Source organism: Bos taurus, chromosome 1, assembly GCF_002263795.3.
Source record: "Bos taurus isolate L1 Dominette 01449 registration number 42190680 breed Hereford chromosome 1, ARS-UCD2.0, whole genome shotgun sequence".
NCBI classification, from domain to species: Eukaryota; Metazoa; Chordata; class Mammalia; order Artiodactyla; family Bovidae; genus Bos; species Bos taurus.
In genome coordinates, this window is record NC_037328.1 from 142,688,746 (window position 1) to 142,757,948 (window position 69,203).

A 69,203-nucleotide genomic window follows, 5' to 3' on the forward strand; every position below is an offset into this window, starting at 1 on the left:
ATCAAATTGCCAACATCCGCTGGATCATGGGAAAAGCAAGAGAGTTCCAGAAAAACATCTATTTCTGCTTTATTGACTATGCCAAAGCCTTTGACTGTGTGGATCACAATAAACTGTGGAAAATTCTGAAAGAGATGGGAATACCAGACCACCTGATCTGCCTCTTGAGAAATTTGTATGCAGGCCAGGAAGCAACAGTTAGAACTGGACATGGAACAGCAGACTGGTTCCAAATAGGAAAAGGAGTTCGTCAAGGCTGTATATTGTCACCCTGTTTATTTAACTTCTATGCAGAGTACATCATGAGAAACGCTAGACTGGAAGAAACACAAGCTGGAATCAAGATTGCCGGGAGAAATATCAATAACCTCAGATATGCAGATGACACCACCCTTATGGCAGAAAGTGAAGAGGAACTCAAAAGCCTCTTGATGAAAGTGAAAGTGGAGAGTGAAAAAGTTGGCTTAAAGCTCAACATTCAGAAAATGAAGATCATGGCATCCGGTCCCACCACTTCATGGGAAATAGATGGGGAAACAGTGGAAAGAGTGTCAGACTTTATTTTTCTGGGCTCCAAAATCACTGCAGATGGTGACTGCAGCCGTGAAATTAAAAGACACTTTCTCCTTGGAAGGAAAGTTATGACCAACCTAGATAGCATATTGAAAAGCAGAGACATTACTTTGCCAACAAAGGTCCGTCTAGTCAAGGCTATGATTTTTCCTGTGGTCATGTATGGATGTGAGAGTTGGACTGTGAAGAAAGCTGAGCGCCGAAGAATTGATGCTTTTGAACTGTGGTGTTGGAGAAGACTCTTGAGAGTCCCTTGGACTGCAAGGAGATCCAACCAGTCCATTCTAAAGGAGATCAGCCCTGGGATTTCTTTGGAAGGAATGATGCTAAAGCTGAAACTCCAGTACTTTGGCCACCTTATGCAAAGAGTTGACTCATTGGAAAAGACTCTGATGCTGGGAGGGATTGGGGGCAGGAGGAGAAGGGGACGACAGAGGATGAGATGGCTGGATGGCATCACTGACTTGATGGACGTGAGTCTGAGTGAACTCCGGGAGTTGGTGATGGACAGGGAGGCCTGGCGTGCTGCGATTCATGGGGTCGCAAAGAGTTGGACATGACTGAGCAACTGATCTCATCTGATCTGATTGAATATAGCATAATTTTTGTATCCATTCACCAGTTGATGGACATTTGAATTTTTTCCAGTTTGGGTCTCCTGTGAATAAAGCCATCAGGGAGGTTCATGTAAAGTTTTAGTGTGGACATACATTTTTATTTCTCCCTGGAAGATTGCTAGGAATGACTTGGTCATATAGCAAATGTATGTTTAACTATAAGAAACTCAAATGTCAAAATGTTGGACAATTTTGCATTCCTACCAGCACCGTACAAGAGTTCCAATTATTCCACAGCCTTGCCAATACTTGGTACTGTCTGTCTTTTCAAATTTAGCTCTTCTAGTAGGTGTATTTGGGCTTCCCTGGTGGCTCAGACTGTAAAGAATCTGCCTGCAATGTGGGAGACCTGGGTTCAGTCCCTGTGTTGGGAAGATCCCTTGGAGGAGGGTGTGGCAACCCACTCCAGTATTCTTGCCTGGAAAATCACCATGGACAGAGGAGCCCGGCAGACTACAGTCTATAGGGATGCAAAGAGTCAGACACGACTGAGCGACTAAGCACAGCACAGTAAGTGTATTCGGCATCACGTTGTGGTTTTAATTTACATTTTCCTGATGACTAATGATATTCAATAGCTTTCACGTCCTCAATAGCCATTTCTGTATCTTCTTTTGTTAAGTGTTCATTTAGATCTTTTGCCTATTTTTAAACTGGATTGTTTGTTTTCTTATTATTGAGAAAATTATATATATATACAAAGAGTGGGACACGACTGAAAGACTAACACTACTACACCCAAGTGGATACATATGCAATTATATTATATTATATTATATTATATTATATTATATTATATTATATTCTGGATCTAAGTCCTGTGTCAGGTGTGTTTATGATGATATCCTATCCCTGTCTGTGCATGGTCTTTTTATTTTCCTTATGATGTCTTTTAAAGAGTAAATGTTTTTAATTTTGAAGCCAAATTTATCAATTTTCTGCTTGTATGATTCATTCTTTTTACGTACTAAGAAAACTTGGCAATCTCCAACATAGGAAAGATTTCTTTTTTCTTTTAGAAGTTTCACAGTTTTAGCTTTTACATTTAGGTCCATCATACATTTTGAGTTAATTTGGGGACACGATGTGAAGAAAGTGTTGAGATTCATACTTTCTCCATACTGATGTGCAGTTAACAGCACTATTTGTTGAAAGCATTATCCTTTCCTCTGTGAATTACATTGACTTCCCTGGAGGCTTAGACTGTAAAAAATTGGCCTGCCAATGGGAGAGATCCAGGTTCGATCTTTCGGTCAGGAAGATCCCCTGGAGAAGGGAATGGCAACCCACTCCAGTATTCTTGCCTGGAGAATGCCATGGACAGAGGAGCCTGGCAGGCTATAGCCCATGGGGTCACAAAGCACTGGACACGACTGAGTGACTAACACTTTATGAATTACATTGGCCCCTTTGTTGAGAACCAGTTTGGCAACATATGAGAGTCTTTCTGCACCTTCCAATGGCCCACTACAGCAACTTGACTTTTAAATTTATATGAAAAATCAAAGGGTGTAGAGAAGCAAACAACCTTGAAGGAGGAGACAAAATCAGAGGGCTCGGTACCAGAGTAATCAAAATAGTGTAATGTGGACACAAAATTGAACAATCAAATAATAAAGCATAGTAGAGTCAGAAACAGGCTGATACATATTCAATCAACTGACTTATAGTAAACATTCTACTGCAATTCACTGGGCAAAGGATAGTCCTTTCAGTGAACAAAAACGTGGGGAATAAATGAACTTTCACCTCTACCTCCCACCATATATAAAATTAATTCAAATGGATAGTAGAGCTTAATATGAATTGTAAACTTGGTAAAATGCCAAGAAGAAAACATCAGATCAGATCAGATCAGTCGCTCAGTCATGTCCGACTCTTTGTGACCCCATGAATCTACCTACATCCATATTGTATTAACAGTGATTTCTTCAACAGGATGTAGAAAATCCTAACAATCAGAGAAAAGATTGCTAAATTAATTACATGTTGTTCCACCCAAAGACATTACTAAGAGATTTTTAAAAAGCAGACCACAGCTTGGACGAAGTTATTGCATGTGCTCAGTTGCTTCAGTCATGTCCAACTCTTTGAGATGTCTCTGTCCATGGGGATTCTCCAGGCAAGAATACTGGAGTGAGTTGCCATGCTCTCAACCAAGGGATCTTACCGACCCAGAGACCGAACATAAGTCTTCTGCATCTGCCTCATTGCAGGAGGAGTCTTTACCCACTGAGCTGGAAGCCCAGAAAAAGTTATTCAGTTCAGTTCAGTTGCTCAGTTGTGTCTGACTCTTTGTGACCCCATGGACTGCAGCATGGCAGGCTTCCCTGTCCTTCACCATCTCCTGAAGTTTGCTCAAACTCATGTCCACTGAGACAGTGATACCATCCAACCATCTCATCCTCTGTCATCCCCTTCTTCTCCTGCCTTCAATCTTTCCCAGCATCAGGGTCTTTTCTAATGAGTTGGTTCTTCACATCAGGTGGCCAAAGTATTGGAGCTTCAGCTTCAGCATCAGTCCTTCCAATGAATATTTAGGACTGATTTCCTTTAGGATTGACTAGTTTGATCTCCTTGCAGTCCAAGGGACTCCTAAGAGACTTCTCTAAAACCACAGTTCAAAAGCATCAATTCTTTAGCACTCAGCCTTCTTTATGGCCCAACTCTCACATCCATACATAACTACTGGAAAAACCATAGCTTTGACTAGACACCCCTTTGTTGGCAAAGTAATATCTCTGCTTTTTAATATGCTGTCTTTTCTTCCAAGGAGCAAGCGTCTTTTAATTTCTTGGCTGCAGTCACCATCTGCAGTGAATTTGGAGCCCAGAAAATAAAGTCTGTCACCTTCCATTGTTTCCCCATCTATTTGCCATAAAGTGATGGGACCAGACGTCATGATCTTCATTTTTGAATGTTGAGTGTTAAGCCAGCATTTTCACTCTCCTCTTTTGCCTTCATCAAGAGGCTTTTTAGTTCCTTTTCACTTTCTGCCATAAGGGTGGTGTCATCTGCGTATCTGAGGTTATTGATATTTCTCCCGGCAATCTTGATTCCAGTTTGTGCTTCATCCAGCCCAGCATTTCACATGATGTACTCTGCATACAAGTTAAATAAGCAGGGTGATAATATACAGCCTTGATGTACTCCTTTCCCAATTTGGAGCCAGTCTGTTGTTCCGTGTCCAGTTCTAACTGTTGCTTCTTGACTTGCATACAGGTTTCTTGGAAGGCAGGTAAGGTGGTCTGGTATTGCCATCTCTCTAAGAGTTTTCCACAGTTTGCTGTGATCCACAGAGTCAAAGACTTTAGCATAGTCAATGAAGCAGAAGTAGATGCTTTATACATATTACACTGCTATGTATAAAATAGATAACTAATGAGAAACTATTGTAGAGCACAGGGAACTCTACTCAGTGCTCTGTGTTGACCTAAATGGGAGGGAAATCCAAAAAAGAGGGGATATATGTATACATATAGATGATTCACTTTTCTGTACCACAGAAACACAGCATTATAAACAATTATACTCCAATAAAAAATCTTTTGAAAATGATAAAAACTAAAAATTAATTAAAAATAAAATAATAAATAAAGTCATCCAACAAAAGATTCGTCTCCAGAGTTTCCACAAATGGATAAGAAAGCCCAAACAACCTAGTTTAAAAATGGCGGACCGCTAGAAGAGGCCCTTCACCTAAGAGGAAATCCAAATGCCCAGTAACCCGTCTCAAGGTGCTCAGTGTCATCGCCCTTTGGGGAAATGCAAAAATTAGAACCACAGTGAGATACCACGACACACCCCCAGATTGGCTGCAAGAATGATAACATCAAGTGTGGGCAGGAACTTCAATCCTCTGCTGCTGAGGGGGCGAGCTGGTACGACTGCTGAGTGAAATTGCTTGGCGGTGTCTGATGAAGGACAAACACGTCCTGTGATCGCGCAATCCCACCCTGAGACAGGTGCCTAACAGAAATGTGTGCATCGGGTACTCAAAGAAATATACCAAGAATGTCTGAAAGGCACCCAAATGTACATCAGCTGACAACTAGAGAAATAAAGCATAGTGCATTTATCTGATGGAACACTATACAGGAATATAGTGAAATATGGTTACTCTCAACAAGGATAAATTTCATGCTCGTGATTTTGGGCAAAAGGAACGGACATGGAAGAGAACACACTATACGGTTCTGTTTATGTCAGGTTCAAAGATGAGCAAAATTAATATACAAGTGAGAGCAACAGCTACAGGAAAGGGAAGAGAAAACTAGGAGGCTGGGGGTGGGGCGCTGGGGCCCGGGGGCTTCCAAGGTTCTGATGATGTTTAGAACAGAGGCACTCAACTCTGGCACTGTTATCATCTTGAGTTGGACCCTTCTTTGCTGTCGTGTATGCTGCAGCGTTCCTGGCCTCCCCTCACTAGGCACAGTTAGCAAACACCCCCTCCTCTGGTTGTGACAATCAAAATGTCTTCCAACAATGCCAGTGGTCCCTGGGAATGGGGGCCAAAACTCCCAGGTCGAGGACCTCTGTTTTGTCCTGGAGGATTAGGGGTGTGAGTCCACTATGAAAACGCAAGGAGCTCTACCCGTAGGATTCACCAGCTTTTCTGCATGCGTGTTAAACTTTATAACGTTTTTACAGAAAAGAAATCAATGAACAACTAAAAGAGCCAGAAATTTTAAAACTATGAGGGACAGCTGATACAGGGTAGTTTAATATCTTCTACAGACAGGGAAACTAAGATCCAGGTGGCTCAGGGTTCTGCCACCAGTGGGACCCAGTAAAGAACCCCACCCCGGATTCCCCTCCCCCAGCCTCCCTTCCCACCCATGCCAGGCAGACTCCTCCCAAGTGCAGCCCAAGTCAGAACCAAGGCCGATCCCATGACCTCCTGACCCCAAACCCCACTGTGGAAGGGGCTTGGTGGGCCCTGCACCCACACTCTGCAAAGAGAACTCTGAAAAGCAGTATCTCATGCAAACAGGATATTAGCTTTGTCAGAAAGATCAGAAAGGGCTTGAGGTTTTCTTCTCAGCCTCAGCCTCTCAGCTTTATCTGCTCGCCTCAGTCTGCAGCAGGAAGCGATGGCAGCAGGCGAGACCCAGCTCTATGCCAAAGTCTTCAATAAACTCAAGGGCCGCAGCACCCCTTCCCTCCTGGACCCCCTCCTGGGCATGGGCTTCCCAGCGCACACCGCGTGAGTACCGCCTGGCCTGGCCTGGCTCCCCGGACCCCAAGCTGACCCTGCTGTGGCCACAGAACTGCGGGCGGCTCAGAGCCCTGACTTCCTGTCAAGGGGTGCACCCTGCGGGCCCGAGATTCATCTCAAAATGAGGCCTTTTCTGCTTTTATAAACGACACGCACTTTGCCTTTTAAAGACAAACTTTGCTGTCTGGTGATGGTGGGATCCCGAGGTTTGTGAAATTGGAACCAGGGTTTGGAGACGCCTGGCTGTACCCTCTCTGTGAGCAGTTTGGATAATCACAGATGGCTTTTGAGACTCGTTGTAAAAGCCCCTAAGTCGGTCAGGGGTGGTCTCTGATGCTGGGACCTGTTGAAATACACAGGAATGTTACTTCTAAATGTGCAGAGAAACCCCTTGTGGGTAAGGGTTCTTGACTGTGTGATAATGAACAGAAATGGTTAAGGAAGCCCCCAAGCAGGGAGGATGTGATCTTAGGAGAAGGGCCACACAGAGACGACTCCACCCTGAATATCCCCACCAGAGAGGGAGGGTGAAGGTGTGAGTCATGTGAACTCTTTTGCAACACCATGGACTATAGCCTGCCAGGCCCCTCTGTCCATGGAATTCTCCAGGTAAGAATACTGGAGTGGGTTGCCATGCCCTCCTCCAGGGAAAGATCCCCCCAGAATGATGAGCTTTGAGCCTGACAGTGGTGGCAGCTTCCACGTTGTTCTTAGATCTGGTCCTTTTCATGCCTGTATTCACATGGGAAATGCATCAGAAGTCCCCTTAGGTGACTGTGGATGTGGGAGGGGGCAATCACTTTAAACAGATAACAAACCCCTGCCCAACTGGACGGAATGACTGAGGCTAGACCTCTTTTCTCCCCAAACCAAAGCAGGACTTTGTTGTCACGTCGCGTTCATAGTAAACCGGGAGTCTGTGAGACAGGAACAGGATCAGGCATGCACGGGTGCCTGCCGTAGGCTGGACACCGTCCATCAGGTGCAGACGAGGACATAGAGGCAAGAAAGGGATGGCAGTGGAGGGGCAGGGCTGGAACCCCAGTCCCAGTGCCTGTAACATTCACTCTTTATTATGTGACTGAAGTTGCCGTTAGACACATACTTAAAATTCCTTCCAATTTAAGGACTTTCCTGATGGTCCAGTGGTTAAGGCGCCATACTTTCAGTGCAAGGGGTGTGGGTTCAATTCCTGGTTGGGGAGCTAAGATCTCATATGCTGCAAAGCGTGACCAAAATAAACCCAATTCCTTCCAGTTTAAACATTAGCTATGTGTTGGAGTTGGAGAAACCTGTTTTAAGTGTCTCCCTGGGGTGGGAGCACCCCGGTAAGTCTCCTGCTAACCTCTCCAGAAGGCCTCAGGCCCACCAGCATCCTCTGAAATAGCCCCACTGGGCAGTGGCCATCTCAGGTTCCTGGCGATATCCAGGCTAAATTTGAGGATGAACTGCCTTCATCAAACTCCATTCTGTCTAGTTTGGGCCCCTTCGGTTAAACTCAATTCACTGTACATACAGCAAGGATGAGTAAGACATGGTTAAGCCCAGGGAGCTCACAGATGGTTGGACAGGCAGGCGAACACGAGTCCATTGAGATGAGGAGCAAGGTGCCATGTGTGTGGTGGGGAAGCACAGGAGAGCTGCACGCGCACCCTCCTTGAGCACTTTAGGGAGGGCTTTCTGGAAGAAGAACACCTGAGCCAAGCCTGGAAGACCCTGTGCCATTTCCCCTAGGGCATGTGGTCAGGGAGGCACATGTACAAGCCAGGGACGTGGCCCTGCATGGCTACCTTGAAGATCTGAGAGTGCATGGGAGAGGGTCAGGGAGGTGGGATTCAGGCATGGGTGAACCTCAGGACATGAACCCTTGGTCTCCATGCCAGGGACTGGGGGTGGGGTCAGGGAAGGGAAATCATGGGTGGGAGTGGAGAGATGCAAGCAGTCTGTTTCCCAAACCACAGTGATGCTGCGCAGAGGGTGGAGGTCTGGGCACTGCATCACACTCTGAGGTCTCCCCATCTAGCCCTCTGGGGTCCCTCCTGAAGGTCCGCTGTATTGTGGAGACAGCCGCCCAACCCCGACCTTTTCCAAAGAATGAAAGTTAGCGTTCTGAGAGCTCCTTGCACTCTGCCTCCCACAGGCTCAAGGCATTGGCAGCCACTGGAAGGAAGACAGCAGAGGAGGCGTCAAACTGGTGAGTGGGGGGCCTGCAGGTTGTAGGGTCTCTGCAGGGGAGCTGGGAGGTCCCCAGGATCCCCTGGGCGGGCGGGCACCTCTACACAGCCCACGGTGCCCAGGGAAAGCAGTAAAAAACCCCCAGCTAGAACGGAAAACAAAAGAGAGAAAACTCTGAACAACGCTTTCTTAAGATTTCTTAAAATTCTGATATGATCCCAATGTGACTATCAATGAAGAGAAACATTCATGTGGTTTGTTGTTGAATAAACAAGAAAGAGACATTTTTGCTGATGTGAAATCGAGGTCGCCACTCTCTCCACTTCTGATGGAGTGAGAACTGGCAGGTGGTGGTGAGAGCCCCCAGGCCTTGGCACGTTGCACCTTAAGGGTGCTGGGTGCAGGGGAGCTCTGGGTTCCAGGCGGCCCTGCCAGTCTCCAGCTCTGCGGCTTTGCCACCCGCCCACTGCTACGAGCCTTGCTCTCCTGCCCCAGGAATCAAAGAGGACGCCCTGTTCTCTAAAACTCAGGCCCGCCCGCATGTGCCGTGATGCCATCATTCTGTCCCACGGTGGGAAGTCCCCTTGTGCTCCACCCTGGAATAGCTGCAGAAAATCAAACAGAAACCCCAGGTCCCACTGGCTGGGGGCCCGTTCCCAGAGCAGGATGGCGAGCACTGGGGGCTCAGGGTGTCCTCAGCGGGAAACCCCTCCTCCTCCAAAAACTCTAGGCCTCCAAAACTCAAGGGTAAAAATGCAACCCCTGTAGAGGAAAAAAGGAAACACCCAGGACCCTCTGGACTAGGCTGACTTTATTTTATTTTATTTGAATTGCCTATTTCTTTTCTTTTTTTTAATTTATTTTAATTGGAGGCTAATTACTTTACAGTATTGTAGTGATTTTTGCCATACATTGACATGAATCAGCCATGGGTGTACATGTGTTTCCCATCCTGACCCTTCCTCCCACCTCCCTCCCCATCCCATCCCTCTGGGTCATCCCAGTGTACCAGCCCTGAGCACCCTGTCTCATGCATCGAACCTGGACTGGCGATCTGTTTCACATATGATAATATACGTGTTTCAGTGCTATTCTCTCAGATCATCCCACCCTTGCCTTCTCCCACAGAGTCCAAAAGCCTGTTCCTTACTTCTGTGTCTCTTTTGCTGTCTCACATATAGGGTCATTGTTACCATCTTTCTAAATTCCATATATATGTGTTAATATACCATATTGGTGTTTTTCTCTCTGACTAACTTCGATCTGTATAATAGGCTCTAGCTTCATCCACCTCATTAGAACTGATTCAAATGCATTCTTTTTAATAGCTGAGTAATATTCCATTGGGTATATGTACCACAGTTTTCTTATCCATTCGTCTGCCGATGGACATCTAGGTTGCTTTCATGTCCTGGCTATTATAAACAGTGCTGTGATGAACATTGGGGTACACGTGTCTCTTTCAACTCTGGTTTCCTCAGTGTGTATGCCCAGCAGTGGGATTACTGGGTTGTATGGCAGTTCTATTTCCAATGTTTTAAGGACTCTCCACACTGTTCTCTATAGTGGCTGTACTAGTTTGCATTCCCACCAACAGTGTAAGAGGGTTCCTTTTTCTTCGCACCCTCTCCAGCATTTATTGTTTGTAGACTTTTGGATAGCAGCCATTCTGACCAGCGTGAGACGGTACCTCATTGTGGTTTTGATTTGCATTTCTCTGATAATGAGTGATGTTGAGCATCTTTTCATGTGTTTGTTAGCCATCTGTATGTCTTCTTTGGAGAAATGTCTGTTTAGTTCTTTAGCTCATTTTTTGACTGGGTCATTTATTTTTCTGGAATTGAGCTGCAGGAATTGCTTGTATATTTTTGAGATTAATTCTTTGTCAGTTGCTTCGTTTGCTATTATTTTCTCCCATTCTGAAGGCTTTCTTTTCACCTTGCTTATAGTTTCCTTCACTGTACAAAAGTTTTTAAGTTTAATTAAGTCCCATTTGTTTATTTTTGCTTTTATTTCCATTACTCTGGGAGGTGGGTCATAGAGGATCCTGCTATGATTTATGTCCGAGAGTGTTTTACCTATGTTTTCTTCTAGGAGTTTTATAGTTTCTGGTCTTACATTTAGATCTTTAATCCATTTTGAATTTATTTTAAAGTCAGTGGCCAAATTGGAAGTAAAAAATAAACGTACTGCTGTGAGAGTCGTGGTTGGTCCCTGCTGATGGTGACTCAGCCAGAGACATCAGCAGACCTGCCAAGGATCAGGGAGACCGTGGGTCTTCTGGACTGTGCAAGAGTGGCCCAACCTCACTGGCAATCATGGGGTTGCAAATTAGGATGCCGTTAACAACAAAAGGCAGCTTCAAGCGGTGGTGAGGATGAGGGGAAGGTAGTCTCTCTCTCACTTTCCTGGTTGCAACTTGGGGTGAATATCAACACTGAAAATGTGAGTAGATGCTGCCTGGCAGTTCATGTCTTAGTACATTCCTTGGAGAAACACAAAGAGCCTAAAAAGAGTGTGCAGGGGACTTCCCTGGTGGCTGGTCCAGTGGTTAAGATTCTGCTTCCAAAGCAGTGGCTGCATGTTCCATCCCTAGTCAGGGAACTAGGATCCCACATGCCCCGGAGAGCAGCCAAAAAAAAATAAAATAAAATAAAGAATGTGAAAAGATCTTAATCATAGTGCTATGAAGTTTTAAAAGAAGAAAACAATTTAAATGCCCATCAGTGGCGTGGATGGATGAAGTATGGACTGTTTTATAGCCCTTAGAAGGTTCACTCTGACACACTTAACCAGTTGTATGTGTATCAACAGGGAGAGATTACAAAAACATATTGCTGAGTAAAAAATGCGAGTTGTAGTATGATTTGAACAATAGCTTTTGATTTAAATAATACACACAAGTGCTATCCATGCACCTGTTACCTAAATGTCTGTGAGAACACAAAGCAGATTAAGAGTTGAGATTTCCTCTCCTAGAGCTGGTAAGTGAGCTGTGATAAAGGGAGCAAAGCTTCCTCCTTGGTGTTTTTTTATTGTTAAGAAGGTATTTGTGCGTATCTCATGTCTTCTCCAGTGGTTGTACCCTGATTTCTAAATTTAATGTTATATCACAAACACTTCTCTGAGCCATCAAAAATTATTCGAATCTGTAATTTCCAGTGACTACATGATAAAGTTATTATCACTTTTCTAGTTTTTTCCTTCGTTCATGTTATAAATAATGGTATAATAAACATTTTATACATGCAGTGTTATCTACACTTTTTGCCTTGAATAAATTTCTGGAAAGGATTTATTAGTTCAAATGGAAGGGGTATTTTAACGCTCTTGATACATCTTGGCAAATTGCTTTATGTAAAGGTTGTAGAAATTCATCCTTCAGTCTCTGGGCACCTTTGACAAAACGAAGCTTAGCTTTTATCCTCTGAAAGGCATTCTGGTAATTTTACAAGTGGGAAAATGGTATCTCTCAGTTGCCTCAATTTTATTCATTTTTTACTATTGGTGAGAAGGAGCCTGACTTGGGGGCTGTATGTCATCTTTCATAGTATTTTAAATAACTTTCTGGGACTTCCCTGGTGGTCCAGTGGTTAAGAACCCACCTTGCAACAGCGTGGACACACTAAGATCACTCATGCCTAGAAGCAACTAAGCCCACATGCCACAAATACTGACGCCTACACGCCGGATCGAAAGACCCCGCGTGCCGTAACCAAAGCTTGCGGCGGCCAAATAAACATAGATAACTTTCTGAACTCAAAGAAAATAGAGTAGCTGCCTAAGTTCTGTCTAGGTCTTTGGGGCTTTGATGTTTATACTTAATTTGAAGATTGAGATAAAATTAAAATGCAGGTTTTTCCCAGAAAACTTCAACCCTAAGGAGATACCTGACCCGGAGGGACCATTAGAAAACCAGGTTATGAGTATTTTGGTCACCTTCTCACCTTGTCTTGGTTATTAGCCTGGGACTCAGACTAGCCAGGGTCTGAGACCTGGTTTCCCAGGTGGCGCTAGTGGTAAAGAAACTGCCTGCCAACGCAGGAGACATAAGAGACACAGGTTCTATCCCTGGGTTGGGAGGACCCACTGGAGAAGGAAAGGGCAACCCACTCCAGTACTCTTGCCTGGAGAATCCCATGGACAGAGGAACTTGGAGGGCTACAGTCCTTGAGGTTGCAAAGTCAGACACGACTGAAGTGACTTAGCACAGCACAGGGACCTGGGTGGATGCCCAGCTCCTCTGCGATCACACTCAGCCCTGTGCTTGGTGAGTTCTGCCTGGGTGCAGACACCCTGGTGCTCTACACATGGCGGGCTGTTCTGAGTCACCATCAGCACTGCCCTCTGCCTTCCCTGGGGAAAGACTCGTTTGGCCACAGTGCCAGGTGAGTGTCCCTTCCTCTCTTGCAGGCTACACTGCCATTGCAATGACCCTTCTCTGGACGACCCCATCCCCCAGGAGTACGCCCTGTTCCTCTGCCCCACCGGTCCCCTGCTGGACAAGCTTCAAGACTTCTGGAGAGAAAGCAGGCGGCAGTGTGCCAAGAACAGAGCCCACGAGGTCTTCCCTCATATAACGCTCTGTGACTTCTTCACGGTGAGTTGGCCCAAGGCACATTTAATTCTCATTAACATAGCAGCTGAGTCATTTCCTGCAATAACTAGGTGGTGATGGGGCAAAACTAAGGGGTTTATTTTCATAGAGTGGTGCACAACAGTGATGTTTGCGTGAGATAGCCTTTACTTTCTTCCTCGTCTTCATCTGGTCAACTCCTATTCATCCTTCAGAACCCAAATCATTTATCCTCTCCCTTTTTGAGTCTTACCCCCCCCTCCCCAGGCAGGCTTCCCTGATGGTTCAGTGGTAAAGAATCCACCTGCAATGTAGGAGATGCAGGTTTGATCCCTGGGTCGGGAATCTATTTTTCTCCCCTGGAAAAGGAAATAGAAACCCATTCCAGTATTCTTGCCTAGAAAACCCCATGGAAAGAGGAGCCTGATGGGCTACTGTCCATGGGGCCATAAAAGAGCCAGTGACTAAACAGCAACATCTCCCCAGCTAGAAGCCTTGTGTGCTCCGTGCTCCCACCATCCCTTTGTTCCCTATCTAGTGGCTCTTTCCCTGTTGCACGGCAGTGTGTCTGATGCAACTTGGCATCCCTCACTGGACTGAAACCCTCAAGGCAGGGAGGAGGCTTCGCTCACTATTGTACCTGCAGAGACTAGCAAGTGCCTCAGCCTGAGTGGGAGCTTCACAAACCTGTGATGGATCAATTAATGAACAGATTGGCCAGCTGCAGATGCAGGACTTCTTCCTGCCTTGGGGACCAGCTCTCTGGCCCAGAAGAGGTCAGGAGGCAGTTCTGCAGGCGTCCTGGGAAGGACCTGGATTGCTCAAAGACAAGAGGGAGGCATGAGAATGAGGAGGGAAAGACAACACTGGGGCTCCTGACCAGAAAAATGTAGAGGGCACACGCCGCACCACCCTGGCTCTGCTGTCAGCAAACTCTCAGCATCCCACTGGGGCCCAAGGAATCCTTTGTTCCAGGCTCCTCTGCATTGCACAGAAAGGGGGCTGCACACCTGTGCAGGATGGTTTCCAGAAGATGCCCAGGAGAAGCAGTGCCTCCCAGAGCCCCTGATAAACACCCTCATTTGCCATGAGGTGGGGAGGGATTCCCAGGTGTTGAATCCAGAAGAGTCCAGGTAAGCTGGGTGAGTTGGTCACCCTGCTTGGCCAGCGACTGGGTTCCTTTATGGCTTGTCCTGGGAGCTCATCAGGGAAAGGAGTGGCAGCCAAGCCAGCTCTGAACATGACCTTAGAAATGGATGTGCCTGGTCATGACCACCGGGAAGCTGACCTGGGGCTCCAGCTCCTCACAGCCCACTGAGGCATGGGCACAAGTGCACACATACACACATCACACACACAGTTCCCTTCTCCCAAGGGAGCTGCCCCGCTTTCCCCAACCCTGCCCTAGAGGCTGAGGGTCCTTTTCCGGCAGAAGAGTGTAACAGGAATTCACTCTTTGTCTGATTCTAAGAACATACAGCCACCAAATGGTGGCGTCAACTACAGCTCTATGTATAACATGGCTCCATGCTTCAAGGTTACATGCCTGAGGCCAAGAAATATGTGTGCAGAGATGTTCATCTACATGGCGGTTATGAGTTGAGTGCCCTGTGGGTATATCCCATGCCTTCCAGGCCTGTGAGGGCTGCAAATATATGGCAGGGGTGAATTTAGTGAGCTTCTGGTGAGTGGGGAGCTGTGGGTGTGTGTTAACAACAATGATAAGGTTCATAGCTCAGAGAGCAAGGGGGGCTATGGGAAACCCAGGGGAGCCTGCTGCTGGGGAGAGGAGGGATCAGCCAGCTCCCCATGGGGGTCACTGTGTTGGGGTTCACTGGGGTCCCCCATGGCCTCATGGAGTCTTCCTCACTGAGCCAAGAGCTGTGTGGCCAGATAGTGGGTGTGTGGGTGACAGTGGGGATTGATGGGGAGCTTATAAGCCAAGACCACATCAGAGGAGACCCTTGTAGACAAGGATGGTTTGATCACCGGCCAAGTGCGAGGCCTGCTGCCCAGTCTGAAGGCCAGCAGCCAAGGAATAGGCTACAACCCTCCTCAGTAGGTTACGTTCTGAGCAGCACACCCCAGGACTGCATCAGTGGAGCCTACAGGAACCTCCAGAAGCCAATAATGCAGTTCTGAGCATAGCTGTGCTCCATGGGAGTGGGAGAGGGGCTCAGGATGCAATATGGGGGCGTTGGGTCAACTGAAGATGGAGTGAAGGACGAAGTTCAAGGGACCCGGGGTTTCCTGCCTGGGCACTTAGAGGCTATTCCATTCCAATAAGAGCTTGACCTGAATTGCCTAAGGAACTGGGGACCAGCTATAGAACAGACCCATAATCCCAAACACTGGGACCAGGTAAATTGTGTTACAGTGTCGGGAGCAAAAAGGAGGCTCCCATGGCTGCCTGGTTCTCATCAGTTAAGGTAACAGGTGACCGACCTGTCTCTGTCCCTCAGTGCGAGGACCAGAAGGTGGAGTATCTATACGAGGCACTGAAGAGAGCTGGGGACAGGACCCTGCGCGCATTCCCCTCGGCTGTGCCTCTGGTTCTCCATTCTTCCATTAGCTACCTGGGCTTCTTTGTGGACGACAGCCCTGCAGACATCATCCGGGAATTTGCTGTGATGTTCGCCACAGAAGCCTCCGTCTTGGCAGGTAGGCAGCCCTGGGCAGTGGTGCGCAGAGAGCCCCGGTTTACAGAAGGGAGTCCCTTTGTGCCTGGGGCTGGGCTCGCTACACTCGGATGGTAGGAGTGGAGCCCAGGGCAGCAGGAGTGAGGCTGTTCCCCAGTGCAGTGATGGTCAGCCTGCGAGCTAGTCTGGTGGCGGGACATGGGGGTGCCTACACCATCACCAGGCCACTTCAGCCCTCACCTGGCCCTTTACGGCCAACAGCTATGACTTAGCCTTAGCCTGTGGCTTAACAATTACCTAGAACCTCCATAAAATGCCAGAATGTCCTTCAGAAACCTGAGTAAAGTAAGTTAGACAGAGACAAACACCATTTGATATCGCTGATCTGTGGAATCTAAAAAAAAAAAAAAAGGCACAAATGACCATATTTACAAAGCAGAAATAGAGTCACAGAAGTAGAAAACAAACTTATGGTTACCAAGAAGGGGGAAGGGATGAACTGGGTAATGGGGATTGACATATACACACTACTCCGTATAAAATAGATAACTAGTAGGAACCTGCTGTGTGGTATGGGACTTCCCCTGTGACTCAGTGGTTAAGAATCCATCTGCCAGTGCAGGAGATGCAGGCTCAATCCTAAGGTTGGGAAGATTCCCTGGAAGTAGAAATGGCAACCCACTCCAGTATTCTTGCCTAGGAAATCCCATGGGCCCCTGGTGTGCTAAAGTCCATGGAGTCACTATAAGAGTTGCACACGACTGAGCAACTAAACAAGTGCAGCACAGGGAACTCTACTCAGTACTCTGTAGTGACCTATATATGGGAAAGGAATCTGAAAAGAATGGATACGTGTATATGCATAACTGACTGACTTTGGACTTTCCAACCAGTCCATCCTGAAGGAAATCAGTCCTGAGTATTCATTGGAAGGACTGACGCTGAAACTCCAATAACTTTGGCCACCTGATGTGAAGAACTGACTCGTTGGAAAAGACCCTGATGCTGGGAAAGATTGAAGGCAGGAGGAGAAGGGGACGACAGAGGATGAGATGGTTGGATGACATCACTGACTCAATGGACAAGAGTTTGAGCAGACTTTGGGAGATGGTGAAAGACAGGAAAGCCTGGCTCGCTGCAGTCCTTGGAGTCGCAAAGAGTCGGACATGATGGAGCGACTGAACTGAACTGATATGCCAAAATAATTTAATTTTTAAGAAAAGTGAGCAAATAGCCTCCGAGCAAGCAGAGGGCTCTTCTCTAAGTGAGAATAGCCTTGTTGTATTGATGTGGTTTTTCAAAACACTCAGCTGCTGGGAAATGGCCCCGGGCGGTCATTGTGCGGCCACCTGACGATGGGGATTGTAGGCTGGGGTGCCTCCCCCAGCCCCACATCCCACTTGGGACACCTGTCCTCAAGGGGCCAGCACTATGTGTAAAACACAAGTCCTAGTTGATTTGTTTAAGTTTTTTAGGTATGAGCATAGTCTAGTCTCCTTGGCCTCTTGGTAGGGGGATGGAGGGGGAGGTGCATTACCTAGACTCACTTTGAGAATCAGCCAAACTCCCTTTTCTCAACCAGCAGCCCTGGTCTGGGGACTGGGGCTCCAGCTGGGGTTTAGTGGGAAGTGTTCTGGACTTGACCTCAGGTGTGAATTTTCCCTCATTCCTGGTTGGTGATGTGACCCTGAATCATGTCTTCTGACCCTTGAGTCATCTTTCTTTTCGAATGACTGGGCCCAACCTTCTAACAGTGCAACCTGTCTGGGAACGTCCTAGTGGTCCTAGAACACAGAGGTGCTCAGCACTGCTGTGTTTTCTGTGTCTGAGACTCAGAGAGACCATGGCACCCTGACGGGAGGACCCCCCTCTGCCCCCAAGACGGGTATGAACTTCGATCCTGGCCACATGACTAGTTTCATCAATCCCAGATTTCCACCTGGAGGCTGGCTTGACGAGTCTGGGGTCATATGTTCTAGATAGCTATAAACTTAGCCATGTCTTTGAGGAGTGCTCAGTTGCTCAGTCATGTCTGACTCTTTGCAACCCCATGGACTGTAGCCCACCCGGCTTCGCTATCCGTGGGATTTTCTAGACAAGAATACTGGAGCGAGTTGTCATTTGTGAGGAATGATCTCCTTTATGTAAACCTGAGTTCTGATGATGACTCTGGAGTCCCCTTGTCTCTAAAAGGATGACATGGCTCTTGTCAGCATGCAGTGTGTCAGCTGCTAGCCCTCACACAGAACCAGTGCCTGCCTTACTTTCACAGCCCCCTGCTCCCGCCCCAAAGGGACTCTCAATGGCCACTCATTTTAAAAGTGGAGTGACCAAGGGCCGTGAAGGGCTGTGACCCGCCTGAGGTCACTATCATGAGTTGAAGAGTGTCCCCTAGAATTCACATCTCCCAAAACCTCTGAAAAGGACTTTCTTTGGAAATAAGGTCTTTGTAGATGTAAGTAGTTGAGGTCACACTAGTGTAGGACAGGCCTTAAGTCCAGTGGCCAGTGTCCTCGTGAGACGAGAAAACACAGGGACACAGAGGAGATGCCAGGCGTTGAAGTGATGCGGCAATGAGCCAAGGAGCTGGAGGAAACAAGGAGGGACCCTCCCAGAGAGCCTTCAGAGGGGGTGGCCCGTGACACCTTGGCTTTGGATTTCCAGCTCCAGAACCATGAGGACAAATCTCCATTGTTTTAAGCCGCCCAGTGTGTGGTCATTTGTGACATCAGTGCAGGAAACCGACAAAGTCCCCGAGCCAGTGAGTGTTAAAGCTGGCCCTGGAGTCCAGCCCTCTCCTGCTCCACCTGGGTCTCCTGCTGACCAGCCCCTGTCCTGCGAGAGCTGGTTTTGACCCCCTGTCCATCACCCAACTCTGAGCTGGTTCTGCCCTGCCCTCCATGGCCACTGCCCCAGGCCTGACCCTGTTGGGTCAGGAGGGGTCAGTCACAGCTCCAGGGGGCCTTGCCAGCACATGTGTCCCTGCCCAGGGCACAGTCCTCAGGGGCATGGGCCATGGAGAGAAGATACACAAGTGTCCATTCAGAAGGCCAGTGACTCAGTGATCTCTCGGATGACTATCGTGGCGGGCCCTTCCCAGGCTATGCTGACTCACCCCCGGCAAGACAGCCCTCCCCACTACAGCTGGAACACCCGAGAAAAGGAATTTCCCTGCCGCCCACACACTCTCATATTTCAGGCGCCTCAATCCCCGCAACTTGGGGCATGGAGACCTCAGCGGTTTCTCTTTTACTACCAAAGGCTCAGACAGAGGATAAAGACATTAGTGGGGCCGCCACGTCTGGGCTCCAGGAAGTGCGTCATTGACATTGCTCGGTTGAGGACACGCCCTTGTGTGCCTCTCAGTGTTGCCCGTGGGTAACTAATATCTGGGCTTCCCAGGCGGCACTAGTGGTTAAGAACCCGCCTGCCAATGCAGGAGTCATAAGAGATGCAGGTTCGATCCCTGGGTTGAGAAGATCCCCTGGAGGAGGGCATGGAAACCCACTCCAGTATTCTTGCCTGGAGAATCCCATGGACAGAGGAGCCTCGCGGGCTACAGTCCATAGTGTCGCACACAGTCGGACACAACTGAAGCAATTGAACATGCAAGCAACTATTGTCTACCAGAAGTCTCTGGGGGACCTTAGAGTTAAGAGGCTGGTTTCCCAGGCCACACCAGCCATCCTCACCCTCAGGTTGTTGCTGTTGAAACTGAAGCTGAGTCAGACCAAGACACTCCCCAAGGTCACCTGCCAAACGGGGCAGGTGGGTCTAAAGTCAGGTCTATCTGCTTCCCGAGTCTGTGCAGTTCCACTGATCACTGCCTCCCCAGAACAGAGCCGCTTTGTGGCCTGGCTGAAATCAGATCCTGGCTGCTTCGGGGACACCACCGCCCACTGACCTGAGGGCCCTGGAATGAGGACCAGGAGAGCTGGGGCCCGGGGGACAGAGGTCACTCAAAAAGGCCAGGGCCTGGCCACTCTGAAGTCTTCCTGCTTCACAAAGCCAGATGGATATTAGAGGTGCTGGGATGTTTTCTTCCAGAGACTTGGCAACTGAACAAAAAACCATGACCTGGCTGGGATCCCAACCCATCCAGGCCACCAAGAAACATGTGCATCCCAGGGGACGAGGGAGATTTGAATCAATTGTTGGAGCAACTAGCTTGCAAATTGACAGACCCCCCCTCCAAGCATGTACCCCTAAACCTGTATCTCTACTCTCTCTGCTCACCTGCTTCCTGGTCAGATGTGCACGCTCCCAGCCGTCTCCGTCACAAACTGACCTCCATGCAGCAGCCCATCTGGGCCAAGAACTCGCCTCGTCAGGAAAGCACTGGTGCAGGGGGCGGGGGTGAGAATGGGCAGAGATAGGACCCTGTGTAAAAGCATTTGCATCGCCACCCTGGTCGCGTAACCGCTCTGGACAGGGAGCCCTGGGCGTGCAGTACAGCCATCTGGGTCAAGGTGCCCATGTACCTCCTTTCACAGACTGCACGGTGAAGCCTTGCACCAAGCAGCTGCATCTCACCCTGGCCCACAAGTTCTACCCTCACCACCAGAGGACGCTGGAGCAGCTGGCCAGAGCCATCAACCCCAGCCACAGCTGCCAGTGGACAGCCACGCTCTACTCCCGGGACATGCGCTTTGTACACTACCAGGTGGGTAAGCCCAGGTGGGTAAGCCCAGGCGGGTGGCTGGACTGGACCCCCCACCCTGGGATCTGGTGAGCTGCTGCCTGCCTGACACAGCCCTGACCCCAAGAGCCCTTGGCTGGAGCTATCTCAGTAGAAGGAAGAATTTGAATCCCTTCTTGAAAATCATTTTGTTGCCTGCATTTTGGAATTAACATTCTTTTATTTATAAGTTGCAGACATCCAGAAATTTGGAGGGGAGAAAAGGAACATTTCTGGTATTAAAAGTGGACTGTTGCAAAGATTTATGAATACATTATGTTGGCTATTAATTTGTTTAAATAGTGACTTGAGTGAAGCCTCAGTCCAGGACTCCCTCCCTGTGGGACTGGTATTAAAAATGGACTGTTGCAAAGATTTATGAATGCATTATGTTGCTTATTAATTTGTTTAAATAGTGATTTAGTGACGCCTCAGTCCAGGACTTCCTCCCTATGGGATTGATTGGTTTAGAAGATTTTGTTATACTCCTTTTCAGACCCATGGAACAAGTATGAATCCACTGTGTTCCTTCACATGGGAGAAACTGTAAATAACCTCACTCCAATGGGGGTGGATGTGACATCTGGTTATGCTTTGAGATTTTTCATATAATAAGTAAACAGAGGTAGATAGGTAAGTAGGTAGACAGATAAATAGATAGGTATAGATTGATAATTGATAGAGGATAGACAGGTAAGTAGATGTTTAGTAGATGATGGATAGATAGATAATAGATACAGAAATATAGATGATGGATGATTGATAGATGTTAAATAGATGATAGATGGGTGGCACTAATGGTAAAGAATTGCCTGCCAGTACAGGAGATTCAGGTTTGATCCCTGGGTCAGGAAGACTCCCCCAGAGAAGGAAATGGCTACCAACTTTAGTATTCTTGCCTGGAGAATCCCATGAAAAGAGGAGCCTGGCAGGCTACCATCCATAAGGTCACAGAGAGTGGGACATGACTGAGTGAGCACAAATAAGGATAATTTGGTAGATAAATGAGAGAGACAGAAACATGACAGGTAGATACCAATACCCATTTCTAAATCTCTCCAAAGAAATCTTTGCATCCTTTGGTCACATTCCACTGACATCAGCCAAAGGCTTGGGTGTGTCCTGGAGACACAGAACCCGCCCTTACTTGACACCTGAAGACTCCCGCCTCCTTTCCAGACCCTGCGGGTCCTATTCCAGTACAAACCCCAGAACGTGGATGAGTTGACGCTCAGCCCCGGGGACTACATCTTTGTGGACCCCACGCAGCAGGAGGAAGCCAGCGAGGGCTGGGTGATCGGGATCTCGCAGCGGACGGGCTGCCGGGGTTTCCTGCCGGAGAACTACACAGAGCGAGCCAGCGAGTGTGACACCTGGGTGAGACACAGGTGAGTGCTGCCCCCGCCCTGCAGCCCACACATCTCTCCTGGAGTCACAGAGAGTGTCTTCTGGAAAGAGTGTTCACAGTACTTGTGTGCTTCTAGATCATTCCTACCATTGGTGAAAATGGCCTGCTCCGTGCTGGCAGCATTATCCCTATAGGTATCTGGTAAATGTCTTGACTGATTCATGGCTTTCCACTGAAAACATTCAGAAGACATTAATTACTCTATAAAACTTTTCTGAGATCATAATCCCCAAAGGACTACAAAATACACATCCTTATTCTGAACCTGATAAATTGTGGAAGCATGCAAGTACTGTGGAAGAGATAATTAAATTGAAAATAAGCACCTGAAATCAATTATGATACACCCATACAATAGAATACTTGAAGTTTTTAAAAATGATCATGAGGAGGTATTTATGCACTGATGTAAAAAAACACAAGGTAAATTGCAGAACAATGTGTATAGGATAGTACTAACTGTGGGGAACAGATGAATTAAAACATCATCCGTACTCACATATATTTATATGCATGTTCATGCAAAGGCAAAATGATAGGATACTGAAAGAGGAACTCCCCAGGTCAGTAGGTGCCTAATATGCTACTGGAGGTCAGTGGAGAATAACTCCAGAAAGAATGAAGGGATGGAGCCAAAGCAAAAAGAATACCCAGCTGTGGATGTGACTGGTGATAGAAGCAAGGTCCAATGCTGTAAAGAGCAATATTGCATAGGAACCTGGACTGTTAGGTCCATGAATCAAGGCAAATTGGAAGTGGTCAAACAGGAGATGGCAAGAGTGAATGTCGACATTCTAGGAATCAGTGAACTAGAATGGACTAGAATGGGTGAATTTAACTCAGATGACCATTATATCTACTACTGTAGGCAGGAATCCCTTAGAAGAAATGGAGTAGTCATCATGGTCAACAAAACAGTCCAAAATTCAGTACTTGGATGCAATCTCAAAAACGACAGAATGATCTCTGTTCGTTTCCAAGGCAAACCATTCAATACCACAGTAATCCAAGTCTATGCCTCACCAGTAATGCTGAAGAGGCTGAAGTTGAACGGTTCTATGAAGACCTACAAGACCTTTTAGAACTAACACCCAAAAAAAGGTGTCCTTTTCATTATAGGGGACTGGAATGCAAAAGTAGGAAGTCAAGAAACACCTGGGGTAACAGGCAAATCTGGCCTTGGAATACAGAATGAAGCAGGACAAAGGCTAATAGAGTTTTGCCAAGAGAACGCACTGGTCATAGCAAACACCCTCTTCCAACAACACAAGAGAAGACTCTACACATGGACATCACCAGATGGTCAACAGTGAAATCAGATTGATTATATTCTTTGCAGCCAAAGATGGAGAAGCTCTATACAGTCAGTAAAAACAAGACTGGGAGCTGACTGTGGCTCAGATCATGAACTCCTTATTGCCAAATTCAGACTTAAATTGAAGAAAGTAGGGAAAACCACTAGACCATCCAGGTATGACCTAAATCAAATCCCTTATGATTATACAGTGGAAGTGAGAAATAGATTTAAGGGACTAGATCTGATAAATAGAGTGCCTGATGAACTATGGGTAGAGGTTCATGACATTGTACAGGAGACAGGGATCAAGACCATTTCCATGGAAAAGGAAGGCAAAAAAGCAAAATGGCTGTCTGGGGAGGCCTTACAAATAGCTGTGAAAAGAAGAGAAGCAAAAAGCAAAGGAGAAAAGAAAAGTTTGCATCTGAATGCAGAGTTCCAAAGAATAGCAAGAAGAGATAAGAAAGCCTTCCTCAGCGATCAATGCAAAGAAATAGAGGAAAACAACAGAATGGGAAAGACTAGAGATCTCTTGAAAAAAATTAGAGATACCAAGGGAACATTTCATGCAAAGATGGGCTCCGTAAAGGACAGAAATGATATGGACCTAACAGAAGCAGAAGATATTAAGAAGAGGTGGCAAGAATACACAGAAGAACTGTACAAAAAAGATCTTTACAACCAAGATAATCATGATGGTGTGGTCTCTCACCTAGAGCCATACATCCTGGAATGTGAAGTCATGTGGGCCTTAGAAAGCATCACTACAAACAAAGCTAGTGGAGGTGATGGAATTCCAGTTGAGCTATTCCAAATCCTGAAAGATGATGCTGTGAAAGTGCTGAACTCAACATGCCAGCAAATTTGGAAAACAGCAGTGACCACAGGACTGGAAAAGGGCAGTTTTCATTCCAATCCCAAAGAATTGAGCAATGCCAAAGAATGCTCAAACTACCACACAATTGCACTCATCTCACATGCTAGTAAAGTAATGCTCAAAATTCTCCAAGCCCGGCTTCAGTAATACGTGAACCGTGAACTTCCAGATGTTCAAGCTGGTTTTAGAAAAGGCAGAGGAACCAAAGATCAAATTGCCAACATCTGCTGGATCATGGGAAAAGCAAGAGAGTTCCAGAAAAACATCTATTTCTGCTTTACTGACTATACCAAAGCCTTTGACTGTGTGGATCACAATAAACTGGAAAATTCTGAAAGAGATGGGAATGCCAGACCACCTGACCTGCCTCTTGAGAAACCTATATGCAGGTCAGGAAGCAACAGTTAGAACTGGACATGGAACAACAGACTGGTTCCAAATAGGAAAAGGAGTTCGTCAAGGCTGTATATTGTCACCCTGCTTATTTAACTTATATGCAGAGTACGTCATGAGAAACACTGGGCTGGAAGAAACACAAGCTGGAATCAAGATTTCCAGGAGAAATATCAATAACCTCAGATATGCAGATGACACCACCCTTATGGCAGAAAGTGAAGAGGAACTAAAAAGCCTCTTGATGAAAGTGAAAGAGGAGAGTGAAAAAGTTGGCTTAAAGCTCACCATTCAGAAAACTAAGATCATGGCATCTGGTCCCATCACTTCATGGGAAATAGATGGGGGAACAGTGGAAGCAGTGTCAGACTTTATTTTCAGATCAGATCAGTCGCTCAGTCATGTCTGACTCTTTGCAACCCCATGAATCGCAGCACGCCAGGCCTACCTGTCCATCACTAACTCCCGGAGTTCGCTCAGACTCACGTCCATCGAGTCAGTGATGCCATCCAGCCATCTCATCCTCTGTCGTCCCCTGCTCCTCTTGCCCCCAATCCCTCCCAGCATCAGAGTCTTTTCCAGTGAGTCAACTCTTCTCATGAGGTGGCCAAAGTACTGGAGTTTCAGCTTTAGCATCATTCCTTCCAAAGAAATCCCAGGGCTGATCTCCTTCACAATGGACTGCTTGGATCTCCTTGCAGTCCAAGGGACTCTCAAGAGTCTTCTCCAACACCACAGTTCAAAAGCATCAATTCTTCGGCGCTCAGCCTTCTTCACAGTCCAACTCTCACATCCATACATGACCACAGGAAAAACCATAGCCTTGACTAGATGAACCTTTGTTGGCAAAGTAATATCACTGCAGATGGTGATTGCAGCCATGAAATTAAAAGACGCTTACTCCTTGGAAGGAAAGCTATGACCAACCTAGATAGCATATTGAAAAGCAGAGACATTACTTTGCCAACAAAGGTCCGTCTAGTCAAGGCTATGGTTTTTCCAGTGGTCGTGTATGGATGTGAGAGTTGGACTGCGAAGAAAGCTGAGCGCTGAAGAATTGATGCTTTTGAACTGTGGTGTTGGAGAAGACTCTTGAGAGTCCCTTGGACTGCAAGAGTCCCTTGGACTGCCAGTCCATTCTAAAGGAGATCAGTCCTGGATGTTCATTGGAAGGACTGATGCTGAAGCTGAAACTCCAATACTTTGGCCACCTCATGCAAAGAGTTTACTCATTGGAAAAGACCCTGATGCTGGGAGGGATTGGGGGCAGGAGGAGAAGGGGATGACAGAGGATGAGATGACTGGATGGCATCACCAACTAAATGGACATAGTCTGAGTGAACTCCGTGAGTTTGTGATGGACAGGGAGGCCTGGCATGCTGTGATTCATGGGGTCACAAAGAGTTGGACATGACTAAGCGGCTGAACTTAACTGAACTGAACTGCCAAGTTCCAGCCCCGCCTGACCCAGGGTATTCGAAGGGGAGACGGCGTCGGCGACTATTTACATATTCATCAAAGATATAAAGAGTAATAGAATGAGGATAGCTCAGTAGGAAAATTCAGTGGAGAAAAGAGGCTGAGTAGCTTGGTTTACGCGGAAAATCAATATAACCTGTGACACCAGGTTAGCTCTGACCACGGAGGCTGCAGGCGCCCTCTCGAATAGCGGAAGGTGCCCCACCTTAGACACCTTCTCGAGTGGGTCTTAGAAGCCCAGGCAAATAAATGGTCGCAGAGGACCTCCGCGCTCCAGATGCAGACTCAGCTGGAAATTGAGGAAAAGAATGACATGGGGAGACCAGGCTTTGGTGAGCAAGGCCCGTAGCTTTATTTTCAACAGGGGCTTTTATACCCTAAGTTACACATAGAGGATAATAGGGGATGCAAAGTCAGCAGTCTTTGATCCTTATCAAAAACCAGGGTTTCTATCCTGCAAATTTATCGTATACAAATGGTTTAGGTGATTTACATCATCTTCTGGCCAGAAGGCCTATTAACATTTTATGACTCTTGACAAAGGTTTGTCAACCATAAGACTTATTTTCTCTAAGAGTAATTATTTTAAGGTTTGGCGCCATCTTCCGAAGGTGTTAGATAAAATTGCATTCCTATAGGGCAGAGGTGCAGTGGGTTTACAACAAAGGAAAGAATTTATTACCTTAAGGGTCTAAAGTTGCTAACACCAAGGCCACCACTTATTTTTTCTACATACCAACTATATTAATTAATACACATTCAAGGATACAATTCAGGGGATGTGGAAACTTGGCAGCAAGCATTGGCTCATTAACGAAATCTTTTACTAGTTTTATTCTGACAGTTTCTAACTCTCTGAGAGGCTCTAAGCTATTTGAATATCTTAAGCTTTCCTCTTGAGGCTGGGAGACTGTAAACAATCGTATGCATAGCTGTAGGAGTCCAGGTAAACTTGTCAGGCGAGTTAGAGAGCTATCTGAGGGGTTTAGATTTAAACACTCCTAATTGCCCAGGAACTTTATTAATTGGAGCTGTAAGTTAACTCTTTGACAGAGAGAGCGAGATGGTGGTGGGGGACAGCCCCCGGTAAAGTCAGAGGTGAGAGCACAAAGCAATAAAGTAGGCAGACTCTGGTTTTTTGGGGGGTAGATGCTCAAGAATATCCGGGGGACTCCTGAGGCTCAATCCCGCCTTTGCGTATGCCAAGCCTCCTTCCTCATGACCTTTGTCACGAGTGGAATGCCTCTCGCTGGCTCCTGGCATCGAACTGATGCCTAAAAGTTCCCTGAAAGGGAAAAACCTCTAGAAACTTCCAACAGAGCTACCCTTCAGGGTTGAAGGTGGAGTTGGGAGAATGGTCTTTTAGATCTCTACAACTGCATAATTTAAAAAAATTTTTGAAACTTAGAAATGCATTGCTTCTTCAAAATGTAAGATAATCAATTTTAACTTTAAAGAAAAAAAACACAAGGAAGTTGGGTCAAAGGGAGAGAAGTCAGACAAGCCTGGGACCAAGCTTTGTATCCACCGTGCAAGCTGTGGGACTCAGGCTCCAAGCCCTCCCACACCCAACATGGAACAGGACACAACTTCCACAAAACCATCACAGTCATCCCGGGGGCAAGGACACCAGTCATTCCAGAGAAGCACAGTTTTTTGGATGTGGCTATGCCCATGGGTCCAGTAGCCAGGACAAAATCACAGCATGTTGGTACCACGAGGGACTGCAGAGATAATTGGCTACATCATCCTCTCTGAGAGGTGAGAATACTTGGGCCCAGGGAGCTGGAGGGGCCAATTCATCATGCAATTAAGGAAGCACTTGGTTCCTTGTAGAACCAGTTCAGTCAGTCCATTTAAGGCGGAAGATGCTGTTTCCACCCTAACTGACCATCTGAGGTCCAGGAGGCATGGGCTTCCGTCTGGCTCATGTCCTTTAGTGAGTCCTCCAGTCCTTGCTCAAGACAAAAGAGCTTCACTGGCACCAGGCAACTGGCAAGCTGGATGTTGCTACAACTATGCTGCAAAGACTCTATAGAAAATGAGTTTATGGTTACTACATTTTTCATCTTACAGTTTATCTGTCAGTAACCTGCCACCAAAATAACCATTCCAGCTTTAGGCTGGACATTTCTGGGACTATTCCTTCTAGAAGCAAGTTTTCTGTAGAAATAAATAAGTATTAACAAGAATCACAGCCAAGGAAGAGAAAACTGAGTGTTGAGCTGGGCTGTGGGTGTCTGATGACCGTGTTTTGGAAGCTCCCCATTCATGCTGGGGAAGACGCATGGCAAACAGTGGCCTGTGATTATGGCTCAGAAAGGCAGAGACCCAGCTCTGCTGTCAGACTCAGCTGACCTGGCTGTGTCTTTTAAAACAGCCAGAAGTGTACTTTATTAACCATTCAGAGATTTTTAATCAGAAACCGGCCCCAGAATGTCAGGACACATCGCTAACTGCTTAAGCAGAAATTAAGAAATTGCAGTTCAGTGACACTGTCTCACGGCTACCTTGGCTATGGGCAGACATACTGTTGTTCAGACAGTGGATAAATATCTTGGAAAGTGTCAGTGCAGAATTCACACTTGGCACATGCAATCCAAGCAGGAAAAGTTTTCCTGCACCAGTGACCCATCTCCAGTATGACAATTCAGTCTTTGTGCCAACAGTTCGGGGTCTCTGGATTCGCTTGGCAACAAAATGACCATTACTTCGCCCATTATTTTGAAGAAAAAGATCAGAGGCCACCAGCGTGATGACGATGGAGTTCATACATGAATCACAGCAGTTTTCAACCCTCCCTGGAGAAGAAGGATGTAGTATAACTGTCAAACAAGGAGCTGGGAATATTAGAGCTCAGAGAACACATCCTCTCTGAGCCAGGATAAGAGTCCCAACCTGGAAGCAGTACATGCCCATGAGTTTCCAAAACCACAGAGCAAGTTCGTGGCTAGTAGCTCAGAAGTTATAAAGGTGATGTCATGGGCTGCACTGGGTCCCCAAAATTCATATGTTGACAGCCTAATCCCAGCACCTCACAATGTGACTATATTTGGAGATGTCCTTAAAGTGGTGAAAAAGTGAAGTCGCTCAGTCGTGTCTGACTCTTTGTGACCCCGTGGACTGTAGGCTACCAAGCTCCTCCGTCCATGGGATTTTCCAGGCAAGACTACTGGAATGGGTTGCCATTTCCTTCTCCAGGGGATCTTCCTGACCCAGAGATTGAACCTGGGTCTCCCACATTGTAGGCAGACGCTTTGCCGTCTGAGCCACCAGGGAAATTCTTTAAAGAGGTGATTGAGGTAAAAGGAGATCTCAAGGATGAGCCCTGATCCAGCTGACTGGTGTCCTCATATGAAGAGTAAGAGATGAGGACACAAACACACACAGAGAAGGATGATCACACTTGTTCACAGGGAGGAGATGGCCATCCACACGCCCAGGAGACAGGCCTCGGGGGGAACCAGCCTTGACCACACCTCGGCCTTGGGCTCTCAAACTCCAGACTGTGTGAGAATAAGTATCTGTCCCGTAAGCCACCTCGTCTGTGGTTCCTCACTCTGGCATCTCCGGAAGACACGCTGGGACACAGCTCACACAACCCGCGAATGGCAGCTGCACCCCTGGTAAAAGTCAGGGAGAATTTAAACGCATCTATCTGTATGGTGTAAGTTAAGCATTAAGTAGGTTTCTGAGGTTTAAGAGAAAAACAGAAATATCGAAATGCTACCTTCTTTCCTTTTTCCTCTCATTGCCAACATCCCCATCATAATCTAGGCTGTATTTCATTTGACAGACTAGCAAAAAAAATTCAGTTTTTCTCTCTGTCTGTAAACTTCACACATGTCATTTATAGATAACGCGGCTTCACTACCTGCTCTGTGGGCCACAAGCAGGGTGTGTGTGGGGGGGGCCCCACCTCGCCCTCAGGAAGGGGAAACCAATCAGCGTTTCCTGTATCAATGTGAGGCTCTTCAAATACTGAGAACGTGTTCACTTGAAGGGGAAAACGTCAATGGTCTGAGTACAGGGATCGTGTTCTCATCTGCTTACCACCAGCTAAAGCCCTAAATGCTGTAAGAATATGAGCCAAGTAAATCTGTTTAACCTGAACCCCTCTGGTAGGATTTACCGCTCGAGACAGGAGAGAACATGGAAAGAGAAAGTACAACTCGCAGACGACTTCAGAAATGCTTTCACTACACTGAAACCCCACGTGGGCACTGAGTGTACTGTGGTGAGGATGAAAGGCAGGTGACCGAGCCTGTGGGCCCCTGAGATGCAGAAGAAATGGCTCCACTCCCAGCTCAGGACCCGGTGAGGGTCTCGGGATGCAGGCCTGGGAGCCATCAGCCATCAGCCTTACAAGAACTGGAGGGCTTGGGGCCTCTCTGAGAGAAAAAAGAAAACATTTACCAATGGGCTGAATAAGTAGGAACACACCAGGTTCACGATGGAGCAGGATGAATCCTGTCAGAGTCAGTTCCAGGTTTAGTGAAGTACCTTCTAGGGCAATCCCAATGGGGTCATTTGTTGGAACTTCACTGAATGTTTGAAAAATTTATCTGGGAGAAAAAACAGGAGAGAAGAGCTGAGAACACTTTGGGAAACAAAAGTGATGGGAAGAGACATCTACCTTACCGGATATTAAAAGCATGTTATAGAGCTATGATATGGTACTGATGAGGGAAAGAGAAGAGACGGCAGAGCAGGAGACCTGGTATATTAGGGGCTCCTATCTGATGGGTGCATCAGAAATAGGAGAATACATGGGTATAAAACAGGTGGTATTCTGTATGATCCTATAGCACACACTGAGTCGAGTTAAACAGAAAATGAAAATTATTTTAAATAGAAGGACGTTTAAATGACGGTACTTCTGATTTCTGGACTAGGTAGAGTTTGAAAACAGAGAAACAATGGAGCACATCTTAAGTGAGATGTAACAGAGCCATCTTTTGGGCTCCCCTGGTGGCTCAGGCGGTGAAGAAGTGACCTCTCTTCACAAAAGTTCGATCTCTGAGTCGGTAAGATTCCCTGGAGGAGGAAATGGCAACCCACTCCAGTATTCTTGTCTAAAGAATCCCAGGAACAGAGGAGCCTGGCGTGCTGCAGTCCATGGGGTCACTAAGAGTCGGCACCACTGAATGACTAGGTAGAGCACGGCCTCTTTGGGGCAGTCTCTCAGAGCTATCTGAGGTGCTGTCTCCTGGGCTGCAGACTTCATCTTGAATCAGATCAGATCAGATCAGTCGCTCAGTCGTGTCCGACTCTTTGCGACCCCGTGAATCGCAGCACGCCAGGCCTCCCTGTCCATCACCAACTCCCGGAATTCACTCAGACTCACGTCCATCGAGTCAGTGATGCCATCCAGCCATCTCATCCTCTGTCGTCCCCTTCTCCTCCTGCCCCCAATCCCTCCCAGCATCAGAGTCTCTTCCAATGAGTCAACTCTTCTCATGAGGTGGCCAAAGTACTGGAGTTTCAGCTTTCGCATCATTCGTTCCAAAGAAATCCCAGGGCTGATCTCCTTCACAATGGACTGGTTGGATCTCCTTGCAGTCCAAGGGACTCTCAAGAGTCTTCTCCAACACCACAGTTCAAAAGCATCAATTCTTCGGCACTCAGCCTTCTTCACAGTCCAACTCTCACATCCATACATGACCACAGGAAAAACCATAGCCTTGACTAGACGGACCTTTGTTGACAAAGTAATGTCTCTGCTTTTCAATATGCTATCTAGGTTGGTCATAACTTTCCTTCCAAGGAGTAAGCGTCTTTTAATTTCATGGCTGCAGTCACCATCTGCAGTGATTTTGGAGCCCAGAAAAATAAAGTCTGACACTGTTTCCACTGTTTCTCCATCTATTTCCCATGAAGTGATGGGACCGGATGCCATGATCTTCGTTTTCTGAATGTTGAGCTTTAAGCCAACTTTTTCACTCTCCACTTGCACTTTCATCAAGAGGCTTCTGAGTTCCTCTTCACTTTCTGCCATAAGGGTGGTGTCATCTGCATATCTGAGGTGATTGATATTTCTCCTGGAAATCTTGATTCCAGCTTGTGTTTCTTCCAGTCCAGCGTTTCTCATGATGTACTCTGCATAGAAGTTAAATAAACAGGGTGACAATATACAGCCTTGATGAACTCCTTTTCCTATTTGGAACCAGTCTGTTGTTCCATGTCCAGTTCTAACTGTTGCTTCCTGACCTGCATACAAATTTCTCAAGAGGCAGGTCAGGCAGTCTGGTATTCCCATCTCTTTCAGAATTTTCCAGTTTATTGTGATCCACACAGTCAAAGGCTTTGGTATAGTCAATAAAACAGAAATAGATGTTTTTTTGGAACTCTCTTGCTTTTTCAGAGCTATCTGAAGTGCTGTCTCCTGGGCTACAGACTTCATCTTTAATCAGATCATCTTTAATAATGATTATTAAATGCTTAAATTGTAAGCCTTCTCTATGTTAAAATCACAGACAAAACTACAAGATAAAGAGCAAGGTGATAATGCTTTTCAGAAAGTAAATAGTAATAAAGACGATGCTCCCTTACCAGTCACTCATGTGAGAGGACTGTCTGCCTCCTTCTCGCCCACCATAAATCCCAGACACTCTGCTCACCAGCTGCCTGGCATCTGACTTTTTTATCTAGTGGAAAAGATGAAAAAAGCCACCTACTGCATTCTTCACTCCTATCCACTATGATAGGTGAACGTTGGGAGAATGTCCCCCACTCCGGTCACCTGCAGCCTCTGGGACACTTACCCTTCTCCCCTCGTCACACTGTGCTGCTTGGTCCCAACCCCTAGCTGAGGGTGCCCGTTCGTAGTGTGTTTTATTCCACACCTCCTGGGCATCCTGCATCCTGCAAGGGCATTGTACCAGCATCACCTGTCCCCACGAGACCCTCCCCAATGGCTCCCCCCAGCAGACAAAGATGCTGTTGTCTTAAAAACAAAACCAAGCACAAGTTCGTCCTGTTTCCCTCTCTAGCTACTGTTCACGTCTTTGCTCTGAATGGCTATGTCTTTTGCTCGACCCTGTTTGAAACTTGCCCACATGCTATAAAGCAGCCTATAGGCCCATGAGTGTAGCTAATATTACTAGTTATATAGTTATACTCCAGTATAACTAGTCCTCCCCTCACAATCACCAGGACCCAGGTTCAGGTCCAGTAAGAAAGGGAACCAAGAGATGACTGTGGGTCATTCTTGTGTGTGTGCACGCTAAGTCGCTTCAGTCTTGTCCAACTCTGTGTGACCCCATGGGCTGTATCCCGCCAGGCTCCTCTGTCCATGGGATTTCCAAGGCAAGAATACTGGAGTGGATTACCCTGCCCTCCTCCAGGGGATCTTCCTGACCCAGGGACCAAACCCATGTCTCTTGCATCTCCTACTTTAGCAGGCAGGTTCTTTACCACTAGCACCACCTGGCAAGCCCAGATGATTCTTACATACAGTTTAAAAAGATGACCTTTCCCTTTGTAAACTGAGTTTCCCCTGGGGGAACCTGGCAATTTCTTGTTGGAGGATTTCCATGACCATTGGCTCTTAGTTCCTCTTTCACGCTCCTCCTCTGGCCCCTACCCTGTCCTCTACCTCGGCATCACCACCCGCTGGCCTTCTGGGGTTCTCACAGCTCTTGTGTGCCCTGGGTGGTCCTCAGAGCTCCCAAGCAACTGCCCACCCAGGGCAGCTTTCTTGATCCCCTGGACCAGCAGCAGCCTCCACTCTGTCTACAACTGCTTGGGTACTGAGTTTGCCCACCTGCCCACTCATGCATGGGCGCCTTTTCTGTGTGTTTCCATGGCACTGATGTGTCTGTTCTGCTCCCTTAGCCCTGCATCCCCACCACGAGCATCTTCATGCCTTTGGAAGGTAAATCTAAGAGGATGATGCCCTGGCTACCCAGTGACAAGGCAGCACAGACGGGGCAGCTTAAGCAGGTGTCCCTTCTCTCACAGTCCTGGAGGCTGGAAGGCCAAGCTCAAGCTCCCGAGGCCTCCTCCTGGGTGTATAGATGGTCGTCTCCTCTCTGTGTCCCCACAGGGTCCTCCCTCTAGTCCTGATCTCTTCTCAGGAGGACCTGGGCAGGTTGAATGAGCACCCACCCTGGTAACCTCATGTTAACTTCATCCGCTCTTTAAAGGCCCTACCTCCACATAGAGTCCCATTTGGAGGTCCTGAGCGTCACAACTAGACATCTCGGGACACACAGTTCAGTCCATAACAGGTGGTGATGGAGAAGACAAACCACCACCATTCCTCTGGAGATGCCACGCTTTGGGCACAGAGCTGTTTTGAACCATTGTTTTGTTTCACCCTCAAAATGACCCCACCCACCCATCTAGTCTCCTGTGTTCTCAATCACGTGATGACTGAGTGCCTCCCAGTGTCCATGTGACATGACATCCCTCTCCTCTCCCACAGGACATACACCTTCAGTGTAACCCCTGACCTGAGCTCCAGAAAGGACGGCGAGGCCAGCAGCAGACGGAACGGGGACCCCAACCCACCATCCTCGTCCAGGAGCCTCAGCAGCCTGCAGTCCCTACAGGTAACGGGGCCCTTGATGCCAAACAAACCACGCAACCGTGCCCTGGGTCAGCTCCGGGGAGACTCGGCCCCCCAGGAGCAGCTTTCATTCAGACACTGCTTCCTGGAGCTCAGGCCTGGGTGGGCCAGCAAAGGGCCCATCCTTCTGCTACAACATCCCTCTGCTCCATCCATCCGGGGAAGAGGGTGACCCCCACACACATATACATATACACATACACACACATACACACATACATACATACACACATACACACACTCACATATACATATATATACACACCACACACACACATATACACATACACACACACCACACACACACATACACACACTCACATATACACATACACACATATACACACACACATATATACACATACATACACTCATACACACACATATACACATACACACACATATACACATATACACACTCACATACACATCACACACACACACGCTCACATACACATACACACACACTACACATACACATATACATATATACACTACATGTACGTATACACACACATACACACACCACACACACATATACACATACACACACAATACACACACATATATACATACACACACTCACATATACACATACACACATATACACATACACACATATACACACATACACACACTACACATACACATATCACATATACATGCACACATATATACACACACATACACACATATACACACACATACACACATATACACATACACACACATATCCACACTCACATATACATATACACACACTCATATATACACATACACACACACTACACATACACATATACACACACACACATGGCTGTGAACCTGTCCAGTGTCCACAGGACAGTGTCCACAGTGTCCACATACAGCTCTTGTCTAAAGCTCGGTACTCGTGACCAAAGCTCAGTCACTCACGGGGCCAGGACACATGCTGGGGAAGGGGCAGAGGCCCAGCCCTCCCAGTTTGCCATGCTCTCTCCCTAACTCTGCCATCAGCCAGCTGACTCCTGCCCCAAGAACTCACCAGCCCCCAGAGGCTGCCTCTAGGTCAGACAAGAGCTGCACACAGGGCAGGGGAACCAGAACAGCGTGAGGGCATCACGGTGACCTCTAGCCCGGTCCTCAGGGGGACCACAGCCCGGGAAGAGGAGCCACTGACTGGGGGCCAGAGGCCTGCCGGCCCCAGGCAGACACAGATGGGCACCACCTGCTGCCTGCCTCAGTCTTACTGGGGAGGGGGAGAACTGGCCTAGAGTAGGGCTGGGGGCCCCCTGAGGCTGAGCCCCCTCTTTTCAGATTGAACAAGGAGAGGAGTTAGGTGGAAAAGCTCAGCCTCAGGCTCAGCCTCTGTGTGAACGTGCTGGTGTTTAGTGGGTGAGACCCTGACACCAGTCCTTGTGAATGGAACCCTCCTCTGGTCTGAGACCACTTCATCCACATGGTGAGAAAGGAAAACTGGCTACAGGTATGCCAAAACAATCATGTAGTGGGCTGAACAACGGCCCCAAAGAAGTGAGGTCTCAATTCCTGCCGCCTGTGAAACTTACAAGGAAACGTGTGTCTGCCTGTGGGACTGAGATGAGGATCTCAGTGGAGAGGTTGTTCTGGATTATCCCGTGATCCTAAACCAAATCACCAAAAGCAGGGGTGTGATGCGCGTAGAAGAGGAGACACAGCACTCAGGGAGAAGCCATGTGCCCAGGAGGCAGAACCTGGAGCCACACACCAAGGCAGCCACATGCCAAGGATGCTGGGGCTGCCAGGAGCTCAAAGAGGCAGGAAGGACCCTCTCCTAGAGCTTCTGAGGGGAACTGGCCCTGTGATAGCCTTCAGAACCAGAAGGGAACAAGCTACTTTTGTTTTCAGCCCCTGAAGTGGGTGCTATAACATCCCTGGTGACCCTGACCCCAGGCATGACCAAGTCCTGCGTCCTCCGTGGAGTCCCCCCTGCCCACCTCCTGTGGCAGCACCATCAGCTCTGCTCCCCCTCCATCCTCTAGCATCTGTGACTCATCTTTCCACGCTTGTCCTCAGCCCCAGTGAGACCCCCCTAAGTGGGGCACCTGTGGACGACTCCCTGTGTCCCAGAATCAGGCATAGGTGCTCCGGATGCTGACGGCACAAGTCACAGGAGACCATGGGCCTGTGCTGATGTGGAATTTCCCATTCTGCTCCAGAATTGCTGTTCAGTCGCTCAGTCATGTTCGACTCTTTGTGACCCCCATGGACTGTAGCCCACCAGCTTCCTCTGTCCTTGGGATTCTCCAAGTGGGTTGCCATGCCCTCCTCCAGGGGATCCTCCCAACCCAGGGATCAAACTTGTGTCTCTCTACATCTCTTGCATTGGCAAGTGGGTTCTTTACCACTAGTGCCACCTGGGAAGCCCCTCTTCCCTGGTTACTAAACATACTAAACATACTAAACATATAGCTAAACATATACCCTGACACCAAGCAGAGAACCATCTTTAACATGCCAACACCTGGGTGGTCCTGGAGGGCCCCTCAGAAGAGGACCAGTGCCAGCAACAGAAGAGACTAGGATGGATGGATGGATAAATGATAGATAGACAGATAGACAGATAATAGATACATAGAAGATACATAGATAGATACATTAGATACAGGTGGTCCCCAACTTATAAGGTTCAACTTACAATCTTTTGACTTTACGATGATGTAAAAGCAAATCGTTCAGTAGAATTTTAAATACTTGAATTCTGCTCTTTTCCAAGACTAGTGATGTGTAGTCCAGTCCCCTCTCTGATGCTTGGCAGTGGCAGCACAGCCCCATTAGCCCTTGATCACGAGGGTGAAATACTGATACACTGATAACCATGCTGCACCTAGACAGCCGTTCCGTTTTTCACTTTCAGTACCGTATCCAGCAAGTCACAGGAGATGTTCAACACAATTATAAAATACGCTTTGTGATAGATGAGTTTGCCCCTCAGTCAGCTAATGTAGGTATCTGAACATGGTTAAGGCAGACTGAGCTGAGCTAGATGGTCAGTAGTTTCGATGCATTAAATGCATTTCTGACTTAAGACATTTTCAACTTATGATGGTTTTATTGAAATGTAACCCATCACAAGTTAAGAAAAGATCTGTACTTATCTACGTATCATATATATAGATCTATTATACCATGTAATATGTATTTTATACTATTATGTTAATACTATAGATTATGGATTTCCCTGGTGGCTCAGAAGGTAAAGAATCTGCCTGCAACGTGGGAGACCCAAGTTCAATCCCTGGGTCAGAAAATGTTTCATTCCAGCAGCCTGAAGGGACAAGACCAGGGTAGGCACTTGGAAGAAGAGGGAAGGTGGAAAACCGATGTGCTGAGGGGTGGACCATTCATTCCACTTTCTCTCCACTTCCTGTGTGCACTCTAGTGCCCAGAACATTAAAGGCTGCAAGAAATAACAGATGATTCTACTCCCACCTCATTGTAAAGGCCCCGATAAGACAGGCTGCAGCTGCTCAACAGGCTTCCCAGCTGACACTAGTGGTAAAGAACCCACCTGCCGATGCAGGACATATAAGAGACGTGGGTTCAATCCCTGGGTGGGGAAGATCCCCTGGAGGAGGGCATGGCAATCGACTCCAGCATTCTTGCCTGGAGAATCCCATGGACAGAGGAGCCTGGCAGGCTGCAGTCCACAGGGTTGCAAAGAGTCAGACACGACTGAAGTGACTGAGTACAGCACAGCATAGCTATTGAACAAGGACGGGAGGGATGCCTTGGAGTGGGGGCCGGGGACAAGTCTCAGAACGCAGTGTTAAACCTCAGGCGCCTCTCCTCCCCCCATCCCAGGCCACGATAGTGAGGAGAAGTGTCCTGGTGGTACGCCATGGGGAGAGGGTGGACCAGATCTTCGGGAAGTCCTGGCTGCAGCAGTGTACAACACCCGATGGTAAGTACAGTCCTGGCAGGATCCAAACAGAGGAATTAGAGCTAACACAGATCACGTCTCAGTATGCTTAGTCAGAGCCCTGGGGCACCATTCTTTACTCAGACTGAACTCCCATCAGAACCTAACCTCCTCCCAGATCCTCAGCTTCTTTGGAGCTCTGCCCTCTGCTTCACAAAGTGACCACAGATGAAGCATCACGGAGGCAGAAGACTCAATAGAATAGGTTCACATGTGGGGAGTCATAGATGCTCTTGAGAATATGATAAAAATGATGGAACTTCTCTTTGAATGGAAAACAAATACCACCTTCCGTGCAGAAGCAGTTAACACTTTGGCATTTAATAAAAGCCCTTAAAGCTTCCAGTTCCAGCAAAGTCTCTGTCAATGGAAATTCTGGGGAGGCAGCTTCTAGAAAAATCTTGCATAGAACCTAAAAAGACAAGATATGGAAAACAGCCGCTACCTCTCTCTGATTGGTGAACTGTTGGAAGGCTGGGCTGGTGTGTTCAGGCACAAGTGTTGACCGGCCACATGACATACATAGAGTAGGTCTCGGGAGAGGAATTTGGCTGCTAGAATCTGTTGTGGCCAGGATGTCTGGGAGACATGTGAGAGGATGTGAGGGCTTGGTGTGTTACGGAGTCCTCTGTGGGGATCACAGATAATCTGAGGATGAGATCAGACCTAACCCTACTGACTGTTTACTCTGAGCCAGGCTGTGGGCTCCAGGCATCTCCTTACTGACTCATTCAAACAACTATATCGTCGCCCACGTTTTACAGATAAGGGGAGTCAGTCAGCTGCCTCTAATACACAACTAGTCACTGGTGGTGCCAGGATGTGCACCAGACCGTCCAAGCAGAGTTCAAGGTCAAACTCAAGGTGAACCAAAGTGCTCTGAGCCTCTGAATGGATTGGGGTGGGGGCAGGGCAGTCCCAGTGAATCCCCGTGAAAAGTGAAAGTGAACATGAAGTCGCTCAGTCGTGTTGGACTCTCTGCGACCCTGTGGACTGTGGCCCACCAGGCTCCTCTGTCCGTGGAATTCTCCAGCCTGAAGCAATTGACTAACAGCACACAATGCAGGACCCACTCCTGCCCTCTGTATTCCGGCCCACAGGCAATGTGACACCTTAAAGCCATGGAGATGGGTTGAATTGCATCTAACTAATTAATGCCAATTTGAGATTCGTATTGAGTTAAGCTAAGTCAGTCATGGAGATGCTTGTTCTTAATCAGGGCAGTTGCACGAGTGTATCTTTGGGAGGGGTTTGAGAAGATGAAGAAGGTCTGGTGGTGCCTGCAGATGAAACACAGGTTTTCTGAGTTTGAGGAAATGTGTGCTGAGTAGAGTAGAATTTCCTCCTGAAATTTAATCTACATTGCAGGGTGCATTCAAGAAAAAACACCATTGACAACAGTTTAATTACTGTGCTTCAAATGTGGGTCTTGATCTTAAGCATTTAGTGGGACAGGTATGACCTAACTTGATGGAATTGAACAACTGGTGCTTATTTATGCTGTAGGAAGATATTACCGGCCAGACCTGAACTTCCCTCGCAGCCTGCCCAAACGGAGCCGTGGCATCAAAGACTTTGAAAACGATCCACCATTATCGTCTTGTGGAATTTTCCAGTCCAGGATGGCAGGTATGTTTGAGGCTCAACCTAGGAGGAATGGGGCTTCCCAGGTGGCTTGGTGGTAAAAAATCTGCCTGCCAAGGCAGGAAATGAAGGGTTCAACCCCTGGATTGGGAAGATCCCTTAGAGAAGGAAATGGTAACCCACTCCAGCATTCTTGCCAGGAGAATCCCATGGACAGAGGAACCTGGCAGGCTACAGTCCATGGGGTTGCAAGAGTCAGACACAACTTAGCGATTAAATAGCAACAACCAAGAGAACAGTAACAATGATTGTAGCAGTGATTATCACTCACTGGTACTGAGCCCTTGCCACATGCTTTGAAGGCAGTAATAGCATTATCCTCACTCTGCTGATGAAGAAACTGAGGCCCAGAGAGGTTAAGTATGTTGCCCAAGATCACATAGTAACCCAAGATCACACAGCAAGTAGGAAGCTCAGAGACTTGACCCAGGAATGGGTTGGTGGGGAAGTCAGGAGGAATGAAAGGGATGAAAAGAACAAGAGAGAAAAGGAAAAAAAACAAAATCAGTGATCACTGTGTACACCAAGGATGTCATTACATCCTGTCTTTGATTTTATTTCAAAATCTGTCCCTTTGGGCTTTTGTTTTGTCTGAGGTTCTGGTTCCACATGATTGACCTTGTGGAAGAGAAGAGGCCATTGAGCTCATCTGGTCTGCGTTCTATGAATTAAGAAACTCAAATCTAGAATCGGGAAAGTTCATGGGCTTCCCAAGTCACACAGTGGTTAACTGGAAGAACATACTAAAACCAGCTCCTCCCTGGGGCCATGCTGGCTGACCTTAATCACAGTTTCCACCCACACATCAGGCACAATCGTATGGGATGCATACACTGGGGGTGGGAATCATGGAGCTACATAAAAGCTTTCCTACCACAGGTAGTAAGCTGCCCTCCGAAGTTGCCCCCTTGGGCGGCTACAGTGATGAAGAGGGCACATTTCCCACTGCTGTTTTCCAGGGGAAGCTCTGCTGGACAGCGGCATCAGGATCACCTCAGTCTTCAGCTCCCCCGCCCTCCGCTGTTTGCAGACGGCCAAACATATACTGGGAGGTCAGTGAGAACTGCAGCGACCTTCTCACATGGCCGTGACCTCATGGTTCTTCTCTGGGGGGAGAGGGCAGTGAGCAGAGGTGCAAAGAAAGTGGATGGCTGTGAATGACAGTCTAAATTTACAAGACAGTTGCGAACCAGCCCCTGAGAACTGTGAGGAGGCACTGAGCCTGTTAGCATTTCTGGAAGGTCAAGATTTTAATTTGCCTTTGACCACCTTATGCATGAGTTTTTTAAGAGAGGTTGGTGCTGAGCTTAGAAGAGCAGTGGAAAGGATGTCATTGGAGGAGGAGTTATCAAAGGTGTGAAAAAAAATCAGTTTATGGAATGGGTTTTTCTATAGCAAAAATATGTGCTATTTTTGGCAAAACAGATCATGACTTCCATTTCCAGTTTTCTAATTTACAATAGAAAGTGGAGCTTTTTTTTCTCATTAAAAAAAAATCCTAGGGTAGGGTGAGTTGGGAGAGTTAGAATGTTCTAGAAGATGACTCTGATCCACCCTCTGCTTTGGCTCGGTCTGGGCTAAGTGTTTGCCAGGATGGCACTTCTGTGTGACTAACAGGCTCCACAATTGTTCATCTTTTCCGAGGATCAGTGGACCAGCCAAGTCCTCATGGGTGTGCTCCTTCTTAACCTGAGGATGAGCCCAAGTGCCGTGTGCAGTGGGGCCCACGCAAGGATAGGGTGAGCACCAGGGGGCTGCAGGTGTCTCCCAGATCCCGGGAGACTCCGGTCCTTCCTGATGGACAGAGGGTCATCCTGATAGCCTCCAACTGCCCAGTGGCTCTTGTCTGAGAACTAGCATGACTGTGCATGAAATAAAATCACGTTATTTTCCCCCCAAAGGGTTGATTTAGACCTAGGAAGAGACTTTTTTACAGAAAGCCAAAATAAACCCTGAAGATGATAAACACGTGTGTTCTGTTGAATTCAGAGTTCAAACTGGAGAAAAAAGTTAAGATAAGAGTGGAACCTGGCATCTTTGAATGGACCAAATGGGAGGCCGGCAAAACCACCCCCACCCTCATGACCCTGGAAGAGATGAAGGAGGCAGATTTCAACGTCAGCCTGGATTACAGGTGAGCCGCCTCACGGTCATGGTGTCTGCAACTAGGCTTCCTGCTGCTTGTTTAAAGATGATGATGAAGGTATTATCACGAGGGACCATTGCAGTGGGGCGTGGCAGAAGAAGAGAGATGGGACTCCTCTCCAAATACAAGGCCCAGTGGGGATTTTTCAACCAGGAGAGGGGTGGGGTGGGAAGTTCATATAAGAATAGGGCGATTCTTGCAGACCTTAAACAATCCTTACTGCAGACAGGTAGGGGGACAGACACATCTGGAGGTGGACGGGGAGCCGAGTTTGCTCAGGTATCCAGGGTGGTCAGATACAGGGGGTGAGGGGTTCTGACTGAACTCAGTCCACAAGGTTGGACGTGAAGCCTACAGGTCCAGCCCACTGAGAAGAGGGTCAGGGAGCCCGGCTAGCATGTGTCAGCCAGAGAACCGCCCGTAGCTGGCTCTGCCATCACAAGCCTGTGTGCCTGTTGCTCAGTGACAATGCAGGCTGCAGCCCCCAACACCAGCCCTTTGCTGGTTTGGGGCACAAAACTGGAGGCTCACTGCTGACCATGAGCCCTAGCTAAAGGCAGAGCCATCTCGCTCCTTCTGTTGACACATGGGCCAGAATGGCAGCTCCCCTCTCCTCCTCCAGGCCCGCCTTCCCCCTCGCCTCTCTCCTGCCAGCCGAGAGCTATGATGATTACGTGCACAGGTGTGCAGTGAGCATGGAACAGATCGTCAGCACCTGCCCACAGGATGGTAAGTGCCCCAGCGACCTTGGTGCCAGCAGCCCCTGGGGCCAGAGTCCCCTACCTCTGAGTTAGAAATGGCTGATATTGAACCTAGGAATGCCCTGACCTCCCCATCCAGTTTCCCCACCTCCAGAGTGCTGCACACTGCCTCTGTAGAGACACACGCCGCCCCCAACCCTGGGGCCCCCAATTCCGGAACCGATGGGACCCAGGATCACAGGGTCAACACAGACCACCCATGCCCACTTCCCAGGAAACAAAAGTAGAAGCTAAGAACCAGACTACCAAATGTTGGGTCGTGTCTAAATGACAATTCAAACAAAACATCTGTTTAAGTTGATGGCTGAGACCATTAGAGAAATTTAAATATGGAAGGTGAATATGGAAATATTTAAAAAACACTTAATTTTGTTAGTGGGGTAATGATATGGCAGTTGTGTAAAAATGAGAAGTCCTCATTTGGAGATGCAAACTGTGGTACATCCTGCGAAGTAGCGTGATGTTTGGGCTATGCTCTAAAAAACTGCATTAAGTGTTCATTATCCAACGAACAAATTAAGATGTACCTATGTACAATGGAATGCCACTCGGCCATAAAAAGGATGGAATTTTGACATTTGTAACAACATGGATGGACTTGGAGGGCATTATGCTAAGTGAGATAAGTCAGACAGAGAAAGACAAACACGGCACTTGTACGTGGAATCTAAAAATACAACAAACTAGTGAATATAACACAGAAAGAAGCAGACGCACAGATATAGAGAATGAATGAGTGGTGGGAGAGTGAAGCAGTGGGGAGAGGGAAGTAGGGAGGGGCAAGATGGAAGAGGGGAGCAGGAGATACAAACTGTTAGGTATAAAATAAGCTGCAAGGATCTACTGTGCAACACGGGGAAAACAGCCAATATTTTACAGTAACTATGAATGGAGTATAACTGTTAACATTGCAAATCACTATATTGTATGCCTTATATAATATTGCACATCAACTATACTTCAGTAAAAATAAAAATACCTCACGGGGAAGGATGTCAGGTAACAGATGATACCAGAGGGGCAGAACATCAACAAATGTTGGAGCTCCCTAATGAGGACACAGGGATTCATCAGACCTGCCTTTGGGGTATATATGAAAATGTCCATGGTGAAACATGAAAAGCCAATCCTATAAGACTTAAGTTAGCAAATGTGAACATCATCCATGTGTCAGGCATCAAATAGAACATCATGGGGAAAATCTCAGTGAAGAAGATGTATAATCTACCCTCAAGGGATATTTGAATGTTGTAGAAGTGGACATGGAACAACAGACTGGTTCCAAATAGGAAAAGGAGTACGTCAAGGCTGTATATTGTCACCCTGCTTATTTAACTTATATGCAGAGTACATCAAGAGAAATGCTGGACTGGAAGAAACACAAGCTGGAATCAAGATTGCCGGGAGAAATATCAATAACCTCAGATATGCAGATGACACCACCCTTATGGCAGAAAGTGAAGAGGAACTCAAAAGACTCTTGATGAAAGTGAAAGTGGAGAGTGAAAAAGTTGGCTTAAAGCTCAACATTCAGAAAATGAAGATCATGGCATCCGGTCCCATCACTTCATGGGAAATAGATGGGGAAACAGTGGAAACAGTGTCAGACTTTATGTTTTTGGCTCCAAAATCACTGCAGATGGTGACTGCAGCCATGAAATTAAAAGACGCTTACTCCTTGGAAGGAAAGTTATGACCAACCTAGATAGCATATTCAACAGCAGAGACATGACTTTGCCAACAAAGGTCTATCTAGTCAAGGCTATGGTTTTTCCAGTGGTCATGTATGGATGTGAGAGTTGGACTGTGAAGAAAACTGAGCGCCAAAGAATTGATGCTTTTGAACTGTGGTGTTGAGAAGACTCTTGAGAGTCCCTTGGACTGCAAGGAGATCCAACCAGTCCATTCTGAAGCAGATCAGCCCTGGGATTTCTTTGGAAGGAATGATGCTAAAGCTGAAACTCCAGTACTTTGGCCACCTCATGAGAAGAGTTGACTCCCTGGAAAAAACTCTGATGCTGGGAGGGATTGGGGGCAGGAGGAGAAGGGGACGACAGAGGATGAGATGGCTGGATGGCATCACTGACTTGATGGACGTGAGTCTGAGTGAACTCCGGGAGTTGGTGATGGACAGGGAGGCCTGGCGTGCTGCGATTCATGGGGTTGCAAATAGTCGGACGCAACTGAGCGACTGAACTAAACTAAAAAACTAAAGAAGAAAGGAGCGGACATGTCTGGAATAGCAAGAATGTTACAGGCTTCACCTGTGACTCAGTGGTAAAGAGCCTGCCTGCAGTGCAGGAGATGCACGAGATGTGGCCTCCAAAGTAATGGTGCCATTGCAACCCCATGGACTGTAGCCTGCCAGGCTCCTCTGTCCATGGGATTCTCCAGGCAAGAATACTGGAGTGGGCTGCCGTGCCTTTCTCCAGGGGATCTTCCCAACCCAGGGATTGAACCTTCGTCTCTAGTGTCTCCTGCATTACAGGTAGGTTGTTTACCACTATGCCACCTGGGAAGTCCTTACAGTCACCTGAATGGATCACTCTGTGGCCCAGGACTTTCCAAGGAAGTTCGGGTTCCAGTTTCCTCCTCAGGTGGTTCAGTGGGTACAGCCGCAGGGTGTCCCTGACTCAGCAGCAGGTCTAACTCCCCAGCCTGGCTTCATCCCAGCCTTGGCTGCCCATACATGTTGCCCTGGACTCTGAAGGTCCTTCCATAAAATGAGAGTCCTCTGTGGTCCATTGTGATGACCAGCTGATCAAGCTCAAGTTCACAGGCCTTGTCGACAGAGCTCAGAGCATGGCACTGTCCCATCCCTGAAGCTCGAGGGCGGGTATGTCTGCACCCACCGTGTGTGAGGATGTGACAGGCTCAGAAGACCTTGCACGCAAACCAGAGGCCAGTTGCCAGTGTTATTAACCTGTTACCAACCATGTCTGCCTCCACCCGGGGTTGCCAAGGCCTCGGGGCACCACAAGTTTATTCCACTCGACCACTTTGGGGCCCCTGTCTGATTAGGGGCATCCTCTGTGCCTGCCCTGACTCGGGGTGCTTTCCTTCAACGGCAGGCGTCATCCTGGTCGTGGGCCACAGCTCGGCGCTGGACACCTGCACTCGCCCGCTGCTTGGGCTGCCGCCCCGGGACTGCGCGGACTTCGCCCAGCTCGTGAGAAAGGTACGCGCCCCCTCTTTTCTCTTGGGGCCACGGAAGCAGGCAGCCTGAGGATGCGGGTCCCCACACCCCCTTCTCAGAACAGAAACAAATGTCCTGAACAACCCAGGGCAGCAGGGACACCCCCACCTTGTCCCCTGAGAAGGAGTCCGCTGCCTCTTGTGCAAAGGGTAGCCTCAGGCAGGGGTCTGTCAGAGGATGTCATCTTTATCATCATGGCAGCTTTGGCCATTTGCTGCCAAGTTAATATAAAAAACAAGACAGAGGACTTTTATAATCAGGTCATATGATAAGTCCTTACCACTCTAGTAGTCGAGCACATGGTCCATTTGGTGAGGGTAGGTGCGGGGGTTAAGCAAATTAAGAAAGAAGAGAAAGACCAGTTACTGGGCTGGCTTGCTCTGGGGATGGTGGTGGGTGAGGGGGGAGACTGCAGACAGACAGAAAGCAGCCCCTCCCTCTAGCCTTTGGAGTCATCAAGCCATGGAACATAGGAGCTTGTTGAAGCTGTCAGAGTGCCTGGTGCTGGGCCGGGGTCACGTGTTGTTGTTCAGTCATGAACTCTCTGGACCCCATGGACTGCAGCACACCAGGCTTCCCTGCCTTTCACTATCTCTGGGAGTTTGCTCAGATTCTTGTCCATTGAGTCGGTGATGCCATCCAACCATCTCATCCACTGTCGTCCCCTTCTCCTCCTGCCCTCAACACATACTGAAAAATCAAGTGGGTGATGGATGTGTAGAGAAGAATAACAAGTGGGCCAACCTGTAGAGCATCACCCAGCAAAGCAGAGATGGCTTTCCTCCCATTGGCAAGACGAAGGAGGCAGGCAAACTCAGGACTCAGCCCTCCCCATTCCCTGCCCCAGAGACCTACTCAGGGATAGACTTGCCCTCTGCCCTTGTCCTTTTCATCAAGTTAATCAGTTGATTGACCGGCCTTGAGGCTGGGAGTGAAGCAGTGCAGACAACGCCTGTGACGAGCAATAGTCTCTGACCAGGTCACGGCACCATTGCCGGCCACAGCTTGTTTGCTGCAGGTGTGGGCAGCAAGGTGTCTCTGAGCCCCAGAGTGGCCTGGGGGCTGCAGAAGAGCAGACCCCTGGCCCAGCCTGGCCCAGCCAGCACCTCTCTTTGCTGTGCAAAGCCCTTGGGTCTCTGAGCCCCTCCCTGCGCTGCCAGGAAAAAATACAGTCCTCCATCACCCTGAGATGCCGTGGCACCCCCAGTTGTGACAGACGGTGAGGTCTGCAGACACTTCCCACTGCTGTGGGAGGGGCAGGGAGTCCCCCTGGGGGCCACTGTATTAGATGTTGGTGCCGAGTTCAAGGCCACAGTGCCAGCATGGATGTATCATGCCAGGCTTCAAGGCTGCTGGCTTGAGAACAAGTCTAAAATTGATCAACCTGGTATGGAATATTAATAACTGATTTAACTCTGCTCCAGGTCCCATCTCTGGGTATGTGCTTCTGCGAAGAAAACAAAGAGGAAGGAAAATGGGAGTTGGTGAACCCACCCGTGAAGACGCTGACTCACGGCTCCAACTCTGCGTTTAACTGGAGGAACTGGATCCAGGGCAACTGATGCCACCTCTGTTTGCATGCCTCACATTGGAGAGAAGGGACTCTGCAGAGGCTGTGAGGCACTGCTATCTTGAAGGGATGGGGGTTTCCCCGAGGTGATTCACAGAAGCACAAAACGCACTTTCAGACACCGGAGTGTTGGTCATCTGCCAACTGCCACCCTGCGAGCTAGGCTGTGGGGACACCATCTTGTACCCTGTGCATCTGCCGTGCCACTTGGCGGGAGATGAGGACCCGTGACTCTGGTTCCAGACCCACCCCAAGCCTACCCCAGGGAAAATTCCACTTTATATGTTTTTGTCAAGTTCCCAGCTATTTTTCCTTTTTCTGTTTCAATCACTCTTGGGCTGTTTCCACACAGGCTGAAGGAGGTAAAATATTGAATAAAATGGTGCAAGGAAACCACCTACCAGATAAAAACCAGGAACCGAGCTTGGTGTCCACAGACCAGGTATCAGTGACCTGCTGCTGCTATAATGAGTGAGCCCATGGTGGTGGTTAGAGACACAAGTTTTAAACACACACGCATTTACTCTGTTGCAGCCCTGCAGGCCAGCAGTTCTGAAATGGGCCAGAGGAGTACTCTTCTTCCACAGCCTTCAGGGAGAGTCTGATTCTGTTTCTCTGGCCTTCAGAGGTGCCCGCACTCCTGGCCCCTGGCACCCTCCTCCATCCTCAAAGGCAGCGGTGGCGCCCCTTCAGATCCCCCTGCTCCTCTACTTACACAGTCACATCGCCTTCTGCTGCTGACTCTCCCATCTCCCTTTTGTGAATTCCCTCAGATTACACTGAACCCACCCAACAATCTGAATATCTCCCCATCTCAAGACCCTTAACTTAATTCCACCCGCAAAGTCCCCTTCGCCGTACCATGTGACACAGTCACGGGCCCAGGGCTCAGGGCGTGCACCTCTCAGGGGCCACCCTTCAGCCCATCACCCCCCGTCCTCCCAAGCACATTGGGCTATTTATGCAGAGGCCAGGGTGGAAGGCTTGTGACATCCCCTTGGTGCAGGGCTTACTCAGTTCCTCTTTTGCTCCATTTTGATCCAGTGGAGCTGGGAGGAGGGCTTTGAAAAATGGAGGGGGTGGGTCCCGCCCTGACTGTCAGGAGAGAGAAACCAGAGAGGACCCCCACCCAGGCACAGTGAAGCCTCCAGGGATGGTGCAGCCAAGGGTGCTCTGACTTTGAACAAGCTGGTCCAGGCAGTCAATGGAAGGGGCACCCAGCTCCGTCCTCTCACCCCATCCTTGCCCAAGAAGAAGAAATAGCCCTCAGAGTGCTCAGAGGGAGGGCGCAGTCACGCTGAGACACTCTGCTGACCCCAACACCTCTATTCTTTTCTGGATACACCAGTGCCACACTGACATTCCTAATCATGATGGTGAATAAAAATGTCACAAGTCAAGCTCGTGGGATTTACACATTTGCCACTTCTTTGGGGTGGTCCCCAAGACATCTGGGTTCACCCTCTGTGGGCTGAGGCTTCTGGGTCTCATGGCCTGAGTGGTGAAGGAGGCAAACCACCACCTCCTCCTCACTGGACTACCTGTGGGCGTCTACACCAGACAACAAGATGGGTCTGAACCTCAGAGCTTGAGGTCAAGTATGCAAGGGACACAGTTCTCTTTATATCCTATAATGCTGGTTGACAAGACCTCCTTCTGCAACAAAGGTAGAAAAGCCCTCTTCTGTCATTCTTGACTTCTAGAATGACCCTCAAGTGGGAGGTGGGGGGAGTGGGTGGGAGGCGGCTGGAGCACAGAACTGTGCTGGGGAGGGGTGCAGAGCGAGGTGCCTTTGGAAGTGTTTCATTATTTGGCATAAGTTTTTGGTGAACTAATAAGAAACCAAAAAAAAAAGAAAAAATTTCTGAGCACTTTCTTCTTTCCTTTTGCCCTGCTGGTCCTCAGGGTTCACAAGCCTCATCTGACCCCTGCTGATATCATCTGGAAACAGACATCCTGTTCCCACAAGCTCCCGCCTCCAACCCTCCCCGCTCCCCACATCATCTCTTCGATGTCTTCACCTATGGACAGGAACAAAACTTGAAAGGAACCCCCCAGCGTGGTTTACTCGCATCCCCGACCCAGCAAACGCTGTCTATGAATCTGGGGGTGGGATGACTGGGATTCTTCCCAGCTGAGCTTTCTCAGAAGAAGGGAGGAGGCTGAAGCTGGAGGAGGAGTTGGCCTAGGGCTGGGTTGCCGAGGAGCCGGGGATCCTGAACTCACACCCGTGATGGAGAAGCACTGAGCCGCAGGTTCTGGGGCCACCAGTCCCTGCAAACACTCTGCTGAGTTTCTCTGAGAAGAAAGACCCGTCACGTTCCGCTGAAGCCAGTCTTATTTTAGAGCCAAATTTCAGACGCTTCAGCTACAAGTTGTGTTGCTGAATCCTGTCTTCCCTTCCCAAAATTCGTTCAGATGAAGTCCTAACCCCAGCACTTGAGAATGGGACTTTTTTTTTGGGGGGGGGGGGACAGGCCTTTAAAGAGGTAATAAAAGTGAAATGCACTCACTGGGGTGGCCCTAACCCAAGATGACCAATGTCCTTATAAGAAGAGGAGATGAGGACCCTGACACACACAGGATGACCACATGAGGACACGGAGCAGACGGCCATCCATATGCCCAGAGAAAGGCCTCAGGAGAACCAGCCCCGCCCACACCTCAGCCTTGGATTCCCAGCCTCCAGAGCGTAAGACTAATTAGCAACTATTTTTTGAGCTGCCCAGCCTATGGCACTTTGTCAAGGCAGCCCCAGGACACTAATACAGAGCGTGAAAAACACTGATACAAATGCCAAAAACAGATGTTTCTGAAGGGCTGGACCAGCCAGAGGCATGCAGTTCCCACAAGGAAGATAATAAATGTCACACCAACCGAACCCACTTAATGCATCCAGATTCATGCATGACCTCTTCTGACTCTTTCTGTACCTATTTTCAAATAGGAAACACAAAGATCTGACTCCCTGTGGGCAGCTCTTACAAGGAATAAAGGCAAGAACCCAGGCCACACAAAGGTCCTCCTGCCCTGGCCCTGGGGAAGAATGAGGTCTGGGGACACTGTGCCGACACCCTGATGTATTTCCCAGAGTCCCCAAGGGAGCATGGGTGCTTGAGGAGGGGTCTGTGGGACACTGCCCTTCTCAGCCCCCAAGTTCATGATGTCTTTGCCAACCTGCCACCTGGAGGAGGGCCAGGCACCCATCTAGGTCACGGCCAGGGCTCCCAGAACCTCTTTGCACAGAGACAAGTTGGGGTTCTCACCTTCTCCCAGGCCCTTTACTACTTGGTCTCAGGGGCTCACAAAGGTCTACAAACAGCTCTAACTGCTCCTCCCACACCATCCATATCAGCGCGAGGAGCCGTGGAAGATGAAGTGGAAACAGAAACATCCTTCCCACTCATGCACGTGCAGAGCCCCCACTCCTTCCAGGCAACTGTCACATGGAAAGCCAATTGTCAGTATTTGCCTGGACCACAAGCCTGGAACCCCATGAAACAGACTGAAATCCTCACACCCCAAGAAGAGAATTCAGCAATGTGGCTGAGTTCAAGGGTGAATTCAGATGGCAATAACTTTTCTTTATGGCCACATCCCTAGGAGCTATAATGCAGGAAATGTCCTATTTGCATGGCCATGACAGCACAACATAAATGCCTTAGGAATACACTTACAGGACTGGTGAACATAGCTTATCCCTGAGGGACGCAGAGAAGGCTGGGACGGTTCCCACACAGAAAGGAAGATTCAACATCCACAAAGATGCTGTCTCCTAAATGAACCCACAGAGGGATCACAGTCAAATGAAAATTGTAAAAATGACTTTTGAGGGAGATAAGTGGATTTGAAAGTTCATGTGGAATAACAAACATCCCAGGAACAATGAACAAATTCCAAAGAGAGAGATGGGGGGAAGGAAGGGAAGTAACCCCAAGAGACAGTAAACACACTACAGAGCTACTGTAGTTAAAACAGTGTGGTCGACATGCTGGATTTCAGGCAGAGAGAGCAGAGCTATAAACAGAATACAGGGGTTTATGTTCCTTAAACTGGGTGATGGGATGACTGGGGGTAATTGGACAGTTAAGTCAGCAATGTTGAGACAATGGGGTCACCATCTGGGGAAAGGAAAGGAAATTTTTTCACTCATTAAAAAAAAAAATCAAAGATTTAAATGTAAAAAGTGAAATTGTAGAAGTACTAGAAGATACCCTGTGAGAATTTTTTTTTTTTAAGTATTTCAAAGTATGAGGAAAGCCTTTGTAAAACCATGACACAGAAATCTGGAACTGTAAAAGGAAAAAGAGATAAATTCAACTAAAACATTTTTCAAATCTGCTTTGAAAGGCACCTTAAACAAAGTTTAAAAGTACAAGCTGGAAAAGCCATCCGCTCCTCCCTACCGGCAGCCCCTCCTCCCGGGAGCTCTTCTGCTGTCCAACCCTCCCAGCCTCTGCCTTCTGTACCCCAGGGACCCCCATGCCCTGAGCCATGCTCTGCCCTGCTCTGCTGTTTGCTGCCACTTGTTTGTGTGGGCATCACTTGTTTCAGGGAGTGCAGTGGTGACTGGGTGCCAAGTTCATTGTAAGCCAAGGACCTGGGCACAGAGCGGCAACCAGCCACCTCTGAGACAGTGATGCACCTGCAAACCCACTCCATTCACATGGTCCAGGGTTTCCCAGTCTTGGCTCTATTTACACTGGGGAGGGTCCATGGTTTGCTGTGGGGGGTGCCCTGCGCATGGAGGGACATTCAACAGCATCCCCAGTCTAGACCCAGTAAGATGCCAGAAGCACTCCTCCTCCCTATTACGATAACCAAAAAATGTGTGTGTGTGTGTCTGTGTGTGCTTAGCTGCTCAGTCACGTCTGACTCTTTTGCAACTTCAAGGACTGTAGCCTGCCAGGCTCCTCTGTCCATGGGATTCTCCAGGCAAGAATACTGGAATGGGTGGCCATTCTCTTCTCCTGGGGACCTTCCTGACCCAGGGACTGAACCCAGGCCTCCTACATGGCAAGCAGATTCTTTTTACCATCTGAGCCACCAGGGAAGCCCTCCAAATGTCTCTGGACATTGCCAAACGTACCTGGGAGCAAAAGAGCCCTGGTTGAGAACCACTGATGCATTCCTTTGGCAGAGATGCCAAATACCCTGGTCCTGGGTGATGACATATCTAGGCACTCAGGCTCCCCAGGACCCACACAGGTACGCCAGCAGAACCCCTGCTGGGTACACGTGCTACTGTGAGACAGATGTCAGAATGAATAGGACCCTTCTTGAGCAGAGCAGCTTGTGATGATCTGAAGCGCAAGGCTCTGTGAGTTAGTGGACAGAGGAGGCCTAGAGGTGCCCATGAACAGATGTGTGAGTGGCAGGGATATGCTGCTCTGGCAGGGGCCCGAGAACAGCATGGATAAGCTCTGTCCAGCGGCCAGAGCTTTCTGTCCTGGTGGCCAGTCCTGGTGACAGCCCAGCCTTGCTTCTAGTCTTTTAGTGTGTTTGACTGAGTCTTCCAACCAAATTCTAGATCTTTAAAGTCTGTTTGTTTGTTTTTTAATTTTTAACTTTGTATTGGAGTATGGTTGATTTACAATGCTGTGGTAGTCTCAGGTGGACAGCAGGTGGACAGCAATGGGATTCAATTATATATATATATCTCCATTCTTTTTCAGATTCTTTTCCCACATGGGTTACCAGAGTATTGAGTGCCCTGTGCTATACAACGTGTCCTTGTTGATTACCTATCTTAAATATAGTAGTATATGTATGTTAATCCCAACCTCATGATTTATCCCTCTCCACCATCTTTCCCCTCTAATAAACATAAGCTTGTTTCCTGAGTCTGTTTCTGTTTTGTAAGTAAGTTCATTTGCTCGCATTTTTAGATTCCACATAAAAGCAATACCATATGAAAGTCTTCCACGAACACCCAAAGGCTGTAGAGTCCTTGGAACCAGCGCATGATCCTAAATCAGAGTAATCTTCTCCTCAGTCCCTCCCTACACTCCCCTCTCTCCAGGCCCCAAGGGCCAGCAGAGAGTGTGGATGCACAAAGATTAACAGAATTGCTTGAAATAGGTTCCACAATGAAGGCGACGTTAATTACTCAACTGTATAAACACCTCCAGCATTGTGTATAAACATTTCCTCCAGCAGGGGAAATGAATGGGGTTCAACGGACCTAGGTGTGAGCTCCAATTCTGTCTTTACTCATGAGATTGAAGACACAATCTCCGTGTGTCCTGGGCTCACCTTTGTGACACAGGGCAACGTCCCTCACTCTGTTCTGGAGGAAGCCTCATTCTCTTACCGGTGGCTGGTGGGGGAGGGGGGGCTGATCTGGAGTGTCTCTGATGTTTGTTAATTTCCGCAGGGCAAATCCTCCTCTCACCTTGGTTGATTCTGAGCCACCACCAGTGTTGAAACAGTTGATTTACAAAGTGCCTGAGAATTTCAAAACCCACTCTCTTGATCTGGTGTGAACCGGCTGAGCCCACCAATGCTCCGTTGGCTTAGTGGGAGGGGCTTCGACCGGCCTGTGGGCACTATCGCAGCAAGTGCATCAGGCCGGTGCCCACTTCCTGCGGAGGAAAACCAGTCTCTTTCACAAAGCGGAGAGGGGCAGGAGGAAGGGGCCAGATCAGAAGAGACGATGGCCCTGGCCTGGGAGGAAAGACTCAGAAGAGCTGGGGCCGGGATTTAGAGTGAAATGCTAGCCTCCGGACAGACGTTTGGCTCCTAAGATCCCTCCAAGGTTCTCTCTTTTGGATTCCCAGTCCAGATGGCGACTCTGGCGCCTGCACCCTGCCTGGAGGGAGCCTCTCTCCTTGCCTGTACCCAGCCACCCCGTTCAACTGAATGCCGCCTGCTTCCACCCGCCCTGACTTGCTGCCTCCCCCACACAGGAAACGGACACACTTCCTCCGAGGCAAGACAAAGCCAAATACTCCACACGCTGAGTGAACGCTGGGAGGTGGAGGCGTCAAACTACCAACTGAATTTGACATTTAGAGTTTGTAGGTTTTACAAGGCTGCTCCATCACAAAGGGTAATAGGAAGCCAGCTGTGTCTAAAGATCTTTGCAAGTGTCTGCAGAAAATTCCCAGAATCCCTAGCTTCTCATTCCTGTCTGGTTCCAAGGAAATGCCATTTCCAGCTGTTGGGTACCATTTTATTCTAAGACTTCAGCCTCCCAAAAAGCTAGAAACCAAACACACACACACACACACACACACACACACACACACACACAATCTTCTCAGTGAGGTAAAGATGTCCTGGAAGAAGTCATTCCCCAAATGAATGATCTGGAAATCTCAGATTTCTCCTTCTCCCTCCAAAAATGTCTCTTTCAACTCATAACTCATTATCTTTCATGCTGTTCCATTCACAATAAGATGAGGATCTGTTAGTGCAATAGGCCAAATACTGCAATTTCCAAAGAAACCGTAGCGCAAAAGTGAAAAAATCCCCAAAGAGAGGTGCTCTGAATGAGCCATAGGTAAGCTCTCCCCTAGAACCCTTTATGGAAAGAGAGCCCAGCTTATTTTAGCCGCTGATTTTGGAAAACATGTTTTACTGCCTTCAGTGGTCCTTGAACAAATTTTGCTGTCCTTGGTCTGGGTGCTAACAGAAGGGCAGACACTGTACCCTGGCTCACATCATCATTATTAAAAAGCGGGGATCTCAGAGCTTATAATCTGGGGAAACACAACCAGTCTTTGAGGAAAAGCAAGAAACTCTGAATAAGCCATCTAACATCTTGCTTCTCAAAATTGTGTAAGGATGGACGTCACCTGGGAGCTTGATGGAAATGCAGAGTCTGCATCAAAAGTGAGTGAGTCCTAAAGGTAACTTGTTATGGGACTTGCTTCTCACCATGAATAACTAGAAATCTGGTCTCAAAAATACATGAAATAGAATTTTTTCAAATGTTGGACAAGAGGCAGTGTGAGACTGTGATGACTGAAAAGGAAAACAAACAAACAAAAAAAATTAAATGAGCCCTAATATAATTTCAGCTTTCTACCTAGAAGTAATTTATAAACCAGAATTCAGGGAGGGAAATATAAACAGAATCTAGAGATCTTCCAGAGTTGAGTGATGGATGAAGCAGATAGAAATGGTAGGACAAGGAACACAAAAGGAGGGAGACACAGAGAAAGAGGTCTAGAATCTACATGGAGGCTCCCTTGAGTCTCTGGCTGAATTCCCATCTGAGCAAGAGGAGAGAGAAATTCCACCAAGTCAGGCAATGAATGACCACTGAACCATAAGCAAAATACTTCTCAGAGCTTTACATGTGTATGAAACACTTGAGTTCCCCCAGTCAGCATGCAGAACTGCTCATTGAATATGTAAGGCATTCAATAGGGGCCAAAAAAACTTACATGTTAGTGACAAACCTAGATAGTGTATTAAAAAGCAGAGACATCACTTTGCCAGCAAAGTCCATTTAGTCAAAGCTATGGTTTTTCCAGTCGTCATATGTGGATGTGACAGTTGGACCATAAAGAAGGCTGAATGCTGAAGAACTGATGCTTTTGAATTGTGGTGCTGGAGAAGACTCTTGAGGGTCCCTCGGACTGCAGGGAAACCAAACCAGTCAATCCTAAAGGAAATCAACCTGAATATTTATCAGAAAGACTGATGCTAAAGCTGAAGCTCCAATACTTTGGCCACCTGGTGTGAACAGCTGACTCATTGGAAAAGACCCTGATGCTGGGAAAGACTGAGGGCAAGAGAAGAAGAGGGTGACGGAGGATGAGATGGTTGAATAGCATTACTGATTCAATGGACATGAGTTTGAGCCAACTCTGGGAGACAGTGAAGGACAGGGGAGCCTGGCGTGCTGTGGTCCATGGGGTCACACAGAGCCAGATACAGCTTAGCAAACAAGCAACAACAACAACAAATCGGGATACCACCCAATAATTTGAACAGGAACATTTAACGTAAAGAATTATGAACTGTAACAGGGGAGTAAGTATAAAAATTGGAAGAGAATACTAAAAAACAACTTAAAGCTGAGGGATGGTATCCAAGAATGGACAACTGTGGGAGGAGGGCTTCCTCCCTGTGGCTGGGGTTCAGACCTCACTGGAGACAGTATTTGCAAGTCACTGGGTGCAAAGAACTTTGCTAGATTGTGCAATCCAGAGTTGGTTCACAGCAACCATGGAAACAGGAAACACCCTGCAGGCGCAGATGGACCAAGGCTGGTGAGCCACTGTGCAGAGAGGGACGGGACATTGGAAGTCCACTTGCCAACAGAGTGGCGTGAAGCCTGGTGTCCGTGTCTGGAGGGCCATATCCAGGCGGTGACCAGACTGTGTTCAGCATTTAAAAAAAAAAAAAATAAGACAACATGCCAGAACCAGAAATAGAAGCTCTTTCCTCCTGAAATTTCCTTCCAGCACCCTCTGCTGACAAAACTTAATATTGTGCTTTTTGAAGAGGAGGAAGAGAAGTGTTAGTCACTCAGTCATGCCCTACTCTTTCCAACCCCATGAACTGAAGACTGCCAGGCTCCTCTGTCCGTGTAGTTTTCCAGGCAAGACTACTGGGATGGGTAGCCAATCCCTTCTCCAGGGGATCTTGCCAACGCAGGGACCAAACTCAGGTCTCTTGCATTGCAGGTGGATTCTATACCATCTGAGTCACCTGGGAAGTCCCATTGAAGAGGAGACAGGCTTAAAGCTTCATTACTGCCACACAGGAGAACCACGGGTGGAGCAGGAGCTGAGAGGCAAACAACTGATAAATGGCATGAGTCACACCTTAGCAGTGGGACAAACGCAGAGTAAGAGGACACTTTAGACCTGCTCCAAACAAATATAAAACAAAAACATCAAGCCAGTCTTCAAATATCTTAACTGTGAGACAGAAAAAAACTCCAACTGTCTTCAATGAAGTACAATAAAACCCAGAGCTCAGCATCAAACTGACAATGTCAGACATATAATCGAAAATTACTAGACAGGAATTCAGCCTTTGGTCAAGATGGAATTAGAGGGATTGGCTTTCTTTCCTGCTAGAAATGGAAATATATACATATAACATAATGGTTATTGAGATCTTTTACACCAGGCAACAGAGGACAATGAACTCTGGGAGAGAGACACAAACAAGGTAGGCTGTACAATCGCCTGTCTTACTGCCTGGGGAGAGAGGATCGGATAACAGTACAGAGAGGGCGAGCCTAGGTAAGCCCAGCAGGCTGCCTGAGTAGATGAGATGGGTGAGAGTTTGTAGTGACAAAGCAGCAGGAATTCACCAGTACCAGACAAGAAAGTTGCACAGAGAGAACTCCAGGGATATGTGGATGGTAAACTTGAGTTATTCAGTGGTACACTTATTTACTTCTTTGGCTGTTTCAAGTCTCAGTTGTGGCACATGGGCTCATTATTGCATCGGTATTCCAAACTTCATTGTGGCACACGATCTCAGGAGTTGTGGCACACAGGCTTAGTTCCTCTGCAGCATGTGGGATCCCAGTACTTTGACCAAGGATAGAATCCATGTCCACTGCACTAGAAGGTGGATTCTTAACCACTGGACTACCAGGGAAGTCCCCAACACACTTACTTAAATCAAGTTTCTTGAGATGAAAACTACAATTTTAAAACTGAGGCTTAAAAACACACTGGATAGAATTTATGGTCAACTGGACATTGCAGAAGAAAAGATTGGTAAATGTGACCACATAACAATAAAAACCAACCAAATAAAAACAGAGAAAAATGACTGACAACAAAATAGGACATTGGTGAATTGTAAGAAAATCTTGAGTGGGCTAGTGCATGAAGGACTGGAGTCCTTGAAAGGGAAAGGGGAAAAAATATTTTTGAAAAGCAATGGCTGAAACGTTTCTAAGTCTGATGAAAAGTACAAACCCACAGCCAAGAATTTCAACAAACTCCAAGCACAAGAAATATAATGAAAATTACATGAGAAAAAATATAATCAAATTGTTCAGAACCAGGAATAAATAGAAATCTTAAAAGCAGAAAGAGTAAAATTATACAAAACATACAGAGGCACAAATTTAAGAATGACTGCAGACTTTGTGTCTGAAATAATATACAAGTAAGAGGAATGTGAACAAGCATCTATAAGTATTGAAGGAAAACCTGTCAACATAAAGTTCTATACCAAGTGAAAACATGCATTAAAAAAAAGTGAAATAAAAAGTTTTTCAAATATAAAAAGCTAAAGAAATTTATCACCAGCAAAACCACATAATAAAAAATATAAAGAAAATTCTTTATCAGAAGGAAATGATGCCAGATGGAAATCTGAATGTATACCCAAAAAATGAAGAACATCTACCATGGTAATTGGATGGATAAGTACATAATATTTATTCTTATTGTTATTTTTGAGACCATGGGATAGAGAGACAAAAATAATAATAACAATGTAGGATAGGGTTTGTAATATCTGATGAATTAAAATACAGGGCAACAATAGACTGGAAACACGAATAGAAAGATTATATTGTAGGATTCTTATACAACATAGGAACTAGTATACTATCATTTGAAGGCAGACTGTGAGTATTTAAATATGTGTACTATAGACCCTAAAACAATTGCTAAAAAACGAGAAAAATTCATATCTAATATCTAAGTGATAAAGGAACCATAAAAATAATCCAAAAAAAGACAAAAAGGAGGGAAAAGGCAATAACAGTTGGCTTTAAACCTAACCATATCAATAATACCAATAAATATCAATAAATAATACCAATAAATATCAATAGTCTAAACATACCAATTAATGTAGTTCCCTGGTGGTCCAGTGGTTAGGACTGGGCACTTTCACTGAAGTTGTCTGGGCTCATTCTCTGGTTGGGGAACTAAGAGTCCCCTGAGCCACAAGGCATGGTCAAAAAAAATAAATAAAATAAAAAATAAACATACCAGGACTTCCTCGGTGACTCAGTGGTAAATTATCTGCCTGACAATACAGGAGACACAGGTTCAATCCCTGGTCTGGGAAGATCTCATGCTGCGGAGCAACTAAGTCCTTTCACCACAACCCGGTGCTCTAGAGCTTGGGAACTGCAACTGCTGAAATCCTCATGCCCTAGAGCCCATTTCTGCAAGAGAAACCACCACAGTGAGAAGCCCTTGAGCTGCAACTAAAGAGTAGGCCCCACTCTCTGCAACTAGAGAAGGCCCATAAGCAGTGAAGACCAGAACAGTCATAAATAAATAAAATTATCAAAAAAAAAAAAAAAGACATACCAATTAAAGGGGCTTCCCTGGTGGCTCAGATGGTAAAGAATCTCACTGCAATGCAGGAGAGCCAGGCTCAGTCCTCCTGGGATCCAGGAAGATCCCCTGGAGGAGGGCATGGCAACCTTCTCCAGTATTCTTGCCTGGAGAATTCCATGAAGAGAGGAGCCTCAAGGGCTACAGTCCATGGGATTGCCATGAGTTAGACATGTTTGAAATGACTTAGCATGCTTGCACACACCAATTAAAAAGCATAGATAAATATATAATCAAGACCTAACTATATGCTACATACATGAAATATCTTTTGTATGTATTTTTTAACTTATTCTAAATAGAAGAATAGAGAAAGAAATACCATGCTTGCCCTATTCAGAATAAAGCTGGAATGGCTATTTTAATATTAAACATTTCAGAACAGTAGAGTTACTAGCAGAACCCTAGGGTTCAATCCCTGGATTTGGAAGATCCCCTGGAGAAGGAAATGGCAACCCACTCCTGTATTCTTGGGTGGGAAATCCCATGGACACAAGAGCCTGGCGGGCTACAGTCCCTGGATTCACAAAGAGTCGGATACAACTTAGTGACGAAATAACAAGAGCAACAACCCCTTGGCCACCACCCACCCCTTACTCCCCAGCCCCACTTGCACACACCTCCCTACAATCTGCACTTGAGAGTTATTCAGACACGTGTACACTGTGATGGGATATGGATGGGACATGAGCTACCCATCCTGTGCGTACTCCAAGCAATATTTTGATCACAGTCTCTGTTCTGCAAATCGTGGTCATGGAAAAAGCAAATAGAAGAATCCCTGGAGTAAAATGGCTTATAATTTTATTTCAGTAGTTGGTTTTATTGTGGTGATAAACCTAAAATAGCCCACTTACAATACATTTTATGACTTTAATATAGCTTGTGACTTCATAATTCTGTGACACTTATGAAAAATATATTTATATTAAACTCGCAAAAGGCAATACAATCCAGTCATTTAGTGTAAGTTGTTTCACATACTTTAAATAATCTAAATTCTAGAATATTGTTTTCAAATAAATTTATTGTGTTCAGCAGATATGTTCTGGATCGCTGGTGTATAAAAGGAATGTGAGTGGACTTAATCACACAGCTACAGTAATCACTGTTCATCATGGTACATAACCATATTACCTACATTTTCTCATTCAATCCTCAAGGCAACTCTTTGAGATATACAGTGGAAAAAAAAAAAAAGTAACATGCAGCGATCATGATGCCAGCTGGCTGTAAGGCTGGTGTCTGAATTCTGGTGCTTGGGACGCATCTGCCTTTGTCCTTACCACCGTGACTCTGAGCCATGTTATAAGTGCCCTAAGACAGTGGTTCTCAAAGTTCGGTCCCTGTGTTAGGAGAAGCACACTGACAGAAACTGGTCACAGTGCCCAGGCACCACAGTAACTATTTGCATGAGTTAGTTTATGACAGGCAGTACTGGTAAGGGACGTTGAATTAATAAGGAATTAATAAGCCACCACCAACCAGAATAACTGGGGAAAGGTCAAAAGGAGACACCTCATGTCCCACCACCTCCCAGAATCCTCCTCGCTGGCATCCATCTTGGCTGAGCAATGCATGGACCACCAGGAAGCACCCTGGGTCAGAATGATTGGCCAGAGACAACCGGAAACTAATCCCATCACCATAAAACCCGAGCATAGGGAAAGAGCAAATGAACCAAGATGGCATGGTCAGGCTCTCTTGTCCCACGGCCTCTCGCTCTTGCCCCTGTTTTGTAAATAATGATTATGTAACAGCAGAGATCCCTTATAGCACTGGGAATGCGTGTCACAAGGTACCCACTTGGTCACAGGCTACCTTGTGCTGTATGCCTGCGTGAGCTCTACCTAGAAAGCAGGGGCGATTGCTGCCCAATTGCACAAGCTGTGTCTGTTGGGTCAGCCATGGGAGGACAGAAGATAGCTTGTCTATTGCTATGACTGCTGCGTCAGTCAGGAGAGAATAAATGTGTATGCAATTCCTATGGCTCCTTGCGTCTCCTTCCAGCTTCTTAGCCCACACCTTGCCTACCCTGGGTTCAGCAAACAGTGTGAACCCCAAGACAGTTGGCACTGTGAACAAGATCAGCAATACACAGAGACTGTGAGCCACGTGGCAAATCAGTCCTGGGTTCCCTTAACCTACTGCTCTCCACCTGGGTGCCCCTTCCCAATAAAGCCTCTGGCTTCATCAGCACGTGTGTCTCTTCAGACAATTCATTTCTGAATGCTAGACAAGGGCCCCCTTTCGGGCCCTGGCAGGGGTCCCCCTTCCTGCAACACCTGGACCAACAGCACCTGCATCCCCTGAGAACTTGTGACAAACACACTGGGGCCCACCGCAGACTCAGTGAATCAGAAACTCTGGGGTGGAGAAGAGTAATCTGTTTTCACAACCCTCCAGGAGATTCCAGTACACACTTAAGCTTGAGAACCACTGCAGTGAGGGAACTTAGCTTTGTAAAAGAATCCCATTGCAAGTCCATTAGGAAGGCTGGCCCTTTGAGGTTGGTGATCAGGTGTTCATGTCCCATTCTGCCCAGGACCCACCCACCACCTCTCACACCCCCAGCCCTAGAAGAGAACTGAGGCCAGCAGGTCAGATTTGCTCAAAGGCAAGGCACTATATGACAAGAAAATGATCTCATGACGTGACATATATATGCATACATATACATATGCATTCATCATGTATATCATGTATTTATATATGTGCATATTTGTTCCTTGTTACAATTTTGATGAAGAAATAATAAGGTCTTCACTACACGGAAATTCAAAAATGCACACACCACCTTGCAGTCTGAGGCTCTGCACTGCAATGACCCTCTCCCCAGAGAAGCTCCTGGGACCCCATCCACCCTTCATGGGGGCTTCTGGGTGTTTGAGGATACTCCCAAGAGCTCAGTAAAGACTGACCAGTAAGTTCTTCCTGCCAAATTTCTGTTGTGGGAAAATAAATTACTGCATAATTACCCGGATTACAATAATTGTAATCCGGGTAGTTACAATATTGAAATTGTAAAAGCAGTGTTTGGTGAGCCTGCAGGTGGCCAGCTTTGTTTTCACAGGACCAGGATCAACACTTGGTCTTGGCGAGAGGCCCCCTGTGGACTGCCCCCAGGCGGAGGGGAAGGGTGCACAGATTTTTGCTCCCGGATGGGACTCCCAGGGACCCAACGGAAAGTGGGGCTGCTTGGGTGGAGTCGTAAGCAAACCACTTATTCCTTTTTTTCTTTAAGTCTCAGAAAAAGAAGACCCTGAATTTAGGGAAGCTAGAGACATAGACGGCATTTCAACTAATGCTCATTTTCTTATCTTCCTCCAGATGTCTGAGGAAGAAGACAGGACAGACGACCAAGAGGAACGCAACCAGCAGCAAGGAGCCTGAAGAACGCATGCGCAACGCCGCTTTCGGGCAGCCTGGGTAGGTGGGGCGGGGCCTGCGCGATAGGGCTCCTAAAACAACTCTTGCCCAAACCTTCAAGGTTGACTGTTGCGTGTCCACGTGGTGCCAGAGTCTGTGGTGAGGGCTGGGTTCGCAGGTGCAGAGCTGGGTGTCTTCTGACCTGTGTGGACCCCGCTGGAAGGTCCGCTCCCCTTCTCCCCGCCAGCCTCGCCCCTCCTCTCCTTTCTCCTTCACTCCTTCGTGTCCCTCCCTTAGGGAAGCCAACCTCTGTTGTTAAAGCCTTTCAACACTTGCTGGGAGCAGGTGGCTTTGCAATCTGATGCCTGTTCTGCCCAGGACCCACCCATCACCTCTCACGCCCCCCAGACCTAGAAGAGAGCTGAGGCCAGCAGAGCCCAGGGGATGAAGCACAGGACACCCCCACATACACACTGGAGCGGGGCGGGAGATGGCACCCCCAGGGAGAGGATTACAGGTCCACCCGGTGTCACCAGCAGAGCCTGGGGGGCCACGTGGACGTGGAGTCAGACTACTGGACCCAATGGATGGAAAAACGCCTAGATTTGGCTGGAATGTTTGACACAGGTTCTCTCATCTGGGGTTTACATTTGGCTCAAGCCCTGAGAGGGTGTTTAATAATCTACCAGGTTGACTTATTGAATCCTGAACATGGGTGGTTTAGAATTAATGAGGTAAAACTGCTTGAAATCCCTGGCCTGCTGTGCAGAACAGAGGCCAAAGGCTCGGGGAAATAGAACTGTGGAAATGGGTCTGCTGTTTGCAGCTGACTCAGCCAGCCCCTAATTGCAGCCCTCTCCCCAGAAGCCAGATGGCAAAAAAAAAAAAAGCATCCTTAAGGAGCTCTGGGGGTCTGTCCTCTCCAAGCTGGAAGTGAAGTTGGGGGCTTAATTCCCCATCTTGGTGGGAATAATGGGGCCCCTAGGAAGAGGGCAGTGCCCAACCACCAGGGAGGAGGCCCAGGGAGAGCAGGGCAACCGTGTTGCTGGCTCCTTGCTCACAGGGTCCCTAGACAGGAAAGAGATGCCTGCCTGCTACGTCCTGCTCAGCAGATGAAGGCTTGGAAATCCCAGGACTGCAGCCCAGTTCCTGGCCCTCAGTCAGTTCCCTCCACCCCTCAGGATGGTCCTTTGTTGGGTGTGCCCTCCAATGACCCTGTTTTGAAAGAACCATCTGTTTCTCTCTGGGATCCTGATCTCAGAGGGCTGTGCACTCATGGCCTTTCATCTCAGTGGGGCTGATGGTCATTCCACAAGCAATTATTTAAAAATTCATCAGGAAGTTCTCCTGACCACAAAGACAATCCAGCTGAAACGGAAACCAAAATTCAAGTAAGGAGTGAAAAAAATGGGTTTTGATTTAGACTCCGGCTTGATAAACTAAAAATTATGAACATGGGTTAGTCTTATCTGGTTTTTACCTAAAGGTAAATTAGGCAAAATTGCGTTTCTGCTCAAATTCTTGGAATAAGGAATAAGCCAAAGTGAGCGATGGCAGTGGAGTGCTCATAATGGTTCTGGTAAAGTTTTATGAGAGCATCACATCATCATAGATCCTGTGACTGACCAACAGAATATGTGCACCAATGTGATCCTTTTAGCAGAAATATTTGGCCTGTGATTTTTCCCAAGAGCTCTTCATTCTCCTCTGAATTAAGCTGCTGTGTTTTGAAGGCCTTGTTATGTCTCCTTTGTTGATGGTCTCCCTTGCGTGCTAAGTCGCTTCAGTCATGTCTGACTCTTTGCAACCCCATGGACTATAGTCTGCCAGGCTCCTCTGTCCATGGATTTCTCCAGGCAAGAATACTGGAGTGGGTTGCCATGCCCTCTTCCAGGCGGTCTTATACCCGATTGTAATTCAGTCTAACTTTGCCAGCACCTCTCCCAGTAGTTTTGTTTGTGATTTGAGCAGTCCTCCAACATTAGTCAATTCCATGAAATCTTATGTCTTTTGCAAGACTGGAATTTTCACTTTGGCATCTGTTGGCAGTATTGTATTGCAGAAAATTTGACAGTCAGAAAAACTGACTGCCAGAAGTGTGGGCATGATGGTCAAAGACGGAAAGGTGCCAGCACTGCCCAGGGCTCGGTGTTGAGTGAGGAAGCCTTCTTTCGGTGGCCAGTGCATTGGCTAACACGGTCAAGGAAGCCAGACTGCTCTTGCTTCACTGTGTAACAGGGGATCCTAGGAACAAGAGCCCCACTCCAAGCCCCACCTCCAGCACACTGCCTGGCAGGCAACTGGCTTTCAGGAAATACTTGCTGGATGAATGAATTGAAAGTTATGGGAAAGGCATAAAGAAAAACAAAAGAGGGCTAGAAGACAGGACATTAAGGAGGGGTCTAGAAGAAAGCAGGTCAAAGGAGGCCTTTGTGAAGAGGTAGAAGGTAAAGACGAAATAGTAGAAAATATATAAATTGGTCTCTGTTCCATGCACATGGTTCCTGAAACCCTAGTCATTTTCTAGGTGGTCAAACAACTAGGAGCATCACTGTTCTGATGTTTGGTCCTTGACCCCAGGTCTTGACACAGAGCTCCTAAATCCCTTGGAATTTCCTGGGTGATGGGAGGGTCTTTTGTTCCAATCAGATGACTTTGGGTGGCTCCTGAATGGGAGCTGATCTTACCAGAAAGACCAGCCAGGATGAGAAGCTTGGAGTTTTCAGCCCCTGCTCCCCACAGTTCTCCAGAGATGGGATGGGGGCTGGAAATGGAGTTAATGATTGATGGTGCTTATGTGAGGAAGCCTCCATAAAATCCCAACAGGATGAGGTTTGAGGCTCTTCCAGTTGGTTCTTCTGGAGCGCGATGCACCCCAATTCCATGGGTTCAGAAGCTCTTGTGCTCAGGAGCCTCTGTACCTGTTCCTCTGGGTGTTTATCTGCTTCTCTTATCTCATTCTTTAATAAATTGGTAAATGTGCTTCCCTGAGTCCTGTGAGCGGTTCTTGAAACTTATTGCATCCAGAAGGGAGGTGGGTCATGGATGCCTCTGATTTGCAGCAACGTCAGACAGAAGTTGTGGGTCAGATGGGGACCCACTCCTGGCCTTCGGCATCTGCTGGAGGGCCGGGCAGTCTCGTGGGACTGAGTCCTTACCCTGTGGGGTCGGATGCTGTCTCTGGTGGCAGATGATGACTTTGACCCAGGGCAGTGGTAGCCACATAGAGCAACTGGATGCCAAACAGCACTCCTCTGATCTCAAGAGCCAGAGGACCAAGTTCAGGGCCACCGCAACTGCTGGAAGGTGAGCAGAGACTCCAGGAGCAGAAAAAGCCAGAAAGGAGGAGCCTCAAATTCTGTAGATACATCTGCCCAAATTAGATCCATCAGAATTTTGAAGTTCTTCTCATCAAGGATGGTCAGGAAAATAAAGAAGCAAGCCACAAACTGAAAGAAAACATGTCTGATGGAGGGTTAAATCCAAAGAGATAAGAACTTTTAAAAATAAAAAAAATGAGACAAGCCAATTTAAAAAACTGGGAAAGTATTGAACAACATTTAGCAAAGAGTGATATGTAAATATCCAGTAAACCCATGAATAAATGCTCAGTATCTCAGATGGTAAAGAACCTGCCTACAACGTGGGAGACCTGGGTTCAATCCCTGGGTCAGGAAGATTCCCTTGGAGAAGGGAATGGCTATCCACTCCAGTATTCTTGCCCGGAGAATTCCATGGACAGAAAAGCCTGGCAGGCCACGGTTCATGGGATCACAAAGAGTCAGACACAAATGAGCGACTAACACACACAGACATTGTTAATATTAGCTAAAAGGGGAAAAATTGATGAAATTTACATACAGAGTGTGGATTGAGAGGATCATATCGAATTATATACAGGTGAAATTTCCTGATTATGATCTTTATACTGTGGTTATGTAAGAGAATGTCCTTGCTTTTACAGAATACACTGAAATACTTAGGCATATCTTACATTCAAATGGTTCTGAAAAAATAAACACTGTATACATATATTCACACATGTGTATATACATTTATATACATACTATTCTCTCTCTTTTTTTATCTCTAAAACAAATAGAGCAAGGTGTAAGTAATTGCTGATCTTGGGTAAGGAGTATACAGGAGTTCCTTTTACTATTCTTGCAGTGTTTTTGCAAATTTAAAGTTACAGCAAAATAAATTATGAAAACATGGAGGAAAGTGTACTGAAATTTTCAAGGACTAATGGAGTTGTGTCCACAGGACCAGAAGTTAGCATGCAGAACTACCCCTGGCCAAAGATGCATCGGTTTCATCATGATAAAGAATAAGAATTGTGGCAGATAAATATAGCATATCCATGAAAATCCATGAGTCCTTGATGACTGCTCAAAAAGAGAGGTCCAGAACAAACCAGTCTGTTACCATTTAAAGCACTTATTAAACTAACGTCTATTAAACTAATGTCTTTTTATTTTAATTGGTAATTCAAAGGAAACAATTGAGTATTTACCCTGTCTTCCCAGGGTGACTGTATTGGAAACCAAATAAATGCATATTGTACAGCCTGATAAATGCAGAAGGATCAGTTGAGTTAGAAAAACCATTTTTAAAACTAACTGGAGTGGCCTGAATGGTGGCCCCAAAGATAGCAGGTCCTAATCCCTGGAAGGACTGTTTATTGGAAGGACTGATGCTGAAGCTGAAGCTCCAGTACTTTGGCCACCTGATATGAAGAGCCAATTCATTGAAAAAGACCTTGGTGCTGGAAAAGACTGAGGGGCAGAAGGGGCCAACAGAGAATGAGATGGTTAGATAGTATCACAGACACAATGGACATGAATTTGAGCAAGCTCCAGGAGATAATGAAGGACAGGGGAGCCTGGCATGCTGCAGTCCATGGGGTCACAAAGAGTCAGACACAACTGAACAACAACAACACAATCCCTGGAATCTGTGAATGGTATCTCATTCGGAACAAGGATCTTTGCAGATGTCATTAAAGATTTTGAGCTGGGGAGATGATCCTGGATCCTGATCCCAGATCTAATTTGAGAGCCCCAGATCTAATCACATGTGTCCCTGTAAGACAGACAAAGGAAGGTTTGATGCAGCATCAACATGGTGATGTGGCCACGAATCAAAGGACATGGGAGCCACCAGGAGCTGAAGCAGCAGGAAAGATGCGCCCCACCACTACCACCACCTCCCAGAGCCTCTAAGGGAGCACAGCCCTGCTGAGACCTCAGTTTGGGATGTCTGGCCTCCAGGGCTGTGGGAGAATACATTTTAGTCGTTTATGAGTGAGGATGTGCTCAGTCATGTCTGATTTTTAGGGACCTCATGGACTGTAGCTGATAGCTTATGGTGAACGATGTCGGATTCATGATCTCCGAAGATCTGGCTTCGGGATCAGGGACCAGGCTTGATCACCCAAGAGCTTTTGTGCAGCAGAGTTTTATTAAAGTGAGAAAGCTTCTGACATAGACATCAGAAGGGGGACGGAGAGTGCCTCCCTTGCTGCTAGTCTTAGCAAGTGAGCTACATCTTTTTCAATTGGTTATTAACAATAAGTCAAAAGAATGTCTCAAGGTTGTAAAGATCTTAACAGACCTACTCCCACAATTTACATTTTAAGATAACAGAATTAGAACTTACAATAGAAAGATCTTACCAGACCCACTCCCACAATATACATTTTAAGATGACAGGATTATTCAGAAGGGTCTTAAGAAGGAAAAACATGTCCTCAAGGAAGATACTCTGCTATGCTAAGTCACTTCAGTCGTGT

The 69,203-nt window shown here is 47.3% G+C and overlaps 1 protein-coding gene across 1 annotated transcript; it reads left to right on the forward strand.

Annotated features, from left to right (window-relative positions):
• The first annotated feature begins 6,283 nt into the window (after positions 1-6,283).
• On the forward strand, positions 6,284-48,165 carry UBASH3A (ubiquitin associated and SH3 domain containing A). Its single transcript, NM_001015599.1, has 14 exons — positions 6,284-6,396; positions 8,549-8,602; positions 12,997-13,183; positions 15,622-15,820; positions 20,292-20,461; positions 21,656-21,864; positions 34,359-34,485; positions 38,325-38,424; positions 39,949-40,071; positions 41,046-41,138; positions 42,076-42,220; positions 42,855-42,961; positions 46,065-46,171; positions 47,614-48,165. The coding sequence occupies exons 1-14, from the start codon at positions 6,284-6,286 to the stop codon at positions 47,749-47,751; spliced, it is 1,872 nt and encodes a 623-aa protein (NP_001015599.1). The 3' UTR covers positions 47,752-48,165.
• Positions 48,166-69,203: the final 21,038 nt, after the last annotated feature.

Coding starts and splice junctions, on each gene's coding strand:
- UBASH3A (NM_001015599.1), top strand. CDS start 6,284: ATGGCAGCAGGCGAGACCCAGCTCTATGCCAAAGTCTTCAATAAACTC. Junction 21,865..34,358: donor GACACCTGGGTGAGACACAG/GTGAGTGCTGCC, acceptor CCTCTCCCACAG/GACATACACCTTCAGTGTAA. Junction 40,072..41,045: donor TTTCCAGTCCAGGATGGCAG/GTATGTTTGAGG, acceptor GCTGTTTTCCAG/GGGAAGCTCTGCTGGACAGC.